General features: G+C 43.2%; 1 protein-coding gene across 1 annotated transcript; it reads right to left on the reverse strand.

Annotated features, from left to right (window-relative positions):
• Positions 1 to 8065: 8065 nt before the first annotated feature.
• PTPN22 (protein tyrosine phosphatase non-receptor type 22) lies at positions 8066 to 48926 on the reverse strand. The gene is made up of 21 exons (XM_056867533.1): positions 48779 to 48926; positions 38196 to 38304; positions 35941 to 36017; positions 33740 to 33835; positions 31508 to 31546; positions 29773 to 29844; positions 29596 to 29658; positions 28746 to 28891; positions 25412 to 25478; positions 24838 to 24915; positions 24100 to 24192; positions 19666 to 19742; positions 18077 to 18771; positions 16423 to 16503; positions 16162 to 16292; positions 15122 to 15149; positions 14489 to 14569; positions 12634 to 12734; positions 11078 to 11108; positions 9971 to 10042; positions 8066 to 8130 (listed from the first exon to the last, which is right to left on the reverse strand). Exons 1-21 carry the CDS (start codon positions 48863 to 48865, stop codon positions 8066 to 8068), a joined length of 2289 nt encoding a protein of 762 aa, XP_056723511.1. The 5' UTR covers positions 48866 to 48926.
• Between the last annotated feature and the right edge of the window lie 17005 nt (positions 48927 to 65931).

The raw sequence follows: 65931 nt of genomic DNA on the forward strand, positions 1-65931 counted from the left end.
CCTAGTGTGTAACAAGATTCTTAGGGTAGCAGAGCCCAGGGGAATGCAGAAAAGGGGGTGGGGAGATTCATTCTACATTTGATCCAGTGTTAGATCACTAATCTCATCAAAATTTTAAAAATTAGGAAGAGAAATGGGTGGAGGGAGGGGAGATGAGCAAAACTGGGTGTGGAGGGTGTTTGGTGGGGCGGAGACATAAAGACCGTTTCAAGAAGTTCACACAGCTGGGTATAATCTTCGATATGGCTGGCATGCATATTTGTGGTATGAAAAGGAAAAGGTAAATAGGGATTTCAAAATTCATATTATTAGAGCTGGGTTATTTCAAATTTGGACAAAATATAAGAAGATTTTAGAAAATATGACCCCGGGGTGGATTAACCCAATAGAAGCTTATATGAAGAGGGGAAAACAGTTAAATTTAGATATAGAGATGTATAGGGCTATTATTGAATGGAAGGAGAGTAAATGGGTTTTAAAAAGCAGGGAAGAATTAAATATAAAAGACTGGTTTTTATATTATAAACTACAAGATATTTTTAATAAAGATAGTCAACTTGGATTCAGTAAAAATAAATCCGAGTTAGAAAAGATACTAGATAAAGGAAATAAAGGATTGATTGGTAGGATGTATAAATTATTGATGACTATTAATTTAGAACAAGAAAGAATCAAACCAGTCATGATCAAATGAATGCAGGACTTAGGATTCAATATAGACCTGGATAAATGGGAAAATTTATGGAAGAGGGAGTTTAAATTTACAATAACTAATGAAATTAGAGAAAATCTCTATAAAATGTTTTATAGATGGCATATAACACCAATTATGATATCTAAAATGAACAGTCAAGATAAAGGAATCTGTTGGAAATGTGGAAAAGAAAGAGGAACTTATATGCATGTCTGGTGGACTTGTAAAAAAATTAAAAAATTTTGGAAAAAAATAGTAAAAGAAACAAATAATTTGATTAATAGTAAAGTGAAAAGAAAACCATTATTTTGTTTACTGGGAATACCCACAAAGGATATTCATGATCGGGATAGGATTATCTGCCAATATAGTTTTGCTGCTGCAAGGATTGTGATAGCTAGAGTATGGAAACAAACAAGTAAACCCTCAATTATAGAATGGAGAGAGAAAGTGTGGTTATATATGAGGATGGCCAGATTAACGGAAATTCTGCATGGAAATGATTTGGAAGAATTTAAGTTAACATGGTTTAAGGCCACCTCATATTGGGATAAGTTGGCAAAAATGGATTTTACTTTGTTATTTAGTGAGTTATAGAAAATTATTTTTTAAGTAATATTAGAATTTAGATAATAAATAAAGCTACCGGACACTTCTATGGAAATCATGGTGATGGGTCACTTTTGGTGGGTGGGGGGAAAGGGTTTTTTTTTTTTTGATGAATGTATTAAAAAATGAAATGTATTCAATATGTTATGTGAATACCCTTTTATATCTATATATATATTTTTTTCTTTTCTTTTCTTTTTTTGTATTGTAAAATTTAATAAAAAAATTAAAAAAAAAAGAAGTTCACACAGCTGGCTCAGAATCAGAAAAAAAAAATCATGGTAGAAGTGCTTAGGAAAACAACAGAGAAAAAATGATGGGAAAACATTTCCGACACCAAATGGAGGAAAAAAGGTGAGGAAATGAAAAAATATACCTTTTGACTGCATGAAACGTTGTAAACCATTTGTGTAGAAAAGGCCCAAGATATAGTGTTGGACTAGAATCTGGGAGACCCAGGTTCAAATCGCCTCTCTGCCATGTGTGATGTAACAATATCTAATAGTGGACATACTTTGACTCTTTTTGATATAAATTTGCTACCAGCAAATTTCATGCACATTTTGAGTTGCGTTGATTAATTAGGCTTGTAGTTTACCACTAGCTTATTTATATGGGGCATAGCAAGGTATTGGCCAAATTGCACTAACATTCATACCTCGGAGATATTGCGGGTTTGGTTCCAGACAACCCCAATAAAGCAAACATCGCTGTTATGTATGTACATAGTTAAGATTGTAAGCAGGGGCAAACCTAGGAGCTTGAGTCCCAGGCGAAGGCTCCTAAGCCCTGCTCGCGCGATTGGCCCGAGCCAGCGCGCCCCATTGGCCCTAAGCCAGGTTGCACTATTGGCGACCCGGGGGTTGTTCCCCCCTATCACGGATCAGGGGGGGAGTGGCCGCAAGCGGCCAGGGGAAATATAAGCGGGGCCGGTTTTCACAGTTCTCAGTTCTGTTCTGTACTGCAATAAACGAGTTGTGTTGGAACTCCGTCTCAACCTCGTGTGTCCTCCCCACACAGACATAACAATTGCAATAAAGTGAGTCACACGAATTTTTTTGTTTCCCGGTGCATATAAAAGTTGTGTTTACACTACACTTTAGTCTATTAAGTGTGCAAGAGCATTATGTCTTTAAAAAGTACTGTAATAATAATGGAAAAGTTTGAAATATTGCAAGAATTACCAAAACGTGACACAGAAACATGAAGCGAGCACATGCTGTTGGAAAAATGGTGCTAGTTAGCTTGCTCGAAAATGCAATATCTGTGGAGCGCAATAAAACGGGGTATGCCTGTACTTTTCCAGAAGTGGCTGTGACCACTTCTTTCAATAGGGTTTAACAAAAAGCAGTACTTGGCTAAGTGCATGCACAGCTGGATTGTTCCTCCCTCTTCAAGCCCTAAATGGATGCTGTTCCTTTGCATCTATGAGAGAAATGGGGGAAAGACCCAATACCACAATTAATTCAGGTGAATGTTTCCATGTACAAGGATAGACTCTATTTGGCATGAGAGTAAGAAGTTGGATCTGTAAAAGAATTCTTCCATGAGTACACAGGTAGTGCATCAAATGAAAGAGACATCCTTAGGATAGAGAACATATTGTCAGACACCCACAATAATCGCCACCTTCTTTTGTTGAGGTCTGTTTAGCTGAAAACACACTTTTTTTAAAAGCCTCAAAAACATCAGCTTGATGGCTCCCAAAGCAGCATGTAACCTCTGCATTTCTTTTGTTTTTTTAAACTCCTCCTAGCTAAACATGTTTGCTTGTAATTAAATCTTCCTTGGCAAAATTAGAAGCGCAACATGTCTGAGCTGGGTAATTAGGAAAATCGAGATTTGTACACACAGTACTAAAACAGTTGGCAAGCTCTCTATTGTTCAGATGTTTGAATACATTGTTTCCGATTAGCATTCACCCAATTTAAAAGTTCCTTATAAGTGGAAGAAGCATAAATTACACCTTGATTACTGCAGGATATTTTTTTTAGTGCTTCCATGTCTTCCAAATGCAAATTGAGGATGAACACACTTCCAGTACAGTCTGGTTATTTTTTTTTATATCCTGCCTTTCTCCGCACTGGTGACCCCGAAGGGGTTTATGTCGTTCTCCTCGCCTCCATTTTATCCTCACAACAACCCTGTGAGGTAAGTCAGGGTGAGAGGGTATCACTGGCCCAAGGTTGCCCAGCAAGCTTCCATGGCAGAGTGGAGATTTGAACCTGGGATTCTTAGATCCTATTCTGACACTCTAGCCACTAATGGGCGGGGAAGTGCACTGGGAGCCTACTAGTGTCAGAATAGGTGTATCTTTGAGATGTGCCGGTGGGGTGCCCCAGTGATACTGTACCCCGGCCAGGTGCTGGCATGGCAATGCTGAGAAGCAATGCCGGCAGAAGCCACTCCACTAGCAGGGAAAGGGGTGAACCCAGGGGCATGGCAGGAGTTAGCTACCTAAGCCACTGGCCTAGTAATGTCCCCCCCCCCCAACCAGCCAAACGTTATGCCCTGGAAAACCACAGCATAACCCATAGGCACCCATACAACAGAAAAGACCAAGTGCTCCCCCACAGGCACAGTCCCACCCCAAAGTCCTGGTGGAGCACAGAATGCTAACTACAGCCGCAACAACCCCCCTTCCCAGCAGTGGCCAAACTCCCTTCCCCACACCCATGCACAGCCCCTCCCATCACTACATAAACCCCAGCCGGGATGCCCCATGGTTCAGTAGGTAGGGCATACTGCCTGAGACTCTGTTCCAGAGGTCTGTGCCACACTCAGAGCATTGCAATTCGGTGGTGGAAGAGGCACCGGGGTGGGAGGGTGTTAGCACCAACAAGGGATGACTTAGCAGTAACATCCAAAGGGATAGCAAAGTCTGTGTTGTATAGTTAATGTGTCTAATTTCTGAACCCTAAGAGGAGGCTCAACCCGAAGGGGTGACCACACACTGACAGGTGAGCAGAGGCGGGAATGCAGCTGTCCCAGCCAGGGAGTCGGCACGTTCCTTCTCCATCCCCCTCTCATGACAATGCTGGGCCCCAGTACCTTGGCAGGAGGAGATCCCGTATCACCATTCCTGTGTGGTGGTTGCATATAGTTTCGTACACTCTGCAGGGGGCTGTGGTATGTCATGGGGCAATCGTTCCCATGCCTTGGGGTATGTAAGTGAAAGGGTCCTTTCCAGGATAAACTAACCGGATCTGTTGCTCCATGGTGGTAATTTGTTTCTTGACAACATCTTCACACAATGTATTCTGCAGCAAAGTAGCTACCAGCAACATAACTATTATATAGATATGCTTGTACATGGTTGGGTCGCCTACTCCCTTTTCTTGTGGTTTTGGGGAGGGGGGTATAGGAAAATCCCTTCTCCCCTTTTCCAAGGCAGTTTGAAAATGGTTTCAGCTTGGATGTGTCAGCAACTGTCCTATAGGGAGCGGTTAAAGCACTGAGGGCTGTTTAGCTTGGAAAGAAGGCGGCTAAGGGATGACATGATAGAGGTCTATAAAATTATGCATGGTTTGGAGAGAGTGGACAGGGAGAAGTTTTTCTCCCTCTCCCATAATACTAGAACGCGAGGTTATCTGTTGAAGCTGGAGGGTGACAGATTCAAAACAGATAAAAGGAATTATTTTTTCACACAACGCATAGTTAAATTGTGGAACTCCCTGCCCCAGGATGTGGTGATGGCTGCCAACTTGGAAGGCTTTAAGAGGGGAGTAGACATATTCATGGAGAAAAGGGCGATTTATGATTATTAGTTAAAATGGATACTAGTCATGCTGCATACCTATTCTCTCTAGTATCAGAGAAGCATGCCTATTATTTTGGGTGCCGTGGAACACAGGCAGGATGGTGTTGCTGCACTCATCTTGTTTGTGGCTTCCTAGAGGCACCTGGTTGGCCACTGTGTGAACAGACTGCTGGACTTGATGGGCCTTGGTCTGATCCAGCAGGGCCTTTCTTATGTTCTCTGATGTTCTTAAATAAATGCAAACTTTACAGAGGCAACAGTATTCCTTGAGTTAGATAGATGTAAAATCCCATGGTAAAAAACCCATGCAAATAGACCCAAAATTGAATAACCTGCCTAAAGATTTCCTCATATACAATCCAATTTGTATTCTCTGACTCATTTGTGTCTGTAATTCAAATGAGTCCTTGACCTACATGGCTGACTTATATTTTTTTTTGCTTTTAAGTAGAAACTAGATCCTCATTTGTCTGAGTTCTGAGTATTAGTACTGGAAATGTAGCTCCTGGCAAGTCAGTAAGTATGCCATTTAAAGTTAAGTATCGCTTTTTGTAATGTGCCAATGGTAGTGCTAGGCACACACTTGAGATTAGTATGAGATATGCACAGCTCTTTAATTTTGTAGAAATGTAGTCTACAGAAGCATTAACTGGCATAGGAAATAAATAATACATTTCGTTTCTATTATACTGCATAATACATTTCATTAATTTTAAAATTTTTTACTTAAGCTTGGCTCTTCCGCACATTTTGGAGAAGAAACAAAAACTAGATATCCATTTTGCTGGAGTCCCACCAACCCCATTTTCGCTCTTTCTTGTCCAATGATGCATCTCACTTGTTTCAGCCATCTAGCTGTGCTTTTACAATACAAATAATTTCTCTGACCGGCACCTCTGGCATGACATACCACTGCTAAAGGCACGCTTTGAACTTTTGGGCATGGAGAAGAATGTTTCAGTGGGCGGGTCCAGGGATTGGCAATTCTTGCACAAGGAGACCCTCTCAGTTTTCTTCTGCCCTCGGCAGCCATTTTCAACTCTGGGGAAGTTGATTACATTGTAGGACCTATGTGGAGTAACAGCCATGCAGATCAGTGGGCTTCAGTGAAAAGGGGAAGGGATTAAACCACTCCTTCCTCCGTCAGAGGGGATCTGCTAACAGAAGAGGCGGAAAGGCAATTTTGCCCTCTTGTCACTGCAGCTCACCAAGTGATGTGGCTATTACTCAACACGGGTCCTGCAAATCCAGTAATGAACTTTTGAGGAGTCAGTAATGGCTTCTGGATGAAGGGAAAGTTGGGAAGATCCGCAAACATCCCTACCTTCAACAGACAGATAACTGGATCCAACCAAGGACCAGGTACTAGGGACATTAGGACCTTTCCAGTCCCATAATCCTTGTTCCCAAACTTGTGATGGAAATGTAAAATATCCAACCATAGTATGTCCCAAAAGTTAGAAGGCAAATTTTTAAAGCCCTCCAAATGTTAGATGTTCTGTTTCCAAACCTGATTACAGGCTTTGAAAAGGCTGACAAGATTTTGAATATTCAGGCTACAAATTTGGGACTCTGAACAGTTAGAAAGGGCATCACAGTCTTCTCTCAAATATAGAAACACCATTTGTTGGGAACTATTCCCTAATTAACCAAGGCCCATAATAATTTAAAACAATCTGGGTCAGGTCCGCACTTGCCATTTGCGGTGCCGACTTCCGCGGGCTTTCCTTGCATGTTCGCACTTCAGCTCACCCGAAGGATGCCGGACACGGCTTCAGTGCACAGTTTCTCCACGGTAAGAGGATCCGCTTATACGGCAAAGTATTAAAATGAAACGTGTTCCTCACGCGGAGCTGTGAAGTGCGATCATGCAACCCCGCTGAAAGTCCACCGCCCCGCCCCCATCCTTCCTAACCGCCCACACTCGTTCCCCCCCTTTTTCGGCTTTGCAGTGCTTAGATGCGAGAGGGTGGGATGGCGGCAAGTCACTTTCGCTTTCCCCTCAAACTCCGGCCACGCAGTACAATTCTCGGGGTTTTTTTTCCTTTTTTTGCCGCCATTTTTTAAACAGCCTTCCCCTTCCTTTGACCTCAGTACAATGGAGAAAGGCAGTGGGGACAGAAATCTTGCGGATTTTATAAAAAAAACGGAGAAATGTGGCAAAGTGGGAACAGAAATATTATTTCACTTTGGATCCTTTTGTACTCGACACGTATAAATAGCGAGGTAAGTTGCTGGTGCGTTCACTGGCCTGGTTTCTATACTGAAATTACAATTGTTGTAGGAAGAAGAACTAGTCCCATTTCTAAGAGACAGCCAAAACTGTTGGTGGATTTTTCTGGGTAGGGAACCTGAAAGGATGCTGAGCTCTTTCTTTAATTACACATTGGGAATCACAGAATATCAGTGTAGCAGAAGTGCTCAAATGTCCACCAGACATCAATGGCCAACCACTCCATTCATGCAAATAATGTCACCTTCATGTAACAGACAAATTCCCTACCAGTTTCAGCCACAATTCAAAAGCCAGGGAGCACGAGAATAATCTGAAAACATACAAATTTGTAATAAATAACTATAATCCAGAGCTCTGTCCCACCTGAACAAGACTATGGTTGTCTTTACATCTTAGATTGGGGTGAGGGCCTTCAGGATTCTGGGCAGGTCTGAGCCCAAACAACTGTCTTTGTAGAAATAAAAAAACAAAACATAGTGCTGAAGAAACAGTCCACTTTTGCTTCACTGAAAATGTGAACAGGAACCAAGTGCTGACGAAGCATTTGGTTCCCATTTATGCTAGTTGCCATCCAGGTCAATTGACAGATGAAGTTGCATTGTATTCAGTTGATAGAGAATCCATATTCTATGTTCCATCTTATACAGTTCAACAAAAGCCTTTTTGTTGAAATGGTGATCCTGCGGTGAAGGATATTTGACAAAGGAAGGTAGATAAACAAGGCAGGTATGGTCTGCAAGGGGTGGGATCCATCTTTGAAGATGTACTAAATATTCCAGCTTGGTGGTGGATCTCTTGGTCCTTTGGGTTTTGAAAATCGGTTTGCAAAGCCTGAAACATAAAATCAGGAAAATGTTAGGCATTTTTTTTCTCTAGATGAGACTAGACTGTGTAAGAATAAAAATCCTATGAAACAGCAATTAACAATCATGATAATCAGGACAAATGTACAATTTAGCTAATGCCAGATCTGAAGAAATATAAAAATGTCCCTAATCTACTCACTCTGGAGTGGTCTTATTGAAATGTGTCTGATGATTAAAGTACTTTGAAATTCTATAGTAATGATTTTACAATGCTGTGCATGCACTGTTTCCTAATCTAAGCTGAACAATTAACAGTTTTTTAAAAAAGTGAGCAGAGCAAGAACAACTAAAAGGAATTTTAAGCTTAATACCAATGTGGGAGGTGGGAGACAGTACAGCGGCAAAGTGTACTTTTGCATGGATCTTCTCACAGCATTTGCCATGGCTGTTTCCACCCTTTGCTGCAACACCAGTTGTCCCCAGTTATCCTCCATCCCTGAGTCAGGAATCACAACATATCTGGGTAACCCAAGTATAAGGGGGGTGGAAGGTAGCCTGTAAACATTTTTTTCCTGTTTTCGTACCCTTCAAAAAGTTACCAGAACACAGATAGTTTACATATGGGAAGAGAGCAGAAATTTTCATGATATACCGGTACCTTGTCTGAGGGCCAAAACAAATGTGATGGCATCTGACCTGTGACCTCTGTCTGACCCGTGATCACTGTCACTGTCTACTTTGGCAATCATTTCAGCCAAGTTCTGAGCATTTCTTTTCTGGCATGCCATCCTTAATATTAACCACCTAAGTACAGCTTATACAATGGTTCTCAAACTTTGTGAAATGCAGCCCAATTTAAACTTTCTGTAGTGGATGCATGAACATACGAAGCTGCCTTACACTGAATCAGATCCTTGGTCCATCAAAGTCAGCACTGTCTACTCAGACCAGCATCAGCTCTCCAGGGTCTCAGGCAAGGGTCTTTCACATCACCTACCTGCTTAGTCCCTTTAACTGGAGATGCCAGGGATTGAACCTGGGACCTTCTGCATGCCAAGCAGATGCTCTACCACTGAGCTACAGTCCCTCCCCGAGTGTTCCGAATATATTTGCAAAATAACTTCACACTACTTGTCCCTCCCCAACATAAAATGCAGGCCAGCTCTCCCTTTCCGCCAGCTGCAGAAAACCCTGCCCCTTCCCCCTTCACCTCTGTGAGGGAGAGGGTGCCGGAACAGCCTTTGCACATTATGCAGAGGCAAACCAAAATTTGCCCTTGAATCTCCCTAAACCTCCTCTCCCATCTCACAATGTTCCTCACCTCCTCCCCGCCCGGCTTTGCCGCCCATCTGGTAGAAAGTTGAGGCTGACTTTTGGATCCCAAACACTAGTACGAGAACTACTGGCTTATTATACAGTCCAGAGGTATAAGAGTTGGCTCTGATGAAGCTGAGTCCTATTCCCTTAAGACGGGGAATAAGAGAATTTTAGTTGTGTGTGTTTCCTGAACCCAGCACTGGAGCTCCCAATTTCTGGGACAACCAAAAGAAGAGTTGAAGCTAAGCCTTGCAATGCAGCTATCACTGTTACATGATGACAGCATACTGCCACTGTAAGGACTGGATTAGAGCCAACATAAAACCTCTGTTAGGAGGACTGGTCTCTTCCATGTCTTCTCAAGCTTATCTAAGCACTTTGGATTTCACTAATACTCAATGGCAAAAGGGGAGCTGTGTGGAGGAACTTGGCAAATAGGTTCTTTAAGGAGCCTGTGACTGCAACTAGAGTTTTAAAACTGTTCATAGTGAATAGGCAAAGAACACTGAAAAAACAACACCAACAACCTTAATTTAAGACATACATACCAAAGCTCAAGATGGAATGATTGGACTGGTTAGGCTCTGGTGGTTTTACTAGTGAAGGCGGACCACAGATGCCTAGAAAAATAGTGGAATACCTTAGCTGAAGGTTGATTAAAAGCATGTAAACGCATAGGCTTTATGCAGTATGGTGCCTGCTGCAAGATGAGGCTCTGTACACACAGTTGCATACCATCCCTCACCATACACCCTAGATCCAACTTCATCCTTCTCACCTTTCCTTCACCAGACAGGCTGTATCAACTTTGACCCGTTTCCTCTCTCCCACTGTCTATGCTACTGCCACTTCTCTCTTTTCCAGGTCCAACTACCCTGTGTTGTCATCTTTTCCCCACCCTATATTTGCTGACAGTGCCAAGGATTCATTACTAGTGTACAAATATTAGAAGGGCAAACAGTTCGTAATATCCTACAAATTAATAGTTTGTAGACGTCAAACATTAAAAAGTGCCTTAGCACACATGTGGCTTATTGTAGATCAGTGCAAGAATGTTTGTCATCAGATACCCAGAACTGAGCTTTAGAAGAGTGTGTTTGTCCATGATGTTTTATGCTGGAACTTCTCTCTCCGGATACATCTAGTCTAAACTTACAGGGAAGGGGAAGAACTCACAACCTGAGGGCACCAATTCATACAGTGAGCCCACCTAAGCATTATGATTGTGTGATGGGAAGCTTACCATGGGGATACTGACTCCCCTGTGGGGACCATACTGTGTAGCCCAGCTTTTATACAAAAGGTTATCGAAGAAAGGTTTTGTGCAAAATGTCAAATTCCTATACATGCAAAATGGAATGGGAAGCCACAGCAGACTTCATACTATCAATCTGCATTCTCTATCCAGTTAAGACTCTGCAGAGAAATGTAGATCTTTAATTAATCCCTGTTTTTGAGACCCCTGAGATGCCCAACGAAAGACAGCATAGTAGCATTACGGGGTTTTTTATTCATCCGCTAAACTACTGAGTGCCCTCAACTCCCTACAGAAACATTAGAGGTTATGGTTCTTTGGCATCTCATAGTATGAAATACAACACCACATCTGTTTTTCTATATACTCTGCCAACAGTCTGGATACTCTAAAGACTTACTATTTTTCACATTTCGTAAGATTTTCAAGCTCTGTTAAAAAAAGAGAGAGAGACAGAAAAGGCTGGTGTTGAGAATGCATTTAATTATTGATTTAGAAAAGATCTGTAAAAATGAATTATGATAAGCAATCAAACAAGCAGTACACATAGGTTGCAATCCTAAACACACCACTACACTATGTGCTCTTGATTGGAACACCCTCCTTTTGTCAATACAAGCTAATGAAGCAGGGCAAAGGGTATATCCCCAAAATGACGAGATGTGATAGGAAAGGTAGGGCTTATTTTAGTAAGGGTGAGGACCTAGACCAAATCTATACGAAAATTCTTTTTTACATCCCAGAACAGCAAGATTGAAAGAGGAAGGATAGAACCTCAGCTAGGAAAGGACCACCCACAGTGCCCTGACAGCTTGTAGCTAGAGCAAAGAATACAACACATTTGTAACTGAGGGTCTTACAATCTGTAATGTCCTACCTGGGTCCCATGCTCAGAACTCAGTTCTCAGGTGTCCAGGGCCCAATTCCAATTGGGATCACAGGGTGTTGGAAGAAGGGGCTTAACCCTCCCCACACACCCCATGCACTGTTTTTCCAATTTAAAATGCCCCCTTGAAATTGCTATTTGACCTGCTGAGGAAACTTTTATGTACTTGGGTACACATACATTTTCTCAGTGCAGCAAATAGTGGCTCCCTGGGGCCATTTCAGGTCAGGAAAATGACATGGGGGAAAAGGCTTAAGCCCCCTTTCCCCATGTTCCACAGTCCCCTTCTGAACTGGGATCCTGCATGTCTGGAAATTGAGTTCTGAGCTTGGAACTCACAGCACACATCTGATCAACAGGTCCCAGATCAGACCCAAAGAAAATCTACCTTGAGGTCCTTTGCTCTTTCCCAAAAAGAGGTGATCACAGTGGATTACGTAGTTATACAACTAACCTGCAGACTCTGAGGGTTTGTATCTGCTTTTCTCTCTTGCTTAGAGCTCCCCCTAGTAATATCAATAAGAAACATTCGGGGCTTTGACTTTACCAGTTAGGATCTTTCTAGACTCTAGGGAACCTTTGCTGTCTCTGCGTGCTATAACTGGGCTTCCTCCAGTTTGATGCTATACCTTTCATCTCTACTGGCTCCACATCCCTCAGCCATCCAAAGATTTCCTGGTCCTTCAAGAAACTCCACCCCCTCTGCTGTCCCTCAGGCCTAGAATTACCTCCCAGACCGCCTTTTTAATTCCACCTTTCCCCACTTCCTTCATATCCCTTCACCAAACCCACATTTTCTGTGAAGTCTTCGACACAGTCCCTCCCTTCCTGCTAAATAAGGCTAAATATGCATGAATTAAATTAACACACACTCTTGATCTGTTTGTCACCACCTTCCCCTCCCTCCAATTCCTTTATAATCTCCTTTATGTCAAATTTTATAGTGTATCTGGGCAGGGATCTGGCTTCTTGTGCTCTGCAAAATACCCTCTCACATCGATGGACAAAATATCCACATTCTCCCTCTCTCGCGCCCCTCCCCTTTTTTTGTTTTGTTTTGTTTTGTATACCTTACTCCTCTTGAAACATTTTGCTTCCTTTGATGATTGGTCAGCTACTTTAATCCCAGAGTCTCCGGGGCTCACAACATTGTTCCAAGCAGATGGTAGACCTAGGAAAATAAAATACGCTCAGCAATTAAAAAAAATAAATTAGAAGTGCAGGGCAGCAAAGGATAGAAGGTTATCTAGCCTCATCTTCTGTAGCAAAGTGCTGCAGTCCCAGTGCTTCCTTTCTAAATGTTCAAGAGCCCAGCCCTGCTGGAAAGTCATGCCCTTCTCCTTATCCCTACATTTGGGGATTACACCCTGTAGTTAACTGGTTTGCATCTACCATTCTACAGATGGGATGTTTCCCATCCATGGAGTGTGACTTTCTTGCCTGCCCCCTTCTCTTGTACCTTAAAGGGCCCACTGAAATGCTGTTCTTGAGAGCCCTCTCTCCCCCAAGACCAGCATTTCATGGGCCATTTTGGACTGCAGAGGGAGGGGGAGAGGAGATGCAAAAAACAGCAACACCCAATGGACAGAAATCCTTCCATCTATGGAAACCCAGTGGATCCAAGCCAATCAGTAGTGACAAAAAGGCAATCTTTGCACAATCAGTGCTGTTTTTATTTATTAAATGGTTTATATACTCCATGACTTAGCCCTGAGGTTAAAAACAAGAGAGTAAGATGCACTAAGTAGCCCTGTGTCTGAACAGCATGTCGGAAAAGACTATATAATAGATAACTCCTTAGAAACTGCTGAGCTGGCTAAAGGCTATAAAGAGATTTAGACCATTTATGCATGGCTGTTTCCCTCGCAGTCACCCCACTGACTGCTTCGGGGCTTCCTTTTGATTATACATGCCTCTCCTGACCGTCAGAGCTTGCCTCACTCTCCCTGTGCATTTCCACATGTTTTACCCGTGTTCTCTGGATGCTGTTTTAGCCCAAATCCAGAAAACACTGTCAAAATGCACAGAAACATGCAAGGAGTGTGTGTGAGGCAACTTCTGACAGTCGGGAAAGGCATGCATAATCAAAAGGAAGCCCCAAAGCAGTCGGCAGGGGTGACTGCGGGGAAACAGCCCTGCATAGATGGCTTTAGTTCTCAAAGTGTGTGTGGGCGGGGGCGGGGGGGGAGGAGACATGAGAAGTGCTGCTGTAAAACAAGGATATTCATTTTTTAAAACATACAAGCATCATTTCGCCATAAGAAAGGACAACACTCCCCAAGACTGACAATCACTGAAAATGGCATGACAGAGCTAATGTTGCTTGTAGTGGGCACATTCCTTTCTTCTGCCCTCCTTCTCCCAATATAGACCCTCTGCAGTGCTACAGACACCTTCAAAGCCTGTCTGATCAAAATTATGAATGGGACAAAAGAAATGAGTGTGTGCACCATGAGCAAAGATAAGCCTATCACGCCACATTGACACTGCTGTCTCCATTCCAGTACATCCCAGAACAGCTGGTCTTGGAGCAAGTTCCTTCCTTCCCTTTTCCATCCCCAAATCAGATGATTAGTTACCTTTTGATTCAGTTCTCCAAGATAATTCAATGTACAGTTAACACTAAAGTGCCCTGAGGCTTCTGTGTTTTTCTGGCAGCAAGGCTTGATCCTATACATTGTGCTGTGTCACAGAACTAAATATGACAAGGCTGCATTACAGGCCAGGGAATGAGCCTGAGACACACCCCTCTTTTCATCTTCTGTTGCATTAATACTGCCACGCTCATTATCAGCAGAGCTTCCCGGTTTTTAACCTGCTTTGGCTGTCTAACCTTCCCCCCCCCCTCTCTCCATAAGATGAATCTTTAACTGGAATTATTATCCCAAGTCTTTGTGCCCAAATGACAGACAATATCCAACTTACTTTCCTCATCAGCAAGAATAAAGGATTCGGGGGTTCTTTCAGGCAGTGGGGGAGGGGAAGAAGAGCGATCCCGATGATACTCTAGGATGCCACATGTCATAAACGAGACAAAATATTACCATTAGTGCGCTTCAAAAAAACCTTTAGTCTCTGTACTTGTTCTGTTAGACTGTCAGTGTTGTCTGCAACCTGAGGGTACAACAGCTCTTTACTCTTTTGCAACAAGAGCAGGAAATAACAAAACAACTTGATTTTCTTCAGCAAATTCTCACAGAACTTGGTTGGCAAACCGTTTAGAAGCCTGTTAACCAAAATATTTCCACTGACAATAAACACATATAAATCTTATGATGTACGGCATGTTATGAGAGGGAAGGTATAGTCCGATTTTGTCAAATCTCGGAAGCTAAGCAGGTTTGATACTTTGATGGCAGACCACCAAGGAAGGCAATGGCAAACCACTTCTACTACTTGCCTTGAAAGCACCTTGCTGGGGTCACCATAAGTCGGTTGCCATTTTATGGCGCTTATATGTATATGTATGGCATCTTATAATTACAGAATATCATTGTAAAGCAAGCAGCTATGGTAATTGGACAGAACAGTTGACAGAAACATCAGGAGAATCTGTACCTGATCTGGGTCTCTGTAGCTTCATACTCTGAAAATGAATAAAAGTAGAATACTTTATATTCTCTTAGCCCAAAAATACCATATTTAATGTTTAGAAAGTAGTTGATGAACAGCAAGTAAGCCCCTCAAACATTTATGTGCCATAGAAGGCAGATGCACATTTCATTTATTATATTTGTATGTACAGAGTGATTATTGCTTAAGTCTTCCAAAACTGATTCACAGGAAAGGGTCTCATGTCTCAAGGGATAGAGTGCTTTAAGGGGTGGGGGAAGAGATTTGATTCTTAACAGTGATTCCATCGCCCATCAAGCAAATTTTTCTTCATTGTGTCCATTAATTGTGTCCATTAAGAAGTTAAATTATTTTAAATTCTGCTTTTAGCAAGTAGTAGAGAACCAGGTCATATTTCCACTAACATGTCCTTCATTCCTAAATTATTTCTCATTTCTCACTCCCATAAGCTGTTGCATTGTAAAAATATAAGAAAGGCCCTGCTGGATCAGACCAAGGCCCATCAAGTCCAGCAGTCTGTTCACACAGTGGCCAACCAGGTGCTTCTAGGAAGCCACAAACAAGACATTGTAGAGCTTAGTGTAGAAATAAGAACCCAAGCTGTAATGTTTATTTGATGTGTAATTGGTGGTGGTAGAGATTATACAATTGTACAGTTGTACAAGTAATTTCTGTTCTGTTAATGCTGAAGGCCAAGGTTCCTAGTGTATATAGATGTATTTAATTCTTCATCTCCTGGACTCATTCTAGTTAACCATTTTGGCTCTGACTGAAAAAGGTGATAGGCTTCAACCGTTGTTTCATTCTTTACCGGTATCTCTAGACTTCCCTCTGCCAGGTGATGAAGTCGAAACTAGTGGAGCCTTTTATTTGAAATTATTATCCTATCTTCAGCTACTGGAATCTCAATATAGTATCTACAGCAATTCAGTAATACAAAATGGTAGCCTTTGTATTTTTCAGAAATCTGGAGACCCGTATAATAATGGTGCTGGGGCAGATGTATAAAGTCTCTAATGAACTACCTTGCTTGGCCTCAATCTTACAGAGTCATCAGATAATTTCAGCTGAGGCATTCCATTCCATTCTCCAGATATTACCATTTTCTCATTCTTGGATAGTGGTTGGTGGGTTGAAGCAGCCAATGAAAAGTCATCTGTAAAGTAGAAAACAAATAGATCTTTTATAACCTTCTGGATAGCAGAATTATGCAAGCTATGGATGACAGCCACTTCTTAAACAAGGAGTTCTGCCATCAACGTAATGATATCCACTTGGCAACTTACCTGTTTCTCCAGGTACAATAAAAGACTCAGGGGTTCTCTCAGGCAGTGGGGGAGGAATGTCTTCGTCCAATACGGGAGAACCTGACAATCCAAAAGACTGAAAGTTGTTTCTGAAAATACCTAACTTACCAAAGAACCAAAGGCCTGTCTCTTCTGGTCTTCCTAAACCCTGGATGCATTTTCACACAAATGTTCACACTGCAGCATAAGTGGATTATGAATATATGATACTACCTTATACTCTCTCTTTCTCAACTGGTAGCAGGGAACATGGAGCCATCTTTAGGCAAAGTGTGTGACCTACCACTGAGGCTTCTCTCCTGCTTCAAATGTACAGTTGTTATCCCACTGGTATATTACAAAGAAAGGAAGCTATAAAAATGGCAAACCAAAATATTTGCCATCAAATCCATACTGCTACTGGTACAATTAGTATACACCCTACTTTCATTCAGGTGAACTGATGAAGATCTGGCACTCTGGCAAACTTCTGGCACTGCAATGTTATTAAAATGTCAGAAGTATATCAGGGGAGATCATGGTTCACATTTATTGATATCTGAATGCATATCATATAAATAACTCCAGAGTGCAATATGTGTTCCAAATCCTATACTGTGGAAGCATGAAAGGATCCAAACGCTTGTTTTACATGCTGTTTAAACATCTGTGACCACCAGATGGCAATCTTTGTATCTGAAGTCGAGGAACTTCAGTCGAGGAATCCAGAGTAACTTGGATAGTACACCTCATTTTCATTGCTCATTACCGCTTCCAGTTAACCTGGAATTGAAAGATATGAGTCCTGTAGCACTTTAAAGCACCTGAAAGACCAACAAGATTTCCAGGGTATAAGCTTTCAAAAATCAAAGCTCCAGACTCTCTAAAGTTTGTTGGTCTTTAAGGTGCTGCTGGACTTGAATATTGCTTTTCTACTGCAGTCCAACATGACTATCCACCTGAAACTAACCTGGAATGATTTATCTCACTTAAATCAGGGTATTTTGCAAATCATGGAAATAATGCAGTGGAATGCATGCTCCAAAATATGCCTTCCACTGAAGAATGATTCCAGTGTTCTGCAATCTTACAGCATTTTCACACATAAGGTTTAAAGGAGTTCTAGTTATAAAGCAAGCATAAAACTTGTATTGACCAGGATACTCATTCTCATTACAAAGGTCTCTTTTCCACCAACAGTAAAATGTTCATATAAAAACCCTAGAGAAAGCATCAAAGGCAACTTATGTTTCAGATATGAAAACAGCTAAGATTTCCATTCAGCTTCCGCATCCACACCCTAGCAAAGCTCACTCCTGCTTCTCAGTGGAGTTTTGCAGAGACCTTAGCATGAGCAAGTTGCTAGCAATGACACAAATATGTAAGAAAAGGATTTTGAATGCTTTGTTATATTAATATCCATTGAGCTATTATCCAAGCCATTAGTGATGCAGAAAACATTCTGACCCTTAGTCCTATCTTGGTAGCCCCCCTGGCATTTTCTACATCAGTTCCAAGAACTGGAGATAAAATACATTGGAGGAAAAATCCCTTGGGCACTTGAAAATGTGTCATTCATTCAGTCTTGTGGAAACAAAAAACAGTTATACAAACCGCTCGCGAGAGCTGGTAACACACAGCCTCTAAAACTTACTCTGGCAGGCTGATTCCACTGCATCCAGCAGATGGTTATTCTGGGCCTGAGGACTGCACTGCAGAGATCTAGGCCTTGCGCTGTCAGAGGGCTGTGCTGTGGAGTCCCCAGCAGATGAAACATGAGAAATGATTTCATGCAAATTCACAGTAGAATCAGCAAGCGTTGGGGAGCATGGGTCATCCGAAGAGAGTGAAGAAAAATATGGATCCTCAGTCGACCAAGTACTGGTCTGGTGGCGCAAGTCCCGACGTACATAATACTGGGGATGGTTTGATGGTTTATTGGGAAAGGTTGTGTCAGCTTGGAGCTTGAGGCCAAAAGGGGAGCCTGCATCCTTTCTGGTCAGTGCTTGGGATATTTTCTCAAAAGGGGTAGATTTGGTCCGTGACAGAGGTGCCTTTGGATCTAATCTTACCCCGTTTTCACAGGCTGGCCTCAAAGTGAGAGGCAACTCTCCCCAAAATACACTGTTGAAGTCCAAACTGTGATGTTTATGGAGTGGCTGCCTTGCCAATGAAGAATTACATTCTGTTGTCATAGTCACGTTTCGGCTGCTGCTGAAGTTCAAGGCTTCGATTGAAAGGGCTTGTCTGACTGGTGGAGAGGCACCACCCCTGAGTCTTCTGTGCATGTTTAAGCCCCAGACATCATGACCGTGCCACTGAGTTTTCTCCTGTTCCTCTTGCATTGAACTAGAACAAAGGACACCATTGCAAAGCTATAAATAGGAAGAAAGCCATTTCTCCAGGCAAAGCTCTACAGCCACAAGTAAACAGGATACAACTCTCATTTGAGCAGCAGGCCACGGTTGTCTCTGTATTAGGTTATGTTAAGCCCCTTTTCAGCACTTGGATGTTGCTTTGGGCAACATGTTTTTTTTCCCTATATTTTGTAAAAGCAATAATACATAAAAGCAAGACCTTTGCTTTTATACAAACCAATGGGGATGTTTATCCACTGCTGAAAATGTTTCCATGTGACATGCAATCAGGACAATCCATGTTATCGGAAGCTGCTGGAGTTTTTGCCACACAAAAGCATTTCCAGTAATTTCCCATTACTAACATTGCTACCATATTGACCCCAACATACAGTATAAAAAAGTACTTGACTTTTCTTGACAGTATTCTGGCCATGTGGAAGAATGAAGACTTCCAAATTATATGGAATTCTTTATCAGGCAGAATTCTTTATCAGGGCCCCTGAAGATGACTTAGTCAGATAAGTTAGGTAGTCCTTAAGGTATGTTGGTCCCAAGCCATGTAAGGCTTTAAAGGTCAACACCAGCACTTTAAATTGGGCCTGGAAACAAACTGGGAGCCAGTGTCAGTCAGTGAATTTATTAGTGTAGACGGGCCAAGACTGGATTTCCTACCACCCACTCTGGTCAACTTTGCTCTCTTTCTATAGCTAATTAGGAATTCTGGGACACTTGAGCCAGAGTTAAGCACTTCTAAGCCTCAGTGGTTTCATGGGGAGAGATCAATATATATGTTCAATACATCTGTTGAAAAACCACAAATGCTTAATGTTCCCTGGACTGTGCTCTGTGTTTAAGGAGTTTCAGGAGTGAACTTTTTTTTTACCTGCTCAGTGGTTTCTGTAAAGAAGTTTCTGTATGTGAAACTTGGAATGTCTTGGCTGTCGGATGGCTTCCTCTGGTCTGTGAAAAGATAAGAAAACAGCCTGATGTTAACTTTCACAGTGGGAAAGATACCTGAATTCCAAGGCTGAATCTTGCTATCTGCCAGAGTCACTAGACTCTCAAGTACCTCATTGATCTGAATCTATTTTTGAGCTGCTCCTCAATGCTTTTGTAGGTTTTTTTTTTTTAATTCTTGTAGAGATGGCTGTGATAACTGCAGCCTAAGGCAGGTCTCTTGTATAGCTGTGTTGGCTATGACATGTCCGATCCTCACTGTGCTGCTCATTTCAGCTCTGGATTTCACTCAGTACCAGTTCTTACATTTTCCTCACCATGCAAAAGCTGTTGGAAAGCTGCTTCTATGAAGCATGTTAGTGGACAATCAGAGGGTTGCCAACTGTCTAGGGAAAAAATCTAGCCTGGTCTCCTCCTGTGCCTTTAGCTAAAATCAGCAGGGGAAACTTTTCACAAAACAGAAACGAGCATTTTCGCCAGCTACTTACTGTCTGGCCGGTGTGAAACAGCAGAAAGGTCATCTAGTTTAAAAACTGGCAGCACTGATTCCCAACAGCTTCTATGCAGCAGTTGTCATATAAGAATCATCCCTTGATTAGGACTGGTTCAGAGACTCAGAACAGGGATTGCACTCTTCCCTTGCCAAGTGCCTGCCCTCCTCGAAGTGATCTGCCACCTCCAACCACAGTGGTGATTACAAAAAATTAAACTATATTATGCATATTAGAGGAAAAACAAGAAAACAGTGAGCTAGGATTCTTTACCAGCCCGCCTAGGCTTAACAGCATTAATGTCAGTGCCACCTGTAGTTAAGGTTGGACCATATTTACAAGAGTTTGGGCCCACCACAGATGGACATGGAATAAGAGGAGCCAGCACCATTAACTGGGATCATCAAGAGCCAGCATTATTAATTTTATCAGCAAGACAAGGAACGACAGAAGCCATGGGCAAAGCTTAAGTACAGTGTGGACAAATGATGAGATGCACAAGAGTCAGGCCTCCGATTTCTATGCATCCCTGTATGCTGGGTAAGTCCACCCTGCCTCTGAGCAGTCAAGTTGCATACTGCCCAGGGTCTTCCTCACCAAGCAGTTACTGATACTCAAAGAAGGTGTGCCATGTCTACTCTCCCTAGCCATGAGTCAATAGGGTTGCCAGGTCCATCTTCACCACTGGTGGGAGATTTTTGGGGCGGAGCCTGAGGAGGGTGGGGTTTGGAGAGGGGAGGGACTTCAATGCCATAGAGTTCAATTGCCAAAGCGGCCATTTTTCCAGGTGATCTGATCTCCATCGGCTGGAGATCAGTTGAATTAGCAGGATATCTCCTGCTACTACCTGGCAGCTGGCAACCCTATGAGTCAAGGATAATGGAACCCCCAAGAGGTTCCTGACCCAGTTCCATGACGGGCACTCTAATTTTTGAGGTTCTGGTCTGAGGAATTTCCCCTTCATCCTTCAAATGATGCCTCAGAGTGCTCACCTAGGGCTGCCAGTCCACCATCGAACCGATGGTTTTATGGTTTTACCATAAAGTTTCTGGCAATTCCTAGAGAGGTGCAATGTCACTTATAAGTTTTTCCCCATGTCCCTTCCCCACTCTCCTGCTGGTTGCCTGGCTGGGCCTGGCAATCCTTGCTCACAACCACATGAAATTGATACTTAAGGCAACAAACCCTTTAGGGTCTGGGAAAGTCCACTCCCATGATCATTAGAGTTAAGAAGCTGAACCCCCCCCCCCCCAGCTTGTGGACAATTGAGCCTGGGAGGCAAACGATTCCTACTTGGCTCACCAAGAAGCAACCAGCCTGTGCCAAGAACAACTGCTTCTCTCCCCCAAGGGGCACTTAACTAATGACATGTGGCTTCAGGGCTGTGGGGAATGCTGTTCACCAGGAATAGATTGAAGGGAGGCTTTGTCCAGAACTGGTCAAAGAGGTGGGGGTTGCATGATGGTGCCTTACATGGCCTCCTCCTATGTCACTCCCCCCCCCACACACACACACTGTGCATGTGCTCTCCTGGACACGTCCACACCCACAGGCTCCTTTCATTTCTCATGGGCTTTGAGTCGAGACCATCACGTTTAGCTTGACAAGAGTTAGGTTTACTTTTTGTTTTTTAACCAAGCATCAGCTTCCCCGGCTCTTTCTGATTAGACGTCTATTCAAAGGCCAGGAGGTCTTCAAGCAAAGGGAATAATAGCCAAGGTCTGCAAAACCACATCCTGGTAATGAAATGCTTTCTCTGTCAACTTGGCCTTATGCCTCTGCCTAACCACACAACTGCCTACAGCATGTCAGAAAGAAACTGCCCCTCCCAGCTGAACCTGGAGGTCTTTGCAAACACCACGACAAGCAAAAAAGGGGAGGGGGTGGCTGGACTGCGGTTGACAGAGTGCTATCTGCAAGCTAGAGAATTAGAATAAAGGCATCAGAAGTCACCCTACATTTCCCCTTAACACTTAATAACAGTGCATATATGTTAGTCTTTAAGGTGCTACAAGGCTCCTATTTATTTTTGCTACAGCAGAATAACAAGGCTACACCTCTGAAATTTGCTAATAAGTAGTTAAAAGCAGTGTGGATAGGAGGGGCGAGATGATGTATTATGGAAATCCATGAGTTGCAATAATTCTTTATGATGTGTAGTTTAATATCTGGCAAATTTATGGACTACATACAGAATGATTTCCTCTCTAAGCCCTGCGTTTGACTCCTTCTGATTATGAGAGTTTGGGCTTTTCCATGCTGGGTTTGGCTGCAGCTCAGCTTCTTAACTGCATTGGGTTTTTCCCCTCCTTTATATATAATACCACAAAGCTGGTCTCAAAAAAACACAGGAAAAATTTGAAGAAAAACCAGGAGAGTAACAACCAGGAAATGATATTGTATGTAAGGGAGGGGGAAAACCAGTGCAGTTCAGAAGCTGAGCTGCAGCAAAATAACTGGTGTGAAAAAACCTTTGGGGCTAATTACAGAGGGAGAGGTTGTGAAGATTGGGTATATTGAATCAACATGCACCTTCAGCATGGGGAACTAGGGCCTTTCATGCAGGGACATCTCGCCACAGTCACCTCTGCCAACGGCTTTGGGGCTTCCTTTTGATTATTAGGGTTGCCAGGCCCCTTCTCCTCCATCGGGAGATTTTGGGGATGGGGATCTCACGTGCACGGCCACAAGCAACGCTATCCCGTCACTTCCAGATTACTTCCAGAAGCACCGCAGCACAATGGGACAATTTACTACTCAAACCCCCAGTTGAGTGGTAAATCGTCCTGTCATGCTGCAGCTTTCCGGAAGTAAACTGGAAGTGACGGGATCGTGTTGCTTGCGGCCGCACGTGCGTGTGATCCTTGGTGTCAGCTAGCAGATGGATTGGCGGGCAATTGTCCACCATTTCAAGCCACCTGACAACCCTATTGACTATGCATCCATCTGAGGTCGCCTTGCTCTCCCTGCACGTTTTGCCCATGTTTTCTGGATGCTGTTTCAGAATCTGGAAAACGTGGCAAAACAAGCAGGGAGAGCAAGGCAACCCCTGACAGGCGGAAAAGGCATGCATAATCAAAAGAAAGCTACGAAGCAGTCAGAGGGGGTGACCACAGGGAAACATCCCTGCATAAAAGGCCTAGGTTGAAACCTGTTCTGATCACTTCTTTCAGAGACCCACCAAAATGGACACAGCAGCTGTATGCAACAATCAGCAACGGTTGTACCAACACACTGTGCTGGTAAATGCCACAATTGATCCTGATGAACATGCATCATTGAAACTGGGTTTAGAGATTGGGAATGGGGTTCATATGTATGAATTCTACTTATCTCACACTGTTTTGGCATTTTCTGTGGACACCCCATCAACACAGGTTAAAATGAAATTGGCCACAATCTAAAAACTCATAGTGTTCTAAGTCCTAAGTTTAGCAGTTTTCCTCGGTTCCTGGTAACCTGGGTTGGCAACTTGTATACATTACACCCAACCAGGCACAAAGGAGTGGAATAAATTCACACAAGAGATGGGAGGGTTAGGCAAACGTGACACAGTGGCTTGTTCTTGATCCCTAAACTTGAGTTTCATTAAGTGGGAATCAGACCTTTGAGGTATTTCCTGTTCCCTGCTACCATAAGTGGGGAAGCTGTTATCAGAAATATCCACAGACTTCTGCAAAACCTCAGGTGCTACTTGTATAGCAGATGCAGTAGCTGATAAGTTTACCAATATGACATGTTGCATTTGTACTTTAATAAAACAGTTTCCTCTGTTCAGCTTTTCCCCTGTGCTTTTGTTCCTAAATATAACTTGGGAAAGTCTGTGCAAACGTTCTGCATCTGTAGCCAGACACAGCATGAACACTTACCTCCACAGCTATGGTACCGGAAGGATTAGAGAATGCTTCTAGTTGCCTTTTAAAGAGCTCGATCACAGCATCATAAACCAACTTATATTGCTCCTGAAAAATGAAATCACATAGGGAAATTTGTCAGTTTTGCCTAGTCATCTCTGTACTTTAGAGACCTAGGTTGTCCAGCATAGCAAAGGTCATTTTCTGGTAGGGAACTACGGGAAAGAAGTTGCATTTTCCAAACTCAAGGTTGGGGAAGTCAATTTAATAAGCAGATGTGATTTCATGCTGAGCTTTGGCAATGGAGAAGAGGAAATTGAAGTTCCTGTACTCCTCGGTTTCCTGGACAGGAACTTGTTTATGAATAAAGCAGTATAAGGAGAAATCTGAGTTCAAGATTAATCCATGAATTTAAGGCAACTCTGGCATGTTTGAGATAGAATATTGTCTAGTAACAATCATCACCTGAAGCACAGCATACCTCCTTACCAGGTAGTTTGTTTGGCACATACCCTCTAAGTGCATTTCCCATAAAGTACTTCGGCATCTTGAACTCTGACCCACATTTTCCCCCTAGCACCTTCAATGTTTGCTCCTTTGATGTTTCCTAGGATGCTTCTGGTGTGAAAAGGGATCTGGAACATCATTACTGCCTCATAAGAGGATTTTGAGCCACTCAGTGCCTACGTAGGATAAGCAAGAATTCTAAAACTCTCAGTTAGGATACCAACAATAAGAATTTTCGGAGCATACCTGAGTTTGCACTATTAAAGGCCTCTGGGTACGCATTTCTTGAATCAGGCTAAAAATGCTGAAGTTCATTGGGAGAATCTTAGGAGAGGTAAAAACAAAAACAAAAAAAAGTTGCTGATGAGGAATTCATAGTCCAGACACAGTCATTCACTCCCTACTGGCACTACATCCCCCTTCTATTGATATATTTGAGTTCCTAAAAAAAAAGGTAAAGGTCCCCTGTGCAAGCACCGGATCATTCCTGACCCATGGGGTGACACCACATCCCGACGTTTCCAAGGCAGACTTTGTTTGCGGGGTAGTTTGCCAGTGCCTTCCCCAGTCATCTTCCCTTTACCCCCAGCAAGCTGGGTACTCATTTGAGTTCTTACAAGAAGCTTAACTGATTAATCATCCCACCCTCTTACATAGGCAACTCTGATAAAAGTTTTCCCTTCTTTAGCAGTCATATTGAAGACAGCACATTTTTCTCAGTATGGAAATTAAGCCAACACCAATAGCTGATTCATTGCCATGGCCCACATGGGAAGACTGAACGGTTTGTTCATCAGAAGTTTCATAAGGAAACACTCACCTCATCTTTTACCAAGGTCCAAGTATAGTCAATGGCACAGATGACACCTGTTCTTCCACAGCCAGCACTAAAAGATAAAGGAATAGTTGAGAGAGGGCAACAACAGCTATTATTTATTTCATTTATTTATTTTATTTATTTACTTCATTATTTCATATTTGTCTCTCTTTTCTCAACCATGTGAAAAGAATAAATCTCAACCTTCCCTGAAAATTCTTAGTGGCATTGGTTAACAAGAGACAGCCAAATTTGCCCCTTAATCTCAATTCTCTCCTTGACCATCATTAAACTGTATTTCTCTCAGCCAGAACTATATTGTGCTGTAAACCCTGAATAAAATAAAATAGAAACCAGTCAACCACAAAGCATAAGTCATAACACAATATTGTCTTATGATTGCCGAGAGTTGTTCACATTTCACAATGGCCTGCACTGTCAAGCAAACGTAGCTGCAATCTGAGTGCTTTCAATGTTTGCCTGCAAACACCAAGACATTTCTGCTGATTTGACCAGTTTACTTACTTACCCTCTTTTCCCATTTCTAACACTTCCCCCCACACACATTGGATTGCTTCTGATATACTTCAGAGATCCCTTATTTGGAGGGACATCTCGTATTTGACATACTGTTGCTTAAAATGGCTGCAGCAAAGACTTGGGAGCCTATTCTGACCCACGGTAAAATTTAAAAAAATTATGATAGTAATAGAACCCACACAGCAATATCAATGCCCACACTCACAGAGTCCTTAGCAATTATAGCACCAGCCTCCAATCATGAAGGTGCCCCTAATGACTCCCTATTCTGCCCCTTTGCACAGCCATAGCCAGCTCAGACTTAATCCTACACTGACATAACTTGGTATTCCAACACCATCATGGCCCCATCTACCATAACTTGGAGCTATGGCATTAATAGTTAATTCTGACCCTATTGTTGTCTGCCAGGCATAACCTCAAGGATAGGATTGCATTACTTGTTAGAATACTGGAGAAAAACTAAGCAGCCAGCAGCACACAATTTTTACATTGCTATTTGGATTATGTCTATTTGATCGCAAAAGCTGACAAAATATATCGTTTTGATTAAGAAAACATCATGTCAGAAACCAATGAAAACAGATAGTACAGTGTTAAAAAAGAAGCCCTGCAGGATTTCCCTTCACAGTGGGAGATGCCTCAGTCATCTGACCTGTCCATGAACCTTAGGATTTCCCCATAAAGAACACTGATGCAACACTATGCAATACGCTGCACAATTCTGCCGACTGCCCCCCAAAATACGGAATCATGTTGCACTTGGAGCGGTCAACCATGTTTGATTATTGATTTCCTTAACCTTAGCATTCTGCTTCAGTGCTGCTGGGAAAAATGAAAAATCCCTATTATAGCTCAAACCTTGTATGTGCACATAATAAATTAAGTTAGTACAGAGCACAGTAGATCCCAGGGCCATAATATTCTGCTGTCTGAGCTCTTGTATCGGCTTCCTGTGGTTTTCAGGGTACAATTTAAAGTATTTATTTCACCAATAAGTTTTGTACCATCATCAAGTCTAAAATCGACCAAATATCTTTTACTAATAGCATCACTTAAGAGCAATGTTGAAAAAGTATCCATAGGCTATGGCACATTAAAAAAAATTAAAAACCCTTTGCATCTGTTTCTGACCTTACCCCATCACTGTAGTGTATCTCTTCCTCAAATATAGCAAACCCAGAATTAGCCAGTAATGTGAAACTCCATTTATTATTTTTTTACTAACAAACATTTGTTTACTAGCATACATTTTTGTTGCCAATTACCGTATATTTAATATTGTTATACAGGAGTCTTTAATCTTATAAACAAATAAACCAATTTACATGTTCCATATCCAGAGGAGATAGAATTAAGCTATAACAGCATTCTGTATTGCCAGTAGAGCATAGTATTTCTGATGGAGAGGTCATGGAGAAATGTGCAAATACATACTGGGGATGGTATGTGTGCGAACGAGTGAGTAAGTGACCCAGTGCATGTGTGAGGGTCCTGGGAACAGAATACAGCAAAGAGACAGAGAAAATAACCACGACATAGGGCTGCGTCCCACAGAAGGATTTCCATCAGTTTTGCTGACAGAAGGATTTCCATCAATTGAGTGCAAATTTCTTGCTTTCTTCCACCCACTGCAGCCCAAAATGCCCCCTGATGTTCACATGGGCTACCTGTTCCTCAAGAGCAGCATTTTAGATGCAACAGGAGATGGAAGGTGATAAAGTTGCACAGATGATGGAAATCCTTTCATCAGGAAAAACACTCTGTGGGATTTATCCTTGGAGTCAGCAAACAGGGAACATGAAATTAATAGAATATGGATAGATAAAAGACAGTTCAAAAAGCTGATTCCAAATTATCACCTTGAGTTCATATGTATTTATTCGAAATGTATTGGGGGGCAGCAGAGAAAATGTCTGATGTCCCGTCTTTGTTGGTATGGCCATAGCGTCCAGCCCAGAACCCCCAGGCCTAGTGGGGCCATCAACTCACCCTGTAAGGGTCCATGCACAAGCCAGCGAATCAGTGACAACTGGCCCATTAAGAATTAGCCAGTCAATGACAACTGTCTGTCAAAGGGCCAGCTATCTAACAATCAGCTGTCTGGAATCTCCATCCCAGGGGTGGAGAAGGGGAACAGCAGGAGAGAGATTGCTATTGGTCCCTCATGGGTTTAGCCACACCCCCATAGGAATTCTAGGTAGAGGGAGGCTGCTGGGCATGCCTCAGTCCTGGTTAGAACCTTTAAAAGGTTTGAGGAAGGACAGAACAGTTCCGGTTCCCAGCTCAGAAAGGAACAGAGCTAGGGGAGGAAGTGGAATATGGTGGTGTTCAACCCCCATCCCTCTCTGTCTGAGGTCCATGGAAGGTGCTTCAGCCAAACTGGATCCTGGTGCATGATGGCTGTGGCCTGGGACACAACAACATGGCGGAGAATGCAGGTACTTGCAGCTCACCATTGATTGGCCCTTCCCCACCACACCTGCCTAGCAGGATGAGTTGACCAGACAGGACTACTGCTATTTTTATACCAGTCATGTGGGGGACCACAAGGACTTCAATGTGTGAATTGTTTACTTTGACTAGAGCAGCACTCCAAGCCCTAAGATGGAAAAGGTTCTTTCCCAACACCTGCTAAGTGAAATCTTTCAGTTGAAGAAGACAGGGATTGAATCTAGGATCTTCAGAATGCAAAACACTATACCACTGAGCTAGTATGGTCCCTCCCTCATACTCTCTCTGAGGCAGTGACCCAGAGAGAGCACACACTTCTCCATTGCCAGCTTAGTAGCCTCACCTGCAATGGATACAGATAGGTGCATCACTAGTGTTTGCTTGGTAGGAATGAATCTCCCATATGAGCTGGAGAATGGGATCAATAGAGGAGGGTACATCATGGTCTGGCCAATTTCTGTAATGAAAGTGGTAGACAGTTCTGATTTCCTGTAAATAACACAAAAAGGGAGGAAACTTAAGTTCAATTAACATGGCTGTAAATTATCTTAACGTCACCCAAGGTGATGGGAGGGGATCTACAAACCCACAGCAAATAAAAGGCAACACAAAACTGAATAAAAATGTAAGGAGAACTGATCAAACAACACACACACACACACACACATCGTACCAATTCCTTTCCCTGTAATACAGTGGGTTGGATCCCAACTAAACTTTCCGCTAGGCTGACACCCTCCAACCTCGAAACTCTCATTCTCTCCAACAGCAGAAAAGCTGTCAGTACAGGAGTGGGACTGTTCTGGTAAGTCCTTGAAGGTCTCATTCCCATACCTCTTTCTCTGCCTCAGTTTCTCCAGGTTGGTAACCCTAGCCTCAAGAGAACTAAGAGTTCCCTGAGAGCCAAGAGCTCCATGCATCGAACACCCTCCCCATGATTTCCACCCAGTGGGTAGATAATCATACATATGGCACTCCCTACAAAACACTGGATAGCCCCTGCTTCCCTGCTGGCTTTCTTCCTTCGTAACTGGTTAGTTGTTTAAAAGTATTTTAGAGTGAATGCAGTAGATGTGCTGGGAAGGGACACTGGCAATGCATACTTTCCCTACATTGGTGATTCAGCATTTTGACTGAGATGCACACAGCAAATCCATCCCGTGTCCTCGTTGCTTGGACCATTCCACACTTACATTATCACTGAGGTTCACTTTCAGAGTGCGAATTGTATATTCGTTCCTCTTTTCTTCAGCCTCCTACAGGAGAAACAAACCAGGATGACATTTTCTGCAGATGAACAACAATTGTTTCCATAAACCATGACACAGAGTATGCTTACAAAACAGGAAAGACAAAATGGATGTACTCACACAGAAAACAGTGAATGGGCCCCACTGAATAGGGGACTCATTCACCTCCACCCAGTATTTCTCACATTTTTTCTGTTGAGAAAAGTAGAAGTATATGGTTATATAACTTCCCCAGGGTGACATCTGCTACTCAGAAACAGCTTCATACCTGGAGATACTCAACTGCTTTTTCCCAAGGGACAGTGTAGTGGCTCTCAGAGGCAACATTTTAAAAGTTACTTAAAAAGAAGGAACCTACAGCAGTTCTACAGTAGCATTGATGCCCAATCTCTCCTGTCCCTGAAGACTTGTTGTGGACAGCTAGTACAACTTTGAGCCAAGCTACGCAATATTTGGGGATCTGTGATAGGATCTTCCATTTCCCATTTTAACACTTAGTCCCATTTCTCACTTGAGAATGGCATCTTCACCCCAGCAATAAGTGGCTCCAAATCTTAGATGTGATGCTCAACATCCCCTCTGTAGATATGATGGGACCTTCCCTCCCAGCTTCCTATTGAAGCAGAACATGCTGATTATGGACCTAACTATCTGGTAGATTTTCCTCATGTCCTCCCTTGTTCCACCCTGAGACCATTGATCAGACATGCCCAGCAGTTTTCATACTCAGAACTCAATTCTCAGGACCTAGTTTGGGACTAAGGTGATGGAGGCTTTCTCCCAAACTGTTTTACCAGCCTGAAATGGCCTTCTGGAGCTGATATTTGCCCCACTGGGGAAATCTATGTGTAGCCATCAGTACACGCAAGTGTCTCCAACAAGGCAAATAGTGGCTCCCTGGGGCCATTGTAGGTCAGGATAACAGCATATGGGGGACACAAAAATTTCTCCTCCCCCATGCCTAAAATTTGAGGTCTGAGCACAGAAGTCACAAAGCATGTCTTGCAGCAGATCTGAGGGGAATGCAAGGAAAATGCAACATATGATTAGGCTAAAATGCATGCAATGGGAGTCCTAGAAACACTGAAAAGGGCAAAGAGGGAACAAAAGCCCATGCTAAGTAAAACCAGGTTAAGGCTCGTTTTTGATAGAGCCGGAGAAACGAGTCAAGATTTGGACAATACCCAGCATGTTAAACCCATCTAACTCTCAAGGCAAGCCACAACATCCCAGAAATTTCTCTCTTGATAAAACATAAAAGATCCTTGTAAAATGTTTGCCTATAGCCTCATAAAATCCAAAATCATTGTCTCCTGAACTTGTATCCAGACCTGTACTCTTCTCACAATTCATTTCATTTTCATTCTCTATAATCCCAATATCAACATAGGACGTAGAAACAGAGTTGGAAGGGACCCCAAGGGTCATCTAGTCCAACTCCCCACACACAATGCAGGAAATTCACAGCTACCCCCCCCCCCACTCCCCCAGTGACCCTGTTGTATGCCCAGAGGAAGGGGGGAAACTCTCCAGGATCCCTGGACCAATCTGGCCTGCAAGAAAATTCCTTCCTGACCCAGAAGTGGCAATCAGCATTGCCCTGGGCATATAAGAAAGGGCCACAAGAGCCCAGTATGTGTGCTGTGTACAGAGGCAAGATCCTCAAGAAGCCAGGTTTCAGATTGTGAATAGTCAGGTATAGCTTCAGGTAAAAGTGCGTATTGTGAATGGATGCAAATACACCTTGAAAGTTCTGTTAAGGGCTTTGATAATTAAGAAGGAAATGGTGGTGGTTAATGCAGACTGGATTGTCCTGATACCACAAAGGTATCCTGTCCTTTGACACTGTGCTCACCTTCCCCATTTCAAATTCCATGCACGCCATTATCACAACCTGCAGGAAGAAAAAAGAAGACACATCTGAGGGTCATTCTACACATAGAAAGCAGGCCAATTTCTGATAATGGCCTTATCCTACAACTCCACTACGCAAAGTTTGAAGCCTTCCTCCAACTTAAGAACTCTTCCTCTAACTTGTGGTTCTTCTTCCAATGGAATTGCTACTTAAGTTCAAGAAAGAAGTCTTAGGTCAGAGAAACTTCTCCAGCCTATAGTAGGATACTACCTGATATCATTAGTTAAAAGGGGAACTAGACGTAGGTGTCAGTTGCAGAAAGTTGTTTTGAGCAAGAAGGCTCAGGGTTCTGTATAAAAATGCAACCTTCTGCAACCAAAAAAGATCAAATCCTAGAAGCAGAATAAACTATGCAAATTAAATTTTCTAAAAGTTTCTAGTTTATTTGAGCTTTAACATTTGAGGGAGGAAGAGGTTGGTGGGTTTTTGTTTGTTTGTACAGATTTAGTGGGGCTGGGACATAGACTGGGCTGATGTTCCCAACTGTTACTGATGATTTGCCCCTTCCCCTGTTACCAAACCTTTGTACCTGCCATTAGTCTATGGCCATTTATTCATAGAAGGTTTTGCATTGGATTTGCCACTCTTTAGATGCATTTTTTCCCCCATCCATATTCTCAAAACTCAACAATAAGCCCCCCATGCAGAGTTTTGAGAATTCAGAAGGGGAAAAAGTGCATCTAGAGAGTGACAAATCCAATGCAAAACCTTCCATGAATAAATGGCCTATGATAAAAGAGATCTAAAGCATTACTAGGGAAGATTTAAGCACAGTAGCTATTTTATCATTGTTCATGTACATGAAAGCCCATGATGGCCAGTCTAGAAAACTGACAGGAACAATGGCAACAGTAACTTTCAGACAGGAAAAGGTATGTGGTGTTGCTGGTCACAGTAATAGGATGAGGGTTGGCCAGTTTTGTTTTATTTTCTCTCTCTTCTCTCTCTGTTTGCTTTCAGATGTCAAAAAGTATGCACAGTGAGTTTTGAGGTTACATGCTGAACTCTGCAGCTAAATTCCAGACCACACAGCACAGATGTCCTTCTGGCTGAAGGCCTGTCCCTTCTATTGTCAGAAGCAAAAGTCCACTCACGTTTGCTAGATGCTGTCAACCATTGTGCTCTAAACTGATCTTTCACTGTGCCAGCAAACCAAGGCTACACCCTTATAATACAGTTGCTAAAGAATGTCCTGAAAACCACCAGTGTGACATAGACAGTTTATAGACTGGATGTAGATGTTATTCAGCTAATATAGTACTTGAACTTTCGGGGGGGAGGGGGTAAAGTGGATACTGAAATACACGTGCCTCCCCTCGATAACTATACGGACTATCACAAAAGGCTCAATTCTGGGCGCTGATATTGACCTTTAAAGCTCTGTATGGCTTGGGACCAACATATCTTAAGGACCACCTCCTCCCATATGAACTTACCCATACACACCAATCATCTTCAGAAGTCCTGCTTCAGTTGCCCCTGCTATCTGAAGCTAGACAGATGGCGACCCAAGAAAGGGCTTTCTTGGTTGTGGCACCAAAACTTTGGAAGTCACTCCCCAGGGAGATTCATCTGATCCTCTATTGGTGTCTTCCGCCAGCAGGTGAAGACTTTCTCTTTCTTCTGGCATGCTCCCAATAATGGTTACTAACCCTTCTTCTAGTGTTGTTTTAGTGTTTTTAATCTATACGTCTAATTCCCAAATGTGGCCCCCCCATCGGCAGATACTTAAATGTGTGGATCAGGGCCACACCTCACACAGATGTTTCTGCAGACTTGGGAGACCGTCCAGGTCTGCAGAAAAATCTGACATAAGAAGTATTGGAGGGTTTGAATCCCCCCAGATAAGAAAACCTTTTGAAATTATGGTGGCCGCAGCTGTAGGGATCTCCTCTGGGCCTGGCCACTGTGATGACAGGCTTTAGGTACATGGGGGGGGGGGGGCATGGGATCCCCACACAAGTCTTGCAGGCATCGCACTTGTTGTTTTACAATTTTAACTGTATTTTTAATTACTCCAGTGTTTTACTGTTTTTTAAATGCTTCACCACCTTGCAGACCTGATTGGATGGAAAGGCAGTATAAAAATATTTTTCTTGCAACTTTGGGGAGGAGGGGAACCCCTTTAAACATCAAACTGTCAGCGTAAATAGTAGAAAGTATGGATCTTACCTGGACTTTATATTCCCAAATCATCCGCCATAAGTCAAGAACAGTTGTGGAAAGCGGACCCTGGGTAGCTATATATGTCCTTGGCTCATATACACCCTAAAAAAATTAACATATTAATACATTTATGTTTGCATGTCACAATTTAAAAGTCCAATCCATTGTAGGGTATTTTGCATTTTGTTTTGATTATCGCAAGACAGGATGAACATCGCATTCATTTCAGCAGGATTGCTAGAAGAGGTTATGCAGCACGGAAATTGAGAGTGAAGAGGGTTTTCCTAGAACAGTCTTATGACCCAAGATTTGAAAACCCTGAAATTGCTAAGGATTGATATATTTACAGCTTTCTCTTCACACCTGCTACCCTGTGAGCAGAGAAGCACTTTGTCAATTATATCCTTTGTATCCCCAAGTAAATAAGTAAGTATTTATTACGGTCTTAGGCCAGAATGATATTATATAAATAGATTTAAAAGTATTGTCGAAGGCTTTCACGGTCAGAGTTCATTGGTTCTTGTAGGTTATCCGGGCTGTGTAACCGTGGTCTTGGAATTTTCTTTCCTGACGTTTCGCCTTGTCATCCGTAAATCAAACCTTCAGTTAGGTCACAAGGTCTACCGGAAACCAACTCACACAGATCGCTACTTACACAAAAACTCCAACCACCACCCCCGACAGAAAAGAGGAATAATCAAAACATTAATGGACCGTGCAAGACGGATCTGTGAACCACAGTTTCTCAAGGAAGAAACTAATCGTCTAAATCACGCACTGCTAGCAAACGGCTACTCCAAGAATGAAATCAGAAGGGCCATTAAACCAAACAAAAATCAGAAAACTCAAGAAAAACAGTCTCCCATAGGAAAGGTATTCTTGCCATTTATTAAAGGAGTCACTGATAGGATGGAGAAACTTTTGAAAAAACATAACCTACAAACAGTGTTTAAACCCACCAAGAAAATACAACAAATGCTACGATCAGCAAAAGACAAAAGAGACCCCCTCACCTCTGCAGGAGTATATCGTATACCTTGCAGCTGTGGAGAAGTTTACATCGGGACCACAAAACGCAGCATACAAACAAGGATAAAAGAACATGAAAGATACTGCAGACTTGGCCAACCTGAGAAATCAGCAGTGGCTGAACATGGACTGACACAAACAGGACACAGGGTCTTATTCCAAGACACTGAAAGACTGGACAATTCTACCAACTATTTTGTCAGATTGCACAGAGAAGCCATTGAAATTCATAAACATCAGCACAACTTTAACAGAAAAGAGGAGAGTTTAAGAATGAATAAGGCTTGGCTTCCTGCCCTGAAAAACCTCCAGACAAAGACAACATTCAACAATAGCCATACAGATTAGTTTTGGATTACACCATTAACAGATCACTTCAGGATATAATGGTTCCATATTAACATACCATACCCTCATTAGCACATTATCTTGATACTTACAGGACAATACTTTTGCAGGACAATACTCAGCTCAAACCCAACCCCTTTCTGACTATATATTACTCTTCCTACACCCTTGACACTGAGAGACACTGTCCTTCAGTGTTACTACTCTGAAGATGCCTGCCACAGTTGCTGGCGAAACGTCAGGAAAGAAAATTCCAAGACCACGGTTACACAGCCCGGATAACCTACAAGAACCAAAGATTTAAAAGTGTTACACAGGTTGTAAATATAAATATCATGTCTTCAATCAATCTTCATATGACTGATGATCATTCGTCATCAGTAAAATATAAAGTAAAATAATACTAAAACTGATGAAAATAAGTAAAAAGATATACAATATTAGCTGCTTATGATCCTTCTTGAACCTGTGTAGACCAAGATTTCCTGCTCTTTAAAACCAGCCAGCCAAATTTTGCCACCTTAAAAGTCATCTCCTGATTTTTATCTGATAGTATACTATAAAGGCAAAAGATTCTATTCTTCCCTGTAGAGCCCTTCATTACAGGAACAATCAAAGCATCCCGGATATGTTTGTAGATTTTAGAGTAAAAAACATGTTCTAAAGATTCAACATGCCCCTCTTTACTATCCCCAAGTAAACATGACTATAGTTACAGATTAGTTTATGCAACTATTTTTTCACTCTGCACAGCCAATTAGCTCAACGTGTTTTTAGCCCATGAGAGTAATCTCATACAGACAACAGAAGCCCCATGCATGAATTACCACCTGGATAAAATTGGCATTGATGTAATTGGAGTCTTTATTTGATGTGATCAGAGATAGCTTCACTCGGCTGTGGTCATCTGAAGTAAACAGAAAAAAAAAAGAACAACCGTTAGCTGCTTCAGAGAATGGTCTCTAGAGAATTTGGTTCAAATCAGCATTTCCTGTGGCAGATGTTCCAGAAGATGTTACCCTTGCATGCTTTCATCTACAGCAAGTTGTAATGAAAAAACATTCTTTGTAGTTACTTGAGTGGGGGCATATTGCTGTGGCAGAACGGGCCACTCCCCATAATATTTTCTGGCCTTAAAAAAAAAAATCAAAGTGACCAGCCGCACAACTTGTGTGCTAAATATATTGTTACTCTGCACAAGGGTTTTCAGCTCTGCTCATCTTTTGCTTATTTCTTCTATGCATTTTGGAAGGGGACTGGGATTATTAGTGTGGGAGTTCAGCTTCCTCTGTGCTGTTCCAGTGAGGGTTAACAATAGGGTTGCCAACCTCCAGGTACTAGCTGGAGATCTCCTGATATTACAACTGATCTCCAGCCAATAGAGAAGCTCACCTGGAAAAAATGGACACTTTGGCAATTGGACTCTATGGCATTGAAGTCCCTTCCCTCCCCAAACCCCACCCTCCTCAGGCTCCACCCCAAAAACCTCCTGCTAGTGGCGAAGAGGCACATGGCAATCCTAGTTAACAAAGGCTGTTTTAATGCTTGCTTGTATTGGAGCAGAAGAATATGTCTGTCTGGGTATATGTGCCACTTTGCATATTCCTTATCCTTCACAGGCCCAATTCCAAAAGTCTTTTTCATTTCCTCTCATATACCAATCTATCCCCAACCAAGCCTAATTTTCACCTCTCCCCTACCGAATAATACAGTTGATTTTGTAGTTTAAATTGAACCTTGTTTATGCTGTTTATTAAATTTGGCTTGGGTTTAAAGATGCACAATGCAAATGGAAGGCACTTTTGCTCACCCACAGCCTGGGTCATCTTGCTTACTTAATTTTATTAGAATCATTAGGGTTGCCCATCTCCAGGTACTAGCTTGATATCTCCTGCTATTACAACTGATCTCCAGCAGGAGAAAACGGACGCTTTGGCAATTGGACCCTATGGCATTGAAGTCCCTCCCCTCCCCAAACCCCACCCTCCTCAGGCTCTGCCCCAAAAACCTCCCGCCAGTGGCAAAGAGGGGCCTGGCAACCCTAAGAATCATAGATCACCCAGCAGCCCAGGTCATCAGATTCCCTCAGGCCTACCAGCCTAACATTGCACTCCATTCTGGAGCCTTCTTCCCCATGCTGTTTTCCCCAACCAGGAACCGACCCAGGGAGCTGTGATTTGTTCCCCTGGGGAAACTTGTATGCAGTACATGTACGTTTTCCCAGTGGGACAAACAGCAGCTCCCAGTGGCAGTTTCAGCTTGGCAAGTCTTAAATCCCCTCTCCTTTACTTAATTGTTTCCTTCCTTTCTCCCCATTGGGGACCCAAAGCAGCTTACATCATTCTCTTCTTCTCCATTTTATCCTAACAACAACCCAGTGAGGTAGGTTGGGCTGAGAGTGTGTGGTTGGCCCAAGGTCACTCAGGAGTCTTCCATGGCAGAGTGGAAATCTGAACCCAGGTTTCCCAGATCCTAGTTCGATACTTTAACCACTACACCAGACTGTTGCCCTGTACACCACAGCCCAATTGCTTGAGAACTGAACAATGAAGATAGCATCCAGCTGCCCTCCACACACTGAAAGAGAGTGAACTGGTTGGAGGAGGAGGAATATGGTGCTACAGAACCTCTCCTCTTCAGATTCTGAGATCACTGGGGGCCACAATGATGGGAGATGTGGGGAGAAAGACTAACAAAAGGGTGGGACCCCAATGTCACCACAGGGGGCAGAGGAAGTGATAGCCCTCCCTGTGTGCCATAACATCTTTCCCCCACATAGTTGTTTTTATAGTGCTGAAAATTTTTTCAGGAAGTCCATTAAGGGATTCTTCAAGGTCACATCTCATTTGGCCTTTTCAAAATTGTGTATTTAAATTTGTATTACTGTGTACAACAGTTCTGATCCCAATGTATCAATATCTAGGTGAGATCTTGGAATGTGGCCCGAGTCACTACTTTGTGTGTGTGTGCACATCATTTTGTATGTGTATACATACAAAATACATGGCCATACTCCAGTTGCTCATTCTACACTAACACATCGGCTGGAAAGATCAAGCAACACAGTAGTAAATTTCTAACGTACATGGCAAGATATCTTTGTAGCGGTTCTTGCTGATGTTTTCTGGCCTCTCAGCTGTAGCTGTTGGGTAGATTTTGTCTGCTCTGTAGGCTACTGATTGCCTTTTCAGTTTCTGCGATTGAATCATGAAAAAGATGTTATAGAGAACATGTTAACAATGTCATAGGACTGCAACTATAATTATTTCCTGGCTGGCCTCTCTTGAGACAACCACAGCGAGAACAGAACAGCCGTCATTTGCAGTGGGAGGCTTGGGGGGCGGGGGGAGTGGAAAGTTTGTGTGCCGAGCTGAAACCATGCTTAACTCAGGCACATGCATTTCTGATGTGGCTTCTTAGAACATTACCCTTGCGTAAGAACTTCTGAAGCCATTGCACAGGTGTGGTGTGGTGGAATCACAGACACAGATGGAAAATATGAAAATCCTTCACCCATTGACAATACAAAAAGAACTGAAGAGCATCTAACGGCTGCTGTGTTTTTGCCAGCCTCCAGTTCCCCAATAATACTCCTGCTTCTGAAGACCAAAGTAAATAGGACAGAGACATTCATAAATATTTATTCACATGACCTCAAATTCACATGGAAAGTAAGGGATTGTGGAGGTCTTTCCAGAAAACAAAGAGCATGGATTAGGAGAGCTAAACTCTGCCCCCTCACTGAGCTCCATTGCTTGAAGCATTTCTTCCAGCACTCCTAGTTGCTGGAGCTAGGAGGGAGACAAGGTTAAATTAATCTAATCTGCACACTCCATTTTCTGCACACCTCGTCTGTCTGTCTGTCTGTCTGTCTGTCTATCTATCCATCCATCTATCCATCCATCCATCCATCCAGGTACATCTATACACATACACGTCTGATTTGGCCACAAATCAATTTGAATCCCAAAGCAACCAAGATATGACCAAACCCTGTGGATTAATCTAAAATGACAGAAATATTCATAAATTTTGCGACCATTACAAAATCTTGTGGTTGACAAAGTGTTTTATTATTGTCTCAGGTTCCCAGTTCCTGACAATGGTCACAGAAAAGTAGGTAGACTACTAGTGTCAGTCTCTAGCCAAGACAGAGTCTCAGGTAATCTTATTTATGGCAACGACTTGTCTTCTGCCCCACCGCTTTCCACCATGTTGCCTTCCAGCAATCCAATCATTCCAAAACAGTTAAAATGTGATACCAAGACATTGGTCAACTGTAATTTCAGGGTAGTTTTACATGTTACAACAAAGTAGATGAAAGAGCCCTTCCAACTTGTAAAAAGGTATTTATGGAAGCAAAATGTGTAAGCTCCTTATCCAAGAATACCTTGAAAGTCTCACTAGTACAAGTCCCTTTCTGGGTGTTACATTAGAAAAAGCACAACTAACATGTGCTTGCCTTCCTCTTATACATTCTCACCATTAATTCCAGAGATTATTACAAGTGGGAACCCACTAGGGGCAGCTCAAGGCCTTTTACCACTTGTAGCAGCCATTGCCCCCAGCCTCTTGGCCAATGCTCCATCCCCCCAGCTTTGCTGCCTCTCTGTTTCCCCTGCCTCACTGGTGCCCTCCTTCTCACCCAGGAGCCAGAGAAGCTATCACTTCTCACTTCTTTGGTCACCCAAACTTCTCTAAAGCCAGTACAGCAGCAAGCAAGACTTGCCACTCTGGTTTTAGAGAAGTTCTGGAGAGGAGATTAGGAGAATCAGCTCCTTTGGTCCCTGAGCCTGGGAGAAGACAGAGGTAGGGACAATGGTGCAGGTGGCAGGGAGATTGCCACCTCACAAAATCCACTTCACCCCACTTCATGGATGAGTTAGCCATGGGACTCACAACAAAATGTTGTGGGATGTCAAACGTAGAAAAGGGCCCTCTACCACAGAATTCATCTCAATACATCAGTAATTGGAACTGCACTCTATCTGTGAACTGGAACCTGACTACAAGTTTGTAGGTGGCAAAAAAGGAACGGTGCCCAGGGATGAGTCATCAAACCCCAGCTACAGAATACTTCAATGCTTACAGGTGGAAATGGCTCTGACCAGAGTAAGACAAAAGGTTTACTATCTAATGCCTCTGCTAGAATGTCACACCTAAATGGACAGAGACTGGGAAAGCCAACAGGCTAGACAGTATTTCTTCCTCTTGAGGCAGGCCAATCAGGGCTAACCCAGAGGGTCAGACCCCCCCAATGAATGACTGTAAACGCTCAGGACATAAGCAAGAAGCTCTCTTGCCTCTTCTTCTATACAAAAACCATGAAGGATTAAGCCTTTACCTAGTGACTTAATCTTGACCCCATGTTGAGGGACAATGGGAGATGTTCCAACTCTGAGAACTAAAGTAATGATGGATTTTTAAATGCTACAACTCCGAGATTTACCAGCCTATCCTAGTACGGTAGCATCATTACGGTAAGTACAGAGTTTAGAGGGTTGCGTGTTTTCAACATTTCCTTATATCTTTGCGCAGCCTGAAGCTTTTTCAGATCATGTATACTTCTTTAAATTGTTTTAAAAACTTTTGTTATATTTGAATACCCAAAGCCTGATATTTGTACATGTACCATGCCTACTCGATCCCACTTTCAAGAGATCGGTAAGAGGAGGGATATCTCTTGAGTGCAATAGCTTGAAAGTGCGATGGATTTACCCCACAGTAACTAGTACAAGCGAAGTGGAAGAGGCAGCAACCAGGGGAAGTCTTTAAACAGCAACCCAGAGACAGACTGCTAGATATACAAATCCATCTAGCAGGAGATACTGCCAGAAAGAAGTAACAGAAAGTGGCAGCAGTGCCAGGCAGTTACCTGGGACGGCTGTGGGGCGTTTCTAATCTCCTGGAACTCAAGGGACTGGGGCTTGCGAGGCTGTTCCTTCTCATCACGCAACTGCTATGCATGCTTAAATCGCATTCAGCTTAGCTTACTTGCAGGTAAGAATGCCTAAAATGGCAGCCCACAATCTCCCTGCCCCAATACCGGTCCTATAGGGAAAATGCCTGTATATTAAATAAGATTCAGTGTTTGACTCTCTCTCATTCCATATAAAACTCACTGTTGTGTATGTATATAGTTGGGGAGTGAGCAAGGGAGACTTAGGAGCTTGAGTTCTGCACGAAGGATCCTAAACCCTGCTCACCCTATTGGTCAAGCAAACGGACCCTATTGGCTCTAAGCCAACATATATCATTGGTCACCTGGAGGTTATGTCCCCCTATCACGGACCAAGGGGGGAGTGGCAGCAGGCGGCCAAGGGGGCATATAAACAGGGGTTGCTCATTGTGTAACCAGTTCTGTGCTGAAATCAAATAAATGCTGTGTTGTTGAACTCCGTCTCTGATCTCGTGAATCCTTCCCACGCGGACTTAACACTCACAAATAGACCTGTTGTGTTTGGATTTTTATAATCCATCCATTTCATATTACAGAAACAATAATATCTATGTGAACACAGTCTTTCAAGTTTTATTTCTGTTCCAAAATTATACACATTTTCCCCATTCATGAAATTAATCATAGTTCCATCATTGCCCAACCATTTCTTAGTAATAGCTGTTAAGTTACTCATTACTACCACATTTCACATCTTCCTGCTCCATTCCTTTACATTGTTCAACACCCCGTGCTTCTTTCTATATACAGTCTTGCAAATCATTTAACCATGTTACCCATAGTATTTGCATTAGCCCATCTCCACACCTAATTCATGACTTTTAAAACCTCTTTCTTAGATAAAAAATCTTTGTCTACTTTCATTTGAATTTTAAAAATACTTGAAAGTAATTACATTCCTTTTCATTCAATTGTCTTTTGCTTTATTAGCAAATACAGGTTTGTATCCAAATAGATCTGATTGCAGACCAGAACTCATGGAGCAAGACTTTCCTGCTTCTTCCTGCTGCAGCCCATTGGGATCCCCCTCAGATGGGGCTCTATTTACAGTTCTTTGGAGCTAACCCCTATATTTATAGCCACTATGAAAATAATTGTTTCAGCTTTCAACTGGTTTTTGGAAGCTTGGGTTACAAATTAGCCTTTAAACCTTGTCCTCTTTGCCTTAGTGAAATAAGCGCATCCACCAGAGAATGCAGAATGATGGGTTTTCAGTCGGCTAGAAAGACCCCATGAATCAGAAGATCATTACAAGGCTGTTCAGTGCCTTATGAGAACCACTAAAACTCACTGCTAGAAGAGACCAAAAAGTCACCTGGCCCAACTCCCTCACAGAGGCAGAAGTAGGGTTGCCTATTTATTCTAGGTAAGCATGGATTAATACAGTTGTTTGATGGCAAGTCCGAATTTTACTTGTGTTATTTAATTGGTGTTACTGCAAAATGTATATATTTTTTGTTAATTTCACAGCTGATGGTCAATGGACAACATGCTTATTCCCAATTGGATTTAAAAGCATTATAGTTGCCTTCAAGTTGTTTTGGAGCTGAAGAAAGCCTTCTGAAACGTGCACCAACGACTAGCCACACGTTTCCCACCTCTCCCACTTTTTGGACCTTGCTTTGGTTTATGGACTACTGAACTTTTATTTCTCCCGGGCGGGAGCCTCCCGACCTGGGCGTTTCATTTTTTGGTTCTTTGTTCCTCGCTATCTATGGGCATTGTTTTGTTACTCTGTAACTGTTGCTATGATGTATATAACGTTTATGTTTCTTGGTTACTGGCATGAGGTTAATGCCTTTATACCATTATAATTTATTTGTTAAATTCCAGTGTGGTTCATTTCTTTTGAGCCCCCGTGCCGCCATTTCCTCCAGTTACATTAACTCTGGCACAGGTGTTTTCACTTATTGTATCCTAACTAACTATGGCTCAACCGCTTCCTACCTTTAGTTACTCTACCTCCGACAGAGATAGCATATTTAAATTATTACCCAAGTCTAAGAACAAACCATCTACTATTTCTAATACCAAAGACTTTTCCATAGTTACTAATCTTTACAAGAAAAGCATACGCTGTGAGGCACATGCTTTGAACTTGTCGCAGTATATACAACTTGATATCATTCCTCGTGGACTGCACATCCAAAAAGCTCTGGCTTTATATCAATCTGACAAGGAATTTGGGGATAAGTGGGTTGCTATCCTCAATAAATGTTCGATTGATTTGATGACCCTTATTATAGAACATTTCTTGATCGTCAGGGATCCTGTAAAAGAACAAGCTGAAACCGCTCATGAAGAATTTAAAGCTACAGTACCCAATGACGTGTTTAATTCTCAAATTGAAACTTTGGAGAAGGAACTTGCTGCATATTCCTCCAACATAGACAACTATAAGAACAAAAAGTTTGTTAGAGATCAGGAGGATTATGCTCAGGATCACGTTTATTTTTGGCTTGGCCAAGGGATCCGGCACCCACATAGATTCCCAGGCAGACCTCCTCAGGGCAACTTTTCTGACTCTTCGGCTGAACGCGGCGCTTCCAGCCTTGGATCTTATGGCTCCTCCTATTCCCTGAGACCGTGACACACGGATTTTCACAGGGACCCTAAACCACGGGGACGACAGAAGAAAAAAACCTGATCTTTAATCTGTCATCCTGGAACTTAACACCACAGGAACAATAGGTACTTGAATTGGGCATTGGTTTCATGCCTTCTCCCCGTTATTCTCGTTTTCAAAGCAGAGTTGACCTTTTTAAGTTGTTCAGGCTTTTCCCTCTTCCCAAACATTCAGCACACTAACCATACCAGATGATATCCAAGAGACCAATGATGAGGAAAGAGAACATCAGCTCTTCCAACCACTGGTTTGGGTTCTGAGATCTCTTAACTTCATGTAAATATAGCTGTGCCTATTCTCCAAAACAAATCAATGCCTCCCCTAAAAATAGGATAGGGGTCTATTTAAAAAAATGGAGCATGAAGTTGCTGCAACTCTGGGGTCTGAAGCATTTTTCTCCCAGCCAGATTCTAATAATGGCAGCTAGCCTAGATAAGAGAAAAATGTTTCAACCCCGCCACCAGCACCACAATATAACGCACAAAAGGGGGAAAACTTTAGTGACTCTTACTTGTGTGCCAAATGTTTGTTTAAATGTCGATTCCCCCTGAATCACCTGCTTGTGAATTCTTCTCTATTTTGCCAGAATTCTAATTGCCTCTGAAACTGGGATGCTTTCTTTCGTCTTTCTGAAGTTTGACAGGAAAGATCTCATATATAATGAATGTGATCTGAAAGAATATCACCCTAATTAGGTGACAAACAAAAAAGTTACAACTAATAATGTGTTTCTGTTGAATCCAGTGAAAACAAAAGAGGATTAAAGGATCCAAAGATGTGAAATATCTAGGTAACTAAACAGATAGAAAAGATTCTTAGGTCTCCCAAGGAGGATAACCGGACCAAGCTAGATTTTGATGACAATTTCCCTGGAATTTCAAAGTTACATTTAACATTTGATGGAAATGGAGGAACTAGCACTCTGCTTCCTGAAGTCCCAAAATTCAAAGAGTGTGAAAACAAGTCTCAAACTAACCAAATACATCCTAACAAATAGGTTGAGATTTCACATGACGAATCATATGGAAGAAACTGATGATGAGCACCTGAGTGGAAAAAAGAAGAGATGTTCTCTGCTAGTATAAAAGCTTGAGTATAAAATCACGAAGGAAATGCAGAAATTGTTGAACACTATCCCCAGAGGTTTCCAACACAACGAACTTTGAAACTCTTTGTTAAATAACGGGCCTTAAGATGATAACATTTATGAATGGAGATCTTTTATCCTTGGTTCCCTGGGTTCTGTATAGGAAAGTGGTGTGTTTTTCTCCTGGATATTGTGCTTCCATCTGATCATCCATTTAAACCACTAAAGGTTAATTTCTGCAACAGTCCCTCACTCCCATCTTGAGAGGTCTCCCCGTGAGGAAGTAGACAATAATCAGGAGAACTGGGAATCATATAAATGAGATGCATTGGAATTAACTGGACATAAAAAGAGGTAGCCCCTGTCTTTAATGGACTTGTGCCAAAGATCAATCATCTTTGCTCTGTGCAGAGAATGCCTACATGATATAGAAATCCTACCTTCACCTCAGTCTCTGAAAAATTATTTACAATATCAGTAAGATGAATTCTAAACCTTTAAATGGTAGCAATTGTTTACATCAGAATATCAATCTTTGTGATGGATCCTTTGAGTGTTATTTTGGACATGTATATGATAATAGTAACAAAGCCTGCAACTTAAAAAAAAAGATTCTTAAGTGTGAGGATGTGTCACTGGCAACAAAGATCAAGAAAATTCATGCCATCGTATTCCCTGTTGCTATGTATGGGTGTGAAAGTTGGACAATGAAGAAAGCTGACAGGAAGAAAGTTGATTAATTTGAAATGTGGTGTTGGAGGAGAGTTTTACTGATACTGTGGAACACCAAAAAGAAAAATAAGCGGATTCTAGATCAAATCAAGCCCGAACTCTTCCTAGAAGCTAAAATTACTAAACTGTGGCTATCATACTTCGGTATTTTGAGAAGACAGGTGTCACTGGAAAAGACAATAATGCTAGTAAAAATTGAAGGCAGCAGAAAAAGAGGAAGACCCAACATGAGATTGATTAAATCAAGGAAACTACGGTCCTCAGTTTGCAAGACCTGTACAATGCTGTTAATGATAGGAAGTTTTGGAAGTCTTTAATTCATAGGGTTGCCATAAGTCATAAGCAATTTAACACACACACACAAAATGTGTAACAATTGTAAAAAAGAAAAATTAAAACTATGACCCAAACCAAACTCAAAATGACCCAGATAAAGTCTGTGTGCATACCTAATATAAATTATAGTATGATAAATAATGAAGAAAATATTCAATATGCCCTAACCTAACCCATTTTAAAAAAGGAATTCATAGCTAGTTTGTCCGGCTTCCCTTTCCAAATGCATAGTTTCAAACTGAAAAGCTAAGAAAGACGTCTGTAGTTTATTATACCTAAGATCTGGGTCAAAAGTTTCCAAAATTGTGAGGAGATCAAGTGTTCCCATTATAATTGCCCCACATGCTGAAGTAACGCTAAAAATACACCCAAAAGACCAACTGACCCACAGTGAAGCTGTTTGAAAATTTGACTTGTCATACTTTCCTAGCATGAGAGAAGAACTGCCTAAACTGTTCCTGCCTCTCTCCAAATAGAATCCATTCATTCAGAATTCAATGCCCTGCTCAGTTCAGAATTTGTTGGGTCAGTGCTTGAGGGAATATTTCACTAACCTCCACACCTGTCACCATTTCTCAGCCACACTCTGCTAATCAGGAGAAAGGGAGAAGGGGTCATCAGCGGCTTGGGCCTTGGCAGCCAAGGCCTTTGTTCCTTTGTCACTAAAACAACAGGCTTCTCCACTGATACTGCCAGGCCTCAAAAAGGAACATATATAGCTGCATCATTCTCTGAGCATGGTAGAAGGCATTGCCTTGACAGAATAGCCCACAGTTTGCTGCATACATCTGGGTTTCAGGTATAGTTTTCAGACAGAATAGAGCTCCTCCAACATCTCTTTCCAGAAGTTAGCCACAGCTCATTCCTTAACATGAACCTGTGGAAACTTAGAAATCAGCTTTGTGATTAACTAAGCTGATTTTACCATGGCTATGTGAATGGGCTCTTGGAAAATGCCTATCTGCTGCATTCTCAATAATATTTCATTCCTTTCCATTGTACAATGTAGAGATGTCTGAATAGAGATGGCTAATCTGGTAGTAAATGAGAAGGTGATGGTTTGAACATCTGTCTTCACCCAAATTCATATGTGCATTTTGCTGTATGACTGGCATCTGGAAGACCACCATAAGGATGCAGCCTTGTGGGGGAAATTAGTTGTGTGAAGGAACTGCCCATACAATTTCTTTTTAACTAAATAATTACAAAGCATCTCCCTCTTTAACATGAAACCCTAGCTGGAGGCAGAGTTTGGGAGATTGTTGGTGCTTCCAAATAAAAATAATTCTACTCTAGTGCTAAACCTCATCCATGGCAGTTACACATCATGACTTTCCCCATGTATTAACACAACAAATTGGCTCTTTGGTATCGTCAAGAAACACATCACCTCTCTGCTTGTGCTGGAAAGGAAGAGAGAAGTTGCATATGCAAAAATAAGCCCTACAAGAGCTTCTTCCCCACATCAGATCTGTCAGAGTAGGTGCTGACCCCCCCCCCCCCAATTGCCAGTTTGGCAGAGCAAACACAGATCCCTTTCCAGTGCTCATTCATAGCAGTGGGATCAGAGTTTCTGCTTCATGATTCATTCAGCTCCAGCCAAAACTCACATATTCCACTAGTTCAGTGCTTTGTGGAGCCATGGCAGGGTGTGGGCTGCCCAATGTGCTTACCTATCAGGGGCTGATACCCTGCATCCTTCACCAAGAGCCCCTCTCCTGGCCTCATGGCATGGGGGTTTTCTGTTGGCCTTCAGTGGAGTGGTTTGTATTTTGTGTGTGTTTGTGCATGTGTGTGTGAAAATGACACCACCACACCCTATGCTATCAGGTACTGTAAGTCACATAGGTACAGGTAAGTCACATAGGCTCTCTCCTCTGAATTATCACTTATATCCAGGTAAAGGTAATGGCAAAAGAGCAAGCAGAGGCTGGATTCTACACCATCATTTACCGTTGTCAAAACCCACATCACATCTCTAAACCAGTGGAGACAACAATGCTAGTTCACATCTGAAACCTTGATGCTACAATTTCATTTGAAGGTTAAAAGTAAAGGAGTACAAGGGGACAAAACAGCACTGTGAAAGTTGGGGAAAATATGGAGATGTAGTTATTTAGGGTGTTTGGAGTCTTAGAAATAAATGAGTTAGCCAAAAGTATTAACACCAGAAAAAAGTAGAAATGTGGAAAGATCCAGTGATTTACAAACTCTGCTTCACTACCGATTGCTTGCAGCCCTGCCTGTCTTGAAAGGTTCTTCTCTGGAATAGATCTCTGAGCATTTTCACAAGAAAATAATGTTGTTTTTTTTCACTTGTGAATGACACATTTCTGAGTATTGTTAATGTGAAATAAAAGGCAGAATAAAGCCATGCTTTACCTGAACATACCTTCTTACCAATGTAGATGTTTCATCTTAATTACAATCATACAATTTTAAAAAAAGTTAAAGTAACTTGTCATGACAGCTTTAAAAAACTGCCTTCTCTTGAGGTGTAAAGATACCACAATACTAGTGAGTGAGGGGAAAGTATTTAGCATTCAATACGCAATGTATGAAATTGATTTCTAAACACTTTGGCCAAAACTCTCTGGCACTGTATCCAAAAACTTTAGTAGGAATTCAGAAGCAAACCATTTCGCAACAAAACCAGCACTCTATTTCCATCAACAAGCCTGCATGAGAACAAACAGGAAGGACAGTAAAGACACCTACAAACCAGACAATTAAAAACGTTTCCCTCCTTCAGTGTGAAATCTAGCTAATTATGTATTACAATTGCTAATTGTGCTAGAAAGTTGCGTTGTCACATTAAGACCCACAGTAACTGGGACTTAACAATATGTGACATTTCCTACAATAAGCTGGATGTCTTCTCCCCTTACCACAGCTTCAGACCCTGAAGTGGTGCAGCTGATTACTTACCAAAAATTCATTTGTGAATTCCTCTCTGTTGAGTTTTTGGCTCTTGACTCTTTCCAAGTTTTGCATGAGAATTTCTCTTTGATCCATGCTGTCAAACCGTGAGAGGCTGAACTGCCAGAGATGAAGATGGACATGACAAACATATGCTGCAATGGAAACCACCAGCACAGAGGGTTCCTGTTGAAGGTTGTGGTTTAGTTACTTCATCACAAGACCTAAAGGAAATTAGTATGTGTGTAGAAGTCACAGCGGGGGAAATTAAAAGTACCTTTCCACCCTGGGCCCTAGTGCCTCCTTTTTCAGCATGAAACAATACTTTTTTTTTTTCTCAAAGGGGGGGAGCAAACAATTTGTTTGCATCGATCTCGCTGAACTCACTGCTGAGTTTTCTCCAGGAACAATTCTCACCAGGCAATTCTCTAGAGCAATTTCCACTTGATGAGCAGGAAGATCCTATCAGAATCATCACCAGAAAAGTTATGTCAGGTCCCCGATTTAGACAACTAATCGGACCAGTGTCCATTCCTAGTGCTGCCTTCATTCATCGGTTTGAAGTTTGAATTTTAATGAATGATTTTTTCCACTTTTAGGAGCATTGTCTCTTTTTGAGAACGAAAAGCTGATGAAACTGCCCTGGTAGGCAGTGAAAACGTTTGGGACATCCAGACCGTGTTCCATTCCTCTCTTCGTTCCTACACTCTGCTTCAACCTGAAGTGAAAGGAAAGTGAAAATTATGGACATTATTCATGATAATTATGCATCTTTCATCTACCTTGCAAGCATTGCTGCCTCATAGAATATTGTAGCGTCTTGTACAGCTGTTGCGTGTCTCTTTGACTTGTTGTAGTATTTCGTTGTATATAGCTTTAAGTTTCATTTTGTCACTTTATTGTTGTCTAGCACTTTTGCACTTATCCACTGCTAAGAATATAGCTTTCATAGGTCCCCGATTTAGGCAACTAATGGGACCAGTGTCCATTTCTAGTGCTGCCTTCATTCATCGGTTTGAAGTTTGAACTACCTCTGTGTAGATAAGCAATATTCTCAGAGGAAGAGCTTTCATTCATCCTTCTGAGAACTGACAATTTCTAAAATGCAGAAGTCACGCCTTAGACCTCAGCTTTGCCAGAAAACTCTAAAATATTCAAACCCTTTCACACGGCCTCGGGTGAACTTTGGGAAGCTGCATCAAGACCAGACATTTTTTTTTGTTTTGAATGTTAAACTTACACAGGGGTCAATGAGTAAGAGGCTAGCCAGTTCCTGGTATGCATGCTATTTGAATGACTATGCTGTGATCATCCACATACCCCTCCAAAAGCTCTTGATTCAGTTGCTGGTTTTTTTTTGGAAAACTAACTCAAAACCAGAATTCTAATTGCCTTTCTTGCTTGATTCATGCACTTGGAGTACAGGAAATACATAGCTTCTCAGTCTCTCTGCAAAAGAGGAACATTGCCCTCCAGCTGTTTCTTGGCTGACACATCTTAATGTGATTTCCCATATGTTAAGAAACTCAGACTAGAATCTGAAGGCAAACTCTGTTGCCCCAAATTGGCTTCCACAATGATGGGGAAGAAATTTAATACAAGTAAATAACAGCATGACAATGCTTAGGTTACTTCCATATAATGATTTTGCCCTGTGTGGACAGCCTGATTACCCCACTTTTGGGGGGAGCTTTGACATGCATATCTTCGGGACTGTCTCCCCCGCTACACCCCCCAAAGAGCATTGTGCTCAGCAGGTAACAACCTCCTGGTGATCCCTGGCCCTAAAGCTGTCCGGCTGTTCTCAACCAGAACCAGGGCTTTTTTGGCCCTGGCTCCGAATTCTTTGTCTAATGAGACTCAGGCCCTGTGGGACCTGGTTCAGTTCTGCTGGGCCCGTAAGATGGACTTGTTCTAATGGGATGGTTGAGGACAGTAATGATGGATTACATCTGCTAGTCTCCTCCTTCTCCCTTCTTCTCCCCTTCTTCCTCCCCTTTCCTTTTCCTTCTCATTCCCTTTCCTTATTCTTTGATGGACCCTACTATACTGTTATTCCTTGGTTAGTGCTGTGAGATCACTGCACTTTTTGTTCTGGGACTGATCTTGCTCGTATTGTATTTAGGCACCTTTTAAATTTGGTTGGTTTTAAAATGTAGTTTTATATTGATATTTATGCATTTATGTCATATGTTTTAATGTTATTTATATTGTTGTGAGCTGCCCTGAGCCTGGTTTATGCCAGGAAAGGGTGAGATAGAAGTCGAATAAATAAATAAACAAACAAACAAACGATGTCGTATTGTTTGCAAGTACGACTTGTGGAGCTATTGGGCTTTCCCCTTTAAGCCAGAACAAAGGAAAAGCTTTCTTTCCTCCAACTTAAAGGGGAAATGTGGGGTAAACTGAGGAGGGGAGATGCCAAAAAAATCAAGAGTTTTATCATCATTCTGATTTGGCATCAGTGTTTCTTTTCCATACCCCCCTCTCCAGAAGATGGAAGGACAGGAATTTATGCAATTTTGAAACAAGATTTTATTTAGGTTTGAGAAATGCAGGGTTCCCCCCACCCCAACAGTTTTTTTTAAGTGCAGCAAATGCCAATGTAGACCATAAGTAAAAGTAAGGTAAAGGTCCCCTGTGCAAGCACCGGGTCATTCCTGACCCATGGGGTGACGTCACATCCCGACATTTACTAGGCAGACTTTGTTTATGGGGTGGTTTGCCAGTGCTTTCCCCAGTCATCTTTCCTTTACCCCCAGCAAGCTGGGTACTCATTTGACCGACCTCGGAAGGATGGAAGGCTGAGTCAACCTTGAGCCGGATACCTGAAACCAACTTCCGTCACGATCGAACTCAGGTCGTGAGCAGAGCTTGGATTGCAGTACTGCAGCTTACCACTCTGCGCCACGGGGCTCCTCAGACCATAAGTACCGTCCCCATATTGAAGGATTGGGGCACAGAATAGCTTATAACAACATTGCAGTTTACTCCAGTGTCATTATCCTCATCTTGCAGGCTGAGGTGGCGGTCACAACCATTCTGTATCATGAACTCTCCCTATCAGATGGGGACTGAGATTAACAGATGTATCACTTTCTAATAAAAGGCTTTAAGAATACTGACCATCTCACTCTACTGGTGAAATGTGCATCCCATATATAGATCTCTACTGCACTATATTACGCAGAAAACATAAGTTATCAACACTGCAGATAAAAAACAGAACAATTATAAAAGGATATACAGATGTATGAAGTGAACTGATCTGGTCTGTATGTCTAAATCCTCTGAAATCATCACAAAATCCTGTTGAAAACAAACAGTATAGTAAAAGATACACCTCAGGCTGCAGCAAAGGGAAATCTAATAACATTGCCTCATCAATTCCACTCCATCCCTAACCCAGAATATAACTGGATGCAAAGGTCGTGTGCTTAACATTGCAAACTTCCAGGTAGCACCTGGAGATCCTCTGCTATTACAGCTGATCTCCAGATGACCAAGATCAGTTCTTCTAGAGAAAACGGCTGCTTTGGAGGGTCGTGTCAGGCTGCTATCTCGGTTTCAGTATTGTTTCTGTGTCGGTACTGTACTGTCTAGCCTCAAGGCCGACCACACATACCAAGGCCTGGGAATACTGCTCCTGGGAAAGTTGACTCTGTCTGTGTATGCTGATGTTGTATAATCTCCCGCCATTTACTGCCTTATATTATCGTTCGGCTAGTGAGACTCTCATAGCTGCCATAGTTCCCTGTATGCACTGTATTGCCTTTTTGACCAGTAAAAGCCATCTGCTTGGATTCTATATGACTCTGTGGTGATTTCTGGTTCGAAGGGTCAGGAGCTTACATTATGGCAGCTATCTCTCACCTTCTTTATTGTACTACTAGTCAGGCTGGAGCCCAGGGGGGTTCGCCTGCCGCTTGGATGGGAGCTGAGAAGCTCTCCGAGTGACCTACTATCCTGGATTCCTCTCGGAAAGATCCCACCCTGTTACAGGACATAGTCGCTGAACTCTTCAGAACTACCCTAGAGGTTTGCCGCTTGAGAGGACTGGTACAGGAACAGTGGCAATCTCTTAAAGGGACTCTCTGGATGTTGACGTCGGAGGATACTGATACTCGTTTAGATCTTCAAGACTTGGATCAATTACTGGACGATGCCCGGTTGGCAACTGAGGATTTACAAGTACTAACTGGACTTTTGGATAATCTTATTTCTCGAGAGGCTCTTTCCTCTAGTTCTACCATGGCAGGAGCCCCGCCGGAGGGTTTTTCCCTGATCCCGGATGCGGCCAGCTGTCAGGCTGAAGCCAAGCGAGTCGCTATTCGCACCGCTCTTCTCCTTGTGGAATGTACAAAGGACACCCCGGTCGCCACCTTGGCTCAAGCTTTGACCTCGACTTTTGGAGCCGATGCACCTGCACTGGCGGTTCGAATACAACCCTTGCTGGGCGGGGAATCCGACCCCATACTCTCACTCCTGGAAACAGAACTTTTACCGCGCATTACGGCGGAGGCTGCCCTAAGACTTGAGAACGCCAAAGTTCTTGCGGATAAGGATGCCGCCGAAGCGGCTAAGGTCGCAAGAGAGAGAGAGGCTGCTGAAGCAGCCAAGGCGGCAGCAGCAAGGGTTAGGGATCGGGCGAGAATGGATACGCGCCCCAAGGACACTGTACAAGGGCTATCAGGTCTGTCTTTTTCCCCGGCGTTCGTCCCGTCGCGCGCGACCCAACGCGCACGCCGTTTGGCTGACCGATGTCGAGACTCGGGAGAGTCTGAAGACGAGGATCTTTATGGAGATAGCTCTCAATGGGCCACGAGCTTCCGGACCAGTAAACCTCATCTCACTGGTGGCCCAAGTGAGGAGGTTCACCTCTTACGAGCCCAGAATCGGGAGCTCTCCGACCGTGTTGATCAACTCCAAGAACTAATGGAACGTATGCTTCAGGATAACAGGCAATTACAACAAACCCTGATAGCCCAAGCACAGCCCGTTCCGATACCGGGTCAGGGGGTGCCCATCCAGCCACCCCAACCACCCGCTAATGTGCCTGCTCCACCCTTGCCTCCCGGAGCTCCCGTTGTTCCTCCGCCCGGACCACCCGTGCAACCGGGCCAACCTGCGCCCGGCCCTTGGAAGCAACTTAAATTGAGGACTACGTACGACGGATCTCTCGAGACTTTGCCTTGTTTCTTGCATCAAGTGGACAGTTATATGCGAGAACAAGGACAACTTTTCCCCACGGAAGATAGCCGGGTGCGTTATGTAGCTTCCCTTCTGACAGGTAAAGCAGCTGACTGGATGGTCCTCCAGTTTGACACCCGCTCTCGGGCTATTCGTTCCCTCAACAACTTCATGACTGCTCTGAGAAGGAGGTTTGAAGACCCCTTCCTGGGGGAAAGAGCCAAAACGGAACTCTTACAACTAAAACAAGGCTCTGCTACAGTTCGAGAATTTGCCGATGAATTTAAACGACTGGCAAGTAAAATTGTAGGCTGGCCCGAGACCACCCTAATTCATCATTTCAGGGAAGCCTTGCACCCTGACGTCCTGAACTGGTCATACATGCGGGGCGATCCCGATACCCTTGAAGACTGGATTCTATTGGCCGAGGAAGTGGAAAGCCGCCGACGCTTTATTTCCCTAGTCCGTCAAAAGCACAAGGAAAAAGGCACCCAAAGGCCTCAATCCAAGGCACCACCGCCCGTCCCACGAAATCCTCCACGTCCGCCCCAGGAACGTGAAGCCCGATTTCAGAGAGGTGCCTGTCTTACTTGCGGAGAAATGGGCCACTTTGCAGCTGTTTGCCCGCACCGCCATGAATTATTTCGTCCCAGCACGACAACCCGCGCCAGAGGTCGTCCACCACGCAGAGGCACCGCGGCCACCCGCAGCGCAGCTCCGGGAAGACCCACACCCTCTGCACTCCATGCCGGAGACCCAGCCTCCCTGCCTACTACCAACGACCCCGCCGGGTCTCGGATTACAAGTGCCCCATTGGGGGACAGCTTTCCCTCTTCGGATGAGGAAAATCCTTGGAATTCTCTAGCCTTAAACCTGGAATCTCCCCTCGACTTGTCAAAAAACGGCTCCGGTCTGTGGTGAATGGAGCGTCTCCACAGACCTCTCAGGATCCTCCTGTTAAACCGAATGCTCCTACCAAAATCAAAGAAGTGGACTCCACCGTCTACGTGGATGCAGTTTTACAACACATTAACGGTGGCCCACAACTACCCGTCAAAGCACTAATCGACTCCGGTTGCTGTCGCACTCTCATAAGCGAAGCCACTTTTGCTGCACTCAGAGCCGAATCTGAGGCTTTACCCACCCCTGTCCAATTTGCCCAAATGGACGGGAGCCATTTCCAGGGGGGTCCAGTTGATCACCGCACCATAGGGGTGGCAATGGGAATTGGCTCCCACTGGGAGCAAATAGACTTCACTATAGCCCCTATCCGTTTTGAAGTGGTCTTGGGTATTAACTGGATTAAAGGACATAGTCCCAGTATTAACTGGGAAACAAATACTATCTCCTTCGCCAGCCCCATGTGCGATCAGCACCGGCAGAACTTTGCACTGTTATATCCGCCCGTCCCAGCATTGGCCTCCGATGTCCCAGCACTTCCAGTCCTACCTAATATATACCGAGACTTTGCGGATGTCTTCGACCTTAAAGAATGTGATACCTTACCCCCCCCACCGGGCCTCGGACTGTACAATTGAGGTGGTCAAGGACTGCACATTAACCAAAAGTAAAATTTACCCTATGAGCGCTTCCGAGCGCACTGTTCTCCGGGACTTCCTTGACAAAAACCTCGCCAGAGGGTTCATTCGCCCATCGAATGCCCCGAACTCGGCCCCCGCGTTTTTTGTCCGAAAAAAAGAGGGCGACCTTCGTTTATGCATTGACTTCAGGAAACTCAATGCGGTTACCCAAACCAACGCCTATCCTATCCCATTAATATCTGATATTTTGGGACAGTTACAGGAGGGCCGGGTATTCTCCAAGTTAGACTTGGTGGAAGCCTACTACCGAGTCCGCATCCGCGAAGGGGATGAGCACCTCACTGCCTTCTCTAGCTGTTTCGGTATGTATGAATTCCTCGTGATGCCGTTCGGATTAAAAGGGGCCCCGGGGGTCTTTATGCAACTCATCAACGAAATCCTTCATGACTTGCTGTATCGCGGGGTGTTGGTTTATTTAGACGACATTCTTATTTATTCAAAAACCATGGAAGAGCATGTAACTCTAGTCCGAGAAGTTCTGCAGCGCCTGCGCGACCACCAACTCTTTGCAAAACTGGCTAAATGCGAGTTTCATCGAAGCCAGCTCACATTTTTAGGATACATAATCTCCCACCAAGGTCTTCGCATGGACCCTGTCAAAGTCCAAGCCGTTCTCGATTGGACTCCTCCCACCAACCGCAAGCAAGTGCAACAGTTTTTGGGATTTGCGAACTTTTATCGAGGATTCATTCCTAACTTCGCCCAAGTGGCCCTACCCATTACTGATCTACTAAAAACCAAAGGGAAAGCAAACACAGCTACCTTACCCTCCGCAAAAATCCTGTGGACTGATCAATGCCAAGCCGCGTTTGTGGCTCTCAAACGCCTCTTCACATCCGAACCCGTACTACAGCACCCAGACCCAAACCAAATGTTTATTGTGCAAGTCGATGCCTCCGATGTAGCTATGGGAGGGGTCCTCCTCCAGAAAGGTCCGGATGGCCTCCTTCACCCGTGCGCTTACTTTTCGAGAAAATTTGCGCACACACAATTGAACTGGCCCATTTGGGAAAAAGAGGCAGCGGCCGTTCACCATGCTCTGACTCTATGGAGACAATTCTTAGAGGGGTCCAATATCCCCTTCGAGGTTTGGACCGATCACAAGAATCTAGCTGCCCTCACGGGGTCCCATAAACTATCAGCAAAACAACAACGTTGGGCTGAATTCTTCGCTCAGTTTCGTTTCGTCCTAAAGCATGTTCCTGGGAAGCAAAACGTTCTCGCAGATGCCCTCTCCCGGTTGCCACAATACCCGGTAAAACTCGAGAGACCAACTGACTCTCTGTTCACCCCTACGCAAAGGGGAGCCCTTCCTGTACTGGCCGTGCAAACTCGATCTCAGCAACAGCATCCCAGATCCAGTTCTCCAGCACCTCCAACCCGAGCGGCTACCCAACCGCCCTCACAACAACGAACTGACGATTCCACTCCTCCAACCCCACCGGCTACCCTACCGCCTACAATCTGCGCACCACCGCACGTAAGCACTACCCCCATAGCTGGTCCTAAGACTACTATAGCCGGGGGGGGGGGGGTTCCCGCCAAGGTTCCCATCTCCGAATCCTTTTTAAATACCCTTCGGGACCACTGCCTTTCTGAACGCTCCACTCACACCCTACCCCCTGGGGTAATAGAACAGGGAGGCTCATGGTACAAAGACTCTAAATTGTATGTGCCCAAGGCACTTCGAAAGGACGTTTTACACTTAGCTCATGGAGTAAAAACGGCTGGACACTTTGGATTCCTAAAAACTCTCCATTTATTGCGCAGACAATTTTGGTGGGGGGGAATGCGTTCCGACGTTGACTCTTTTATTCGCAGCTGCCCTGTTTGCGCCACAGTGAAACGATCACAAGGCAAACCCCCGGGGCTACTGCAACCTCTAGAAACACCCAACAGACCATGGGAAGTAATTGCTATGGACTTTATGACTGATCTCCCTCTCAGCGGGGGAAAGACTGTATTATGGGTTGTTACTGATTTGTTTTCCAAGCAAATCCATTTGGTTCCATGCGCAGGGATCCCCTCTGCTCAAAAAATGGCCTGCCTCTTCGTAACACATATCTTCAAATTACATTCGTTCCCGCGCAAAATAATCTGTGACCGCGGCAGTGGCTTTGTTTCCAAGTTTTGGAAAGCATTCCTCAAGTTGGTAGGGGTTGAACAAGGATTGTCTACTGCATACCATCCTCAAACCGATGGTCAAACTGAACGTGTAAATGCTGTCCTTGAATGTTATTTACGCTGTTATGTAAACTACCACCAAGATAACTGGGTAGAACTGTTACCTTTTGCAGAATATGCCTACAATAATGCTGTACATCAATCTACAGGTTTTAGCCCATTCTATGCAGTGTATGGTCAGGATTTTGGTCCTGTTACTCCCAGAAATAATGTGGAGGGGGAGGGAGATCCTGATGTTGCTTCCTGGGCACACACCCTCCGTACCACTTGGCCTTGGCTTGTTAGCAATCTCGACCGAGCCAAGCGCAAATACAAAGCACAAGCTGATAAACATCGTTCCCCCGGGGGCGAACTGCGAGTGGGTAAATTGGTCTATCTTTCCACCAAAAACCTACGTTCCACCCGTCCGTGCCTTAAACTCAATGCTAAATTCATTGGCCCATTCCCGATCACACGGGTCATAAATCCTGTCACGGTGGAATTAGCTCTCCCGAAAACCCTGAGGCGTGTGCATCCCGTTTTCCACATTAGCCTCCTGAAGCCCCATACGGCCTCTCCACAATGGCATCCCGATCCGCCCCCCGAACAGCCCATTATGGTGGGGGGGGAAGAGCACTTCGAAGTCTCCAAAATCCTTGACTCTCGTGTCCACCATGGAAACCTACAGTATTTGGTCCGTTGGAAACACTTCCCCCCTGCCTACGACGAATGGGTTCGCGCACGAGATGTCTCCGCCCCCAAACTAATCGATGCCTTTCACACTGCCTACCCGGACAGACCATCCCCCTTACAGACTGGGAGGGGGCCTTAAGGGGAGCAGGATGTCAGGCTGCTATCTCGGTTTCAGTATTGTTTCTGTGTCGGTACTGTACTGTCTAGCCTCAAGGCCGACCACACATACCAAGGCCTGGGAATACTGCTCCTGGGAAAGTTGACTCTGTCTGTGTATGCTGATGTTGTATAATCTCCCGCCATTTACTGCCTTATATTATCGTTCGGCTAGTGAGACTCTCATAGCTGCCATAGTTCCCTGTATGCACTGTATTGCCTTTTTGACCAGTAAAAGCCATCTGCTTGGATTCTATATGACTCTGTGGTGATTTCTGGTTCGAAGGGTCAGGAGCTTACAGGTCGGCTCTATGGCATTATACCCTGCTGAGGTCCCACCCCTCCCCAAGCTCCACTCTAAAATCTCCAGGTATTTCCCAACTCAGAGCTGGCAACCCTATGTGTGCTCCATCCTCAGGATATCCTCAGCCTGCCCAAACTACTAGCCTCTACAACAATTCTATGAGTTTGTTGCAGTCTGTGAGTTCTCAGAGATTGCTATCATTTGATTAGTGGTGAATCTCTGGGTGACCACCACCTTGCTACAGCAAGTTCCAAAAAGTTATTACTAACATCTAGACACTTCCTGTACGAGTTAGTGTGCAGTCAGCAAGCAAGATGAAGGTCTGCTTTGCCATTTGGATTTCTTTATATATAGGTAAGAAAATAGTTAAGAAATAGATCTTTTCCATAATGTCTTCTATCAGCTGTGACTTCTAAATACACATTTGATCTAGTGAACCAGATTATCAAAAGATGTTAACTGAAAATCAGCTACTGCTACCAGAATTATGAGAGGGGCAATCCAGAATTGTCAACAGGGGGATTAATGTGTACATGTTGTTTATAAAAATTCAACTTGTATGAACATTTTGATGTATAAAACTCAATCCTGCGATGTTTTTCCCCTGAGGAAATCAAGGATAAGTTTCACACCAGTATGTACCTTATTCTTGTAGAAATCTGCATATTTTCACTTTAAATGGTATCACAGATTAATATGGATGTTCCTTTGTATTTAGATCAATATTTATGGAATAAACAGGAATGGCATATTATTTGACAATGCTGTATATATATTTTAACTGTCATAAAAGGCTAATTTTTCCAGGACTTACTTTTGTTTCAAACATGCCCTATTGTAGAAATACAACAATGGAAAACACAGATTATGGTTAAGGTACAATAGAGCATAACTCTTCCTATGATACCATGAAACAATTTTTTTGATAACGTTTAAATGAACTAAATGTGTGCCCCCCCCCCCAATCAGATATTTGAAGATATTTCCTCACAGCTTCTACGTCTTTAATGGCTTATGTTATAGTAGTATAAGATTAGGATCTCAGTGATATCCTCAAGTTTGTTAACACAATGTTTCAATTATTTATTTATTTATTTTGTGATTTATAGCCCGCCCTCCCAAGCTGAAGCCGGCTCAGAGCAGGTAACATCATAAAAGATACATTAATATATCCATAATAAAATTAATCACAAAATCTGAATTTAAAACAATAAAATCCCAATTTAAAACTTAAAAACTGCAGAACTACAGATGGTGCCTGAACACTACTCATGTTGCCGGATATATGCAGCAGGTTACCCCTCAGTTGTCATAATTATTTTAATTTTGAAAACTTTCCCCCAATATTTCAACTTGTCTTGGTGGTTATAAGGATGGTCAGAAAACCATCTGAAACCATTATATCTTTAGTTATTTATCAATCAGACTTTTTAAAAAAAGGAGACAGTGGGGAACATTGTCCTTGGATTCACACGTGGAGGTGAGCTAATCAACACCAGCAAACATTACAATGTTTTAATGGCTGCTTTCACATGGAAGATTTTGCCTTGTTTCAACCACCCCCGAACGCTTGGTTTCGTTAGTTTCTTCCTATAGGTCTGTTTCCCCATAGGAAAGCTCAGCCCACTCACACTGCTGTGCATCACTTCGCATTATGAATTTCTTCCTTAATTGACCAACAACATTATTCCACTCAGAAATTTTGTGGAAGGGGATGGATGCCTTTTTAGTGACAATTCATCCCATAATCCAAAGCACAATTACAAGCCTTCTTTCAAATTACAAATGGTGTAGTAGTTGGGTACTGGAATCTTTTCTTCTCCCATGCAACTGTTCATGGAAGGGAAGGGGAGTGAGAGAGGCCTGGCAGTAAACAGCAAAATGTAGTCTGGCTGGGGCATTTTAGCCAGCTAAAAGGTGAAAAGTCTGTGGAATAACATTATTCTTATATACTGCTGTGCATGCATCCCCAAATTTGTTTTAAAAGCTGGGCATGGAATAACGATCTCTTGACAGCACAGCAGTGTGTGTGTGGAGGGGTTCAACGCACATCAGGTATGAGTGGGAGAAAAATGCAGAGAAAACAGATTGCCCTGAGCTGTCTAGAATCTGCATTGTGAGTAGGATTGCTGTGAGGGTCCTTCTTCCCTTCTTGAACCCTCACAATTTTTTCTTCTGTTCTTACCAATAACTGTGAGGGTTTTTAGTAAACCCCACACCTTGTCACCTTTGTCTGTGTGAGAAGACTTCCTTTTCCTCCCCCCAGGTGAAACTGAGATGTTTAGAGGCTGTAACTGACTTTATAATAATTAATATAAATTGAAGTTTATTATTTACAGCAGGGGTGGGGAACCTCAGGCCCGGGGGCCGTATGCGGCCCCCGAGGACATTTTTTGTGGCCCTCGGGAGCTCCGGGAACCCTGCCGCGGGAACCCTGCCACGGAGCTCTGTGGGGGGGAGTGCACGGAGACTGGGGCCCGGTTGCTTGGTGCTCCGTGTGCCGCTGGGTGTGTGTGTGTGGGCGGGGGAAGTGGGGTGGCTGGGGCCCGGTCGCGCAGGCCAGCATGCGCGGGTGTGTGTGTGTGTGGGGGAGGCTTTTCTCTCTTCCTCTTTTTCTGTCACTCTTTCTCCTTTCTCTCCCTCTCTTCCTCCCTCTTTCTGTCTCTTTGTCTCCCTCCATCCTTTTTTTTCTTTCCCTCCGTCCTTTTCTTTCTTTCTCCCCCTCTCTCCATTTCTTTCTCCCTTTCTCTCTCTTTCTCCCTCCCTCCCTTTTCCTCTTTCTGTTTTCCTTCCTCCCTTGCCAATTGACTGGGGCCCACCGCTGGCTGCCCTCCCACCTGGGAGGGGGGAGTTGGGGCGCCCTGCAGGCCTTCTCTGGGTGGCCTCCCCTGGGGTTGCCAACCTCCAGGTGGTGGCTGGAGACCTGGCAACCCTAGCCTCTCCCCCCCACGGGAGATCTACACCTGGTATGGCCCCCGAAAGATGTTATAAATGTGCAAATGGCCCTTGGCAGGAAAAAGGTTCCCCACCCCTGATTTACAGAGAGGTAGTTAGATTGTTTTTCTTCAAGAAAGGCACAAAGCTTAGTTGGTTATGAGCAGTTCAAATCTTAAATGGTTACAGGCACAGTACTTAGTTCTCAGTACAGTTTCTTCAGGTTATTCAGTAAAATGCTCAGATGATGTTCAATATATTCATATACTCAATTTACTGAGTGTGAACTCAGTTTACCCTAGCACACAGAATAACAGAGAGTGGAGAATTATCCACAACCTTTCCCACTCCTCAGATTTGCCCACCTCCTGTGGGAAACATCTTTCTTCCCCAAAATACTGAATTAGGAGTCTCCCTATTTAAGGAGCCACCTCCCACTTAGTGACTGAAGAAAGGGTTTTCTCTCTCTACCACAATCTTTTCCTTGTCACCACTCAGGTTTGGTTTATACATGCTAGGTAATATTTGAACACACAGGTTCTAAGAGTCTACACACCAACTGCACAGTTCAGGAGCACAGAGTTAAAGGATCAAGAACTTATCTCTCCCTCTAAGAAGCCCCCTGTCAGCTCACCAGACTCTGCCCACTGCCTGCTTGCATTAGCTGACAGAATGCCTTACTCTCATTGCTTACATTGAACCCTGTATCTGTCATAGGGTTGCCATGTGCCTGCTGGTGGCCGGCAAACCCCCAGCAATTTACTCCTCTGCCTGCTGACCACCTGAGAGTCGGCGGGCAAACATGCATGCATGCTACATACCGCATGCACGTCACTTCCGGTTCCATCTATCCAAACCTTTATTGGCATAGAATCACTTCTGGTTTAGAACCGGAAGTGCAGCCTCGCGAGGGGCCTTATATCACTCAAACTCTTAGTTTGAGTGGTGGGTGTGGGTGTGTTAAGTGCCGTCAAGTCACTTCCGACTCATGGCGACCCTATGAATGAAAGTCCTCCAAAATGTCCTATCTTTGACTGCCTTGTTCAGATCCTGCAAATTGAAGGCTGTGGCTTCCTTTATTGAGTCAATCCATCTCTTGTTGGGTCTTCCTCTTTTCCTGCTGCCCTCAACTTTTCCTAGCATGACTGTCTTTTCCAGTGACTCTTGTCGTCTCATGACATGACCAAAATACGATAGCCTCAGTTCAGTCATTTTAGCTTCTAGGGTCAGTTCAGGCTTAATTTGATCTATAACCCACTGATTTGTTTTTTTGGCAGTCCACGGAATCCGTAACACTCTCCTCCAACACCACATTTCAAAGGAATCTATTTTCTTCCTATCAGCTTTCTTCACTGTCCAGCTTTCACACCCATACATAGTAATAGGGAATACGATGGCATGAATTAATCTAGTCTTGGGGCCAGTGACACATCCTTACACTTCAAAATCTTTTCTAGCTCCTTCACGGCTGCCCTTCCCAGTCTCAATCTCCTTCTGATTTCTTGGCTGCAGTCTCCCTTTTGGTTGATGGTGGAGCAAAGGAATAGAAAGTCTTGAACAATTTCAATTTCCTCATTGTCAACCTTAAAGTTGTGTAATTCTCCTGTAGTCATTACTTTCGTTTTCTTGAAGTTCAGCTGTAGTCCTGCTTTGCCACTTTCTCTTTTAACTTTCAGCAGTAGTCGTTTCAAATCTTTACTATTTTCTGCCAATAATGTAGTGTCATCAGCATATCTCAAATTATTAATGTTCCTCCCTCCAATTTTCACTCCACCTTCATCTAAATCTAATCCAGCTTTCCTAATTATATGTTCTGCATGTTTGAGTGGTAAAGGGCCGCTTTACCACTCAGACTAAGAGGTATAAGGCCCCTTGCGAGGCAGCACTTCCAGTTCTAAACCGGAAGTGATGTGCGGACATTCCCGAGATCAGCAGAATAGCCTCCCGCTGGGGGAGAGGGGGGACCTATCAACCCTAATCTGTCACAATTGCCAACTTTAGGTTGGGAAAATACCTGGAGATTTTGGGGCTGGAGCCTGAGGAAGGTGGGGTTTGGAGAAGGGAGGGACTTCAACCGGGTATAACGCCATAGAGTCCACCTTCCAAAGTAGCCATTTTCTCCAGGTGAGCTGATCTCTGTTGCCTGGAGATCAATTGTAATCCCAGGAGATCTTCAGCCGCCACCTGGAGGTTGCCAATCTTCATTGCAAGGGAGATGTAATCTACAAGCACAACAGCAACATGTCCACCACAGAAAATCTCCCTGATGCAGAAGCAGTCAATGTTTGAAATGATTAGGTCCTTTCCATTCCCAGACAATGCCACTCAGAGAAAATGTAATCCCCAAACCAGGATTAGATGTCCAATACAGATCATGTTTTGTGGGGGAAATGACATTTATATACCCACCTTTCTCCTGAGCATCTCAGGACCCAAGATGGGAAATGAGAGCAAATGATATTGACATAAAATGCAGCGGAAATATTCTGACTGCCTAAGCCTCTGTCTTCAAAAGATTCTGGCATCAAGTCTTAAAAAAAATCTTTACATTGTAGATAACAGCCATGAGTTCTATTCTCAGCACCATCTAAATGGGGACAGAGGGGAAAAAATCTTCAGCATTCTGTTACAGATGTTGTATTTCAATTAAATGCCACATTTTGATGATTTCTGGCTTTTCCTCATTGACTTGAGTGGGATTGTACCCCTAAATGTTCTCTTGGTACAGGCTTACATATAGCCTTCCAGGAACTGTTATCTCCAGCAAAATATTTATCTTGTTCTTAGTGGAAAAGTAGTATGCAGATTCTATTGTAACTTTTTTTCAGTCCCCCCACAGGAAATGGTCAAAACACAAGCTATAACCAGCATTTGGTCTGTAGAGTAGCTGTTGCCGTTTTTAGGCCTTGGTTAACAAAACACTTTTAAGAGGGGGCACCCGCATACAAGTTATCAGTGGATAATACTGCATTTTGAAGTTATTGAGCATTTTTACTGCATTTTTCACCATATAAAGGGTTAGATCCAGCCTAGAGTCTCTGCTGCTGCAAGGATTTATTTCCATGGAGCACAGTTTACCACCTCCTCCAGTTCCTCCTCGGGGGAGAGGGAATGGAAAATTCAGAGAGAGAAAACTTTTTTCTGTGGTTTTTTTCCCTGAGGCCTTATTTTCTTTCAATTTTTCTGATGGAAAAAATTGGAAACAGTGTAGAGTTCTGGAGAAAAAAAACTCCTATAAAATATTTTCTCATTTAGAATGAGTGAAATGTTTATAAGATAAGGTGTGCATGTTGTAGAAAAATACAGCTCTTGAATCCAAGATGTGTTTCTGCACCAAAAATGATACCTGATTTTCATGACGGGAGCATGCAGGGCTTTCATTACTTCTTAGCTGTTGCATGCATTCTGTTGTCCTTTTGATCTGACTCTTCCCTTATGGCTGACCTTTTCACCTTTCCCTCAAAACGATGTGATGCACATCTAGATGGAACTAAGATATATGTGCTAAGGTAGCATCGGGTGCATCGGTTTTCTTTCAATATTAGGTATATTTGCAATTTTGCATGTAGAAAACTAAGGCATTTATAGCTTTTAAATTCCATAAATACGGGTTTTCCACATGTGTCATTTTTGTTGGTTGTCTGCCCATACTGCGTTTGTTTTTACAAGCACTTTTGCTTGTAAAAAAAAAAAAAACCTGGAGAAACAGCTAGGAAAGATGAAAGCGACCACTAGAGGGAACAAAGCACATGTGGAAAAAAAATGATGCAGTACAGGCACACAACCAATGAAATAACACCTATGGAAAAGCCCTATGTCAAATGTTGCAATTTTATTTGGTAAGTAAGTTATAAATTATGCATTTTATGTTGTTAAAGCAGTAAAATTAGTATAGGTTTGATAGGACAGTAAGTATTGCAGATATTTCAGTTTCCCTGGTTGTTGTTTTTTGGGGGAGAAGCACCGAGGGTGGGGAACATATTGCCCCATGGCTTGGAAATTTTACATCTCTAGTTGCACAGCATCCTGAAATCCCCCCCCCCAAAAAAAAACTTGTTCCTGTGGGTCCCATTCCTTAGGAACACAATTTTGAGGTAGCATTTTGTGCTGCAATGGGCGGG

This window comes from Euleptes europaea, chromosome 2, assembly GCF_029931775.1.
Source record: "Euleptes europaea isolate rEulEur1 chromosome 2, rEulEur1.hap1, whole genome shotgun sequence".
Classification (NCBI taxonomy): domain Eukaryota; kingdom Metazoa; phylum Chordata; class Lepidosauria; order Squamata; family Sphaerodactylidae; genus Euleptes; species Euleptes europaea.

What these genes read in the sequence shown, in the direction of transcription:
- PTPN22 (XM_056867533.1), bottom strand. Translation starts at nt 48,865, where the DNA reads ATGGATCAAAGAGAAATTCTCATGCAAAACTTGGAAAGAGTCAAGAGC. An exon ending in CTACAAAGATATCTTGCCAT is followed by an intron (nt 36,018 to 38,195) that starts GTACGTTAGAAA and finishes TGTTTACTTCAG; the next exon opens with ATGACCACAGCCGAGTGAAG. An exon ending in AGTGGAATCAGCCTGCCAGA is followed by an intron (nt 16,504 to 18,076) that starts GTAAGTTTTAGA and finishes TTGGATTGTCAG; the next exon opens with GTTCTCCCGTATTGGACGAA.